Source organism: Nerophis lumbriciformis, linkage group LG34 (assembly GCF_033978685.3).
Source record: "Nerophis lumbriciformis linkage group LG34, RoL_Nlum_v2.1, whole genome shotgun sequence".
NCBI lineage: Eukaryota > Metazoa > Chordata > Actinopteri > Syngnathiformes > Syngnathidae > Nerophis > Nerophis lumbriciformis.
In genome coordinates this window covers 18,292,751-18,364,839 of record NC_084581.2, presented here as the reverse complement: position 1 = coordinate 18,364,839, position 72,089 = coordinate 18,292,751, and the positions used below count along the sequence as shown (strand labels likewise).

At 39.9% G+C, this 72,089-nt stretch overlaps 2 protein-coding genes and 1 non-coding gene across 4 annotated transcripts in view; all 3 read right to left on the bottom strand.

The window, feature by feature from the left end:
- Positions 1-16,071: 16,071 nt before the first annotated feature.
- On the bottom strand, positions 16,072-33,059 carry rp1l1b (rp1 like 1b). Its single transcript, XM_061929460.2, has 5 exons — positions 32,951-33,059; positions 31,289-31,355; positions 30,599-31,105; positions 27,691-27,856; positions 16,072-27,627 (listed from the first exon to the last, which is right to left on the bottom strand). The coding sequence occupies exons 3-5, from the start codon at positions 31,022-31,024 to the stop codon at positions 17,471-17,473; spliced, it is 10,749 nt and encodes a 3,582-aa protein (XP_061785444.2). The 5' UTR covers positions 31,025-31,105; positions 31,289-31,355; positions 32,951-33,059; the 3' UTR covers positions 16,072-17,470.
- Positions 33,060-43,089: 10,030 nt separating this feature from the next.
- Positions 43,090-43,172, bottom strand: trnal-cag (transfer RNA leucine (anticodon CAG)). Its single transcript has one exon. It is a non-coding gene; the product is annotated as a tRNA-Leu (tRNA).
- Positions 43,173-69,890: 26,718 nt separating this feature from the next.
- sox7 (SRY-box transcription factor 7) overlaps positions 69,891-72,089 on the bottom strand; it is a 3,110-nt gene continuing 911 nt past the window's right edge. For both annotated transcript variants that reach the window (XM_061929348.2, XM_061929349.2), the window contains exon 2: positions 69,891-71,427. In XM_061929348.2, coding sequence (XP_061785332.1) covers positions 70,502-71,427 — 926 coding nt within the window. In that variant the 3' untranslated portion in view covers positions 69,891-70,501. The remainder of the gene's footprint in view (positions 71,428-72,089) is intronic.

Here is a 72,089-nt window from a genome sequence, read left to right as displayed (position 1 = left end):
TTTTTTCTCATTACATAATCACATAAAATCTGGATTTTATCCCCATAATACTTAAAAAAAAAAAAAAAAAACAGACTTTATCAATGTGTAAATGAAATTACCACCTGTAATATTACAACTTCACTTTTCTTACAATTATTCTCATATTCTCATAAATGTTCGACTTTATTGTCATCGTTTGATTTGTGTACCTTTTCATGGTGCAGGTCCCTCCTACATGAATACATAAATAAATCTGATCTTGACCCCCACACCCCCTTTTCTCTGTGACAGAAGGCCCCTGACGGACTTCCTGTCAGTGTGGGAACCACCAGTGTCCACTGTCACACACGGAAGTGAGGAGAGGGTCCCCTCTTTCTCCCGCTGCCGTATTCCTAACAAGACAAGGTGATGGAGGAACAATGATGATGATGATGATGATGCATTGAACAGACACACACTCCTCTGGGACGGACTGCTGCTACCGACCTTGATACATACCTAAAGTACAGTAACACAGTACAGTAGTACAGTAGTGGTAGTGACGGCTGCATGGGAGGGAAAACCCCCCTTCCTCCATGATGGCGGTCCGGATGACGCTCCTCACTCTTCCAGCGTTTGTTGTGGAAACAACTCGGCTCTGCCAGCCAGCAGGTGCTTCCTCTGCTACTTTTTGCTTCTCCAAGTCAAGAAACGTATGCACACACAGTGTATGGACCTTAAAAAGAAGCGAGTTTAGGTCTTTGACTGCTGTCCCTAAAAACAGCACACGATTGGGTCGTCTTTTTAGTTAAAACTGGGTAACACACGGCACACTGACCAAGCTTAACCTATTGTGACTATAACAATCTACAAGGTTAATACAGTTCGCTTCTCTTTCTTCCCCTCCATTTATCTGCTTTCTTTTGTATTTCAAGTTATCATTATATATATGTATTGTTGCATTTGAACAATTGTATTGTTGATAATAGAGGTAAATTATTGTTATTATTCGCCCGGAAGAGGGTGGAATTCCATCTCCGGGTTGAGGAGTTCAAGTACCTCGGAGTCTTGTTCACGAGTGAGGGAAGAGTGGATCGGTGCGGCGTCTTCAGTAATGCGGAAGCTGTATCGATCCGTTGTGGTGAAGAAGGAGCTGAGCCGGAAGGCAAAGCTCTCAATTTACCGGTGGATCTACGTTCCCATCCTCACCTATGGTCATGAACTTTAGGTTATGACGGAAAGGACAAGATCACGGGTACAAGCGGCCGAAATTAGCTTCCTCCGCCGGGTGGCGGGGCTCTCCCTTAGAGATAGGGTGAGAAGCTCTGTCATCCGGGAGGAGCTCAAAGTAAAACCGCTGCTCCTCCACATCGAGAGGAGCCAGATGAGGTGGTTTCTGGCATCTGGTCAGGATGCCACCCGAACGCCTCCCTAGAGAGGTGTTTCGGGCACGTCCGACCGGTGGGAGGCCACGGGGAAGACCCAGGACACGTTGGGAAGACTATGTCTCCCGGCTGGCCTGGGAACGCCTCGGGATCCCCCGGGAGGAGCTGGACGAAGTGGCTGAGGAGAGAGAAGTCTGGACTTCCCTGCTTAGGCTGCTGCCCCCGCGACCCAACCTTGGGTAAGCGGAAGAAGATGGATGGATGGATGGTATTGTTATTATTCATTATCAATTGCTCCATTTGTAGTGTAATAATGCTCATTGTCATTTCTGTATTATTATTTATTTCACTAACTGCTTCTTTGCTCTCACTTTTACCATCATATTTGTACATATCCTATTTGTTGATGTTGTTCTGTTGTTGTTGTTGTTGTTGTTGGTATTGTTATTGTTGTGTTTGCTGTTGTTGTTGTTGTCTCTCTGTCTTATCTCCCTCTTGTCCCCACAATTTCCCCCTCTGTCTTCCTTTTTTTCTCCTCCTATCCCCTCCTGCTCTGGCCCGGCTGCACCAAACAATAATGTAAATCCATTTAATAAAGTCAAATCCAAATAAGGCAACAAGGGAAGTATCCCACACTTCTCTTTTGTAAAGTAAATCTGTACAGCCGATATGGGCATCTACTGTACATCAACTATATGATTGGCCTGAGAAGCTGGACAGGACAAAAAAAACAAAAAAAACAAACAAAACAAAAAAAACAGCGAGTTAAGGTCTTTGACTGCCGTCCCTAAAAACAACAAACATGGAAGCTCTTCGACTGGGTCGTTTTTTTTTCTCTCCGAGGCCACGTGATGTCCTCCTTCCTTAAAGTCCTGGTGCAGTCAATCAGGGTGACACCAATTATGGGTGTCACGTGCCCGCAGGAGACCTCCAGTGGCAAGCCGTGACAAAGGTGCCATCCATCAGCGCCGTCTTAATAAGGGTTGGGTGGGTGGTAGTGGGGGGCTTTCACTACACAGACGCCAAGAAAGTCTCATTTTGGGGACTCTGCAGTCGCAGCACACAAGCTGATTTAATATTAGTAAGCAGTTAACTTCCTGGTTATCATGGAGAGAAACCTATAGGCTGCACCTTTGGGACGTCATTCATATATGTAATATATTGTTTATATAGCCACAAATGTGCGCTGTTGTTGTTAAAATTGTCATGAACAGTAACTACCGTATTTTCCGGACCATAGGGCGCACCGGATTATTAGGCGCACTGCTGATGAGCTGGTCTAGTCAGGTCTATTTTCATACAAAAGGCGCACCGGATTATAAGGCGCAATAAAGGGGTCATATTAGGGTTTATTTTCTAAATGTAAAACACTTCCTTGTGGTTTACATAACATGTGACGGTGGTTCTTTGGTCAAAATGTTGCATAGATTATGTTTTACAGATCATCTTCAAGCCGCTTTCTGACAGTCGCTTCCGGATGCACCGTTTTGTGGGCGGTCTTATTTACGTGGCTCACCTTCGGCAGCGTCTTCTCCCCGTCATCTTTGTTGTAGCGGTGTAGCGTGCAAGGACGGGAGGGGAAGAAGTGTCAAAGGATGGAGCTAACTGTTTCAATGACATTCAGACTTTATTTAAATCAATAACGGAGCAGCATCTTCTCATCCGTGGCTCACTAGTGCAATAACAACGCGGGAAATGTGTCCCCTTGAAAAAACGTCCGACAGGAACTCTCTAATAACTAAAGATCCATGGGTGAATATCGTAAACTCACTACACCGGTATGTTTTAGCACTTTCATGGCGAGTCTACTGACAGATATAAGTAAGAACTGTACCCTACTTTATATTAGAAATGCCCCATCACAAGAAGATAGAGAAAAAGAAGAAGCTACCTCATTGGCACGGACTACAATATCGAACGTGCGCAAATTTTCAGGACTTATGCAGATCCTGAAAACAGATCAGCAGGTACCAGAAGGTATGAAAAGTTAGTTTTGCATAATATTACGAAACAAAACGCCAGGTAATATGTCTGCTCATGGGTGCCATTTTGCTGTCCTTATACACACACCAGAGGTGGGTAGAGTAGCCAAAAAATGTACTCAAGTAAGAATACTTTTACTTTAGAGATTTATTACTCAAGTAAAAGTAAGGAGTAGTCACCCAAATATTTACTTGAGTAAAAGTAAAAAGTATGTTGTGAAAAAACTACTCAAGTACTGAGTAACTGATGAGTAACCTGTTCACTTAATAATGCAACAAATAATGCACAAAAACATAAAAATAGCAATGAGCAAATTCAGAGCCACGAATATCTTTTAAGCAACTAAAACAATAATATATATTAAATAATTATACATTAACATTAAAAAAATTAAGGCAAATTGAGCCACAATAACTTAACAGCACCATAGGCTCAGTAGGGAGAGATTACAAAGGAAAATAAAAAGTTAGCCTTTACACAAACCATAAACTGATAGGTGTGGGCTGCATCTGGGAACACACTGTGCACTTCTGATTGGTGTTTCTATGCATGTGTGTGTGGGTGCGTGCGTGTGTATCTCTGTCTGTCTAGGAAGCTGCAGTGCGTTAATAAATGTCCCCACACGATGTACATTTGACAGTGATTCATAGCAGGGAAGCTAACATCAGCCTACGGTGACAGCCAAAATATCTACTAACGTTACTTACCGCCATGTGCTTCCTCAAATTTGACGTTGAGTTCATGTAAGCCAGGGGTGCCCACACTTTTTCAGCAGGCGAGCTACTTTTTAAATGACCAAGTCGAGGTGATCTACCTCACATATGTTGTGTTTGTTGGCAAAGCGCATGTTCCTCAGGAACTTGGGGTCCATCCCCTTCAATGACTCGTAACGGTGAGATCTGGGCTTCTTGATGCCATTTCTGTGGGCTTTACGAGATTGGTTGTGAGTTGTGTGATTCTTCGACTTTGCCATTTTGACTGGTTGAACTGACACACCAACGGACGCCAACCGGAAGACATACACATATCATACACACATATATATATATATATATATATATATATATATATATATATATATATATATATATATATATATATATATATATATATATATATATATATATATATATATATATATACATTTATATATACAGTATATAATTTATATTTATTTATTTTGCCTTTTTTGTTCACATGTTAAAGGTGTTTTAATGAATATACATGCATGTTTAACATATAGATTCCTTTCTTTCATGAAGAAAAGAATATAAGTTGGTGTATTACCTGATTCTGATGACTTGCATTGATTGGAATCAGACAGTAGTGCTGATAACGTCCACGTTTTCAAATGGAGGAGAAAAAAAGTTCCTCCTTTCTGTCTAATACCACATGAAAGTGGTTGATTTTCGGCATCTTGTTTGTCCAGCTTCCATATTCGTTTTTATACACTTTTATTTTGTTAGCGCAGGCGCGATGGAGCGGTACTTTTATTGTGAAGACAGGAACTGTGCGGTCAGTAAAAACCGTACTTTTGACGGGAGGTACGGTTGAAATAAAAAAAAGTGTCTTTTTTCCTTCACACTTTTGATTGATTGATTGAAACTTTTATTAGTAGATTGCACAGTACAGTACATATTCCGTAAAATTGACCACTAAATGGTAACACCCGAATAAGTTTTTCAACTTGTTTAAGTCAGGGTCCACGTGTGACGGTCATGTGACCGCCTGGCTCTGTTTGATTGGTGAAACAGAGTCAAACGTCACCAGTGACTGCATGTGATTGGTGAAACGCAGGCATGCGATAGATCCTTAGGTCTGTCTGACAAACCAAAACAAACAAAGCGTGCATAAACAGATCGATAAAAATCAGTAGCGAGTAGCGAGCTGAATGTAGATAAATGGAGCGGACTAAAAGTAGCGTTTCTTCTCTATAAATATACTCAAGTACAAGTAAAAGTATGTTGCATTAAAACTACTTTTAGAAGTACAATTTATCCCAAAAGTTACTCAAGTAGATGTAACGGAGTAAATGTAGCGCGTTACTACCCACGTCTGACACACACCATTATAATACTCGTACTTCTGACTACGGTAGCCGTAATGTGTCAACAATTCATCAAGCGGTGCGGCTTCAAAGTTGTACTAAAACATTTAGAAAAAATTTTGAGCGCCGTGCGTAATTTTTTATATTCTCAATGGAACATTAACATTTTTGGTGTTGTTTACTAGCGTCATCTACATGTATCTCTTAAGTATGACTGCCATCTACTGGTCACACTTATCATTACACCATGCACCAAATAAAATTGCTTCAAGGTCGGTAAGCACAACCAGAATTATTTCGTACATTAGGCGCACCGGATTATAAGGCGCACCGTCGATTTTTGAGAAAATGAAAGGATTTTTAAGTGCGCCTTATAGTCCGAAATATACAGTAAAGTAGTGTATTTTCATTTTAAATAGGGATATTAATTATGTAATTATTCAGGTGGATAGAATTATTCTGGAATTATGTATTTATATATATATATATATATATATATATATATATATATATATATATTGGATATACATGTATTGTAATTAATGTTTCTAAATTTGGAGTCAGAAGATGATTCACTATTTTAAAATATAAAAAAACACGGTGTATACTGCGTTGATTTGTATTTTATGTTATACGATTAATAATACATAATAAAGTGTAATATGAAATAAGTATGGATGTACCGATCAACTGGGCACCGCTCAGTATCAGACGTTTTTTAAGGAAAAGTATGTGATCGCCATTGCCGATTCATGTCTTTTGAAGCCGATCCCTTCTGGCTGATATCGTGTTTCTTTTTAGTCCCCAAGCTGACAAGCAGCGAGCCGCTAGTTATGTGTCTCCATACACTAGGCTGACCATATTCTGAAATCCCAAAAAGAGGACACATATGTGCGTGCCAAGGCGGGCAGCACGCCAAGGCCGGGACTAGGTGAAAATTTGCCAATGATACTTGAACTTGCTTTATAAATAATATATTTATTTAAATAAAGCATTTTTTCCTCCTCTGTTGACAGCAGTGTTGGCGCTAGGAATTTTCAAAATGGGGTCCCATGGACCCCGACAAGTCATAAAAATGGGGTCCCACAGTACATTTTTGGGATCCCACATTTTTGTAAGCGTTTTGAAAACAAATGATAAACGTATGCATTGTCCTGTTATATCTCACATTCTATATTGTGTTTTAGAAACAGGTTGCCATAAACGTTACTTAATTCATTAAAAGAAATAATAAAAAAAGAAGACAAATTTGTATGCATATGTAAATGTATTCAGTTATAAACATTCATTCACTTTCTTCTTTCCTTCATGGATCTAAACTTTACCGCTGCAGGTAGTTTTTTCTATGTTTTTATTTAATAAGTTGTAGGTGTATTTATTTCAGTTTAAAGTGTAAAAAGTGTTTTGCTTGGGTCATGAAATGATGATAATGGTGTGCCAGGGCAAACATACATTTTATATTTAACGCTTAAATCTCTGGAGTCTACATCAACTTCAGATCTATTCCTCATTTCAAAATGTTTGAATTTTTTTTTAATGTTGTTTTTTTGTTTGTTTTCCGCCCTTTTTTGTCAAACAAAACTATGTTTTTTATGGCAAACACACAAAATATGCAAAATCTTCCACCAAAAATATTTTTCAAAGTGGAATATTTGATGTGAAGTAATCGGAACCTTGGATAGGTCAATAATTCATAATAACATTGATTTTGATTCAATATTATGTTTTGAGCAATGACAGTTTGAAAGAAAAAAAGACAGCTTTGTTTTATTAGTCAACATTGCAATTTTTTCTAAATTACATTTCACCTTTAAGCTTTTTTATTTCACTTTTGTTATGTTTTTGTTTATTTTAAAAGTATTTTTAGATTTTGCCGTGGGCCTTTAAAACATTAGTTGTGGGCCGCAAATGGTAAAAAAACAAAAATCTGCGTCCTTTCTGATTTCAATGCGTTAAAAAGACACAAAAAGTGTGTTAACGCCAACACTGGTTGACATGACAGTAAAACAAAATAAGTCACACTTATATTCTGTAACATTCACAGTTTTGGAAAAAAGTGCAGAGGTAAAATTATTCAAAATAACCTCTTGTATATAATGTAAACATAAATAATGCCTCAAAATAAGTTAATTAAATTAAAACAAAAAACAGCAGACGAGCTCTCGCCCTGCACAGGTGTTTTGTGCTTTGTAGTGTCGATATGGGCTTGTAGATCGTTGGCCCTTTTATTTGCCACAGATATATACCTTCCTGCTTTGCACACAGTGCATTCTGCTTTCCATGTGTCACGGCCGGGACGAAAACACGGATACTTTTCCCGCAAATCATGCGTGAAGTTGCGTTTCGGCTTCTCTCTTGTGTTCTGTCTGTCTCTCCACACTCTCTCTTGTGTCTGCCCCCAACCCCAACCTCCTCCACATCCCACCCGCCGCATTGTAAATAATGTAAATAATTCAAGGTATATACTCTGATGATTTTTTTTTTTTTTTTTTTTTTTTTTTTTTTTTTTGTGTGTCCTGTCCAGCTTCTCAGGCAAATCATATAGTAGATGTAGATGCCCATGTCGGCTGTTCAGATTTACTTTACAAAAGAGAAGTGTAGGATACTTCTCTTGTTGCCTTATTTGTATTTGACTTTATTAAATGTATTTATATTATCATTTAGTGCAGCCGGGCCGGAGCAGGAGGGGATAGAAAGAGAAAAAAAAAGAAGACAGAGGGGGAAATTGTGGGGACAAGAGGGGGATTAGACAGAGAGACAAAAACAACAACAGCAAACAACAACAACAACAACAATAGAGCAACATCAGCAAATATGACATGTACAAATATGATGGTAAAAGTAATAGCAAATAAGCAGTTAGCGAAAAAATATAAATAATACAGAAATGACAATGAGCATTATTACACTACAAATGGATCAATACAAATACCAATAGAAATAGCGCTATTGATAATGAACAATACCAATAATTTACCTTTATTATCAACAATACAGTTGTTTAAATGCAACAATACATATACGTAATGATAACTTGAGATACGAAAGAATGCAGAAAAATGGAGGGGGAGAAAGAGAAGCAACCTACATTAACCTTGTAGATTGTTATAGTCACAATAGGTTAAGCTTTGTCAGTGTGCCATGTGTTACACCCAGTTTACCCTAGGGCAACAACGTTAATATATGTTTGATGAAACGTGATTATGTGCATGAGTGTAAGTATGCATATGTACTTGTATATGTACAGAATGTGTATATGTGTTTGTACAATGAATGTATATGTACAGAATGTGTATATGTGTTTGTACAGTGAATGTATATGTACAGTATGTGTATGTGTATGTTTGTATATTGAATGTGCGTGTGGATGTACGAACATTAGGTAGGTAAATATGTACTGTATTTGTGTATGTATGTGGGAGCGTAGGTACCTATGTACGTATGTGAGCATATGTGAATTTGCATGTACAATACATTCGACTCCCAGAGTGCGTGGGAGCCAGAGCACGGCCCCATCACCCCCAAGAGCCCAACCCACAAACAGGAGGCGTGGTGCCCAGGGAACCAGGGACCACCGCCCCCACGCAGCCAAGCCGGCCAGCGACAGGAACCCCAGAGCCCGACCCACCGTACCGCCCACAAGGGCCAGCAGCAGGCCGCAGACAGACGCACCCGGCAGAGGACAGGGCACGAGAAAAGCAGGGGACAGCCAGACCCCAAGCCAGCGAGAGACCACACCCCACACGGGCAGAAAGGCGAGACGCCCCGCCCGAGGGACCCAGAGACTCCCCGCAACCGGACGGGAAGACCGCCCCCGCCCCACCGGCAACCGGGCCCCCACGAGCCCACCCCCCACCCCCAGAGAGCGCGGCGAGGCCATCCCCCGGCCACTCCACCCAAACCGGCCGCCGCAGGACCACCCAGGCACAGGGCCATGGGAACCACCCACCCCACCTGCAGGGACCCCAACGATGGAGATGGAACAACCAGCAACCGCCCCGCGGTTGCTGGTTGTTGCTGGTTGGTTGCTGGTTGTTGCTGGTTTTTCCCCTCCTGAGGGAGGGGAAAAATTAAAAAATAATATTAATAAAATATATTAAAAAATAAATAAATAAATAAATAAATTAATTAATTAATTAAAAAAAAAAGAATTAAAAGAAGATCACAGACATGCTGACAAACAAGGTCACTACCCCAGCAACTGGCCGACTCGCAGCACCTCGGAATACCTTGCAGCACCAAGCTACCACAATAGACGCAGGGACTAGGCCCAACAGGCCCCAACCAAGACGGGCACCCGGAAGGGATGGACAGCGGGACCCAGGAGCTCCAGACACGCAGTTCGGATGCAGTAGCCTGAGGCGTCGACCCCCGTCTGACAGGCAGGCCCAGAGCGTACCCCCAGAAATATACATACATACATACATATATACATACACATACACACATACATGTATACATACCCACACATACACATATATACATATACATACACATATGTACACATACACATATATAAACATACATACATACACACACATATACATACATATACACAGTTCGTCAGCCCCGACAGCCATCACGCGCGCGCGCTGCCACCAGTCACAACATCAGCCACACCCCTGCACCAGACCCAGCAGCCACGGGCGCCCACATCACAAACAAACGGCAGCAGAAACAGCAGCCGCAATAACCCCAGACAGCCAGCACCAGCCAATCAAATCAAAGCGATCAAAAAAAAACTGCGACCAGCAACCACACGCCACCAGGACCACGGAGACCAGCCGGCGCCAGCCCGCCAGTCAGCCCGAACGCCAACACGCAAACAAGAGACACCAACAACCCCCCCAACCAAAAGGCCCCCCACCCCAACCCAAACCCGCACAAACACACCACCGCCCAAACAACCGAGACACAGCATCCAGACCAGACACGGGGCTGCGCCGCCACCACACCAAGTCACCAACAGAGACCCCACAGCGCAAGGTCGGGCCACACGGGCACGGACCCCACCCAACAGGAAGTGAGACCCGCGCGACGCCACACACAAATAAATAATAAGATTAAAAAAAAAAAAAAATAAAAAAAATAAAATAAAATAAAAAAAAAAATTTAAAAAATAAAATAAAATAAAAATAAGTAAATAATAAAAACAAAAATAATAAATACATAAAAAAAAAAAATATATATATAACAATAATAAATGAATAAAAGCCTGGCAGGCCACCAGACCGCAGTCCCCGCCGGCCGACGAGGCAATGAGGGGTGTGCCGAACCCCAAACCCCCCATGCATGTGTACCAGGCCCCCAGAGTGTCTACTGTGTAGTTAAAATTAGGAGGTCAGCCGTTACAGCAGACCTCCAGTCCCTATTGATGTGTGTACTGTAGCGTGAGTGAGATATGTATGCTTGTGGGAACTAATAATGCGATTAAAATTGGGGGACATCAAGGTCATGGTGGGTCCCAACCAAACCAAGCCCCCCAAATCCTAAGTGTCTAATATGCAGCTAAGATTGAAGGATGGACGAGCAGGGGACAAGACAGGAGGACTGGAGCCCCATTGGAGGCATCCTCAACCCCCCGCCATGCCTCCCCGCAGGACAATCCCCAAAGTCCTATATATGTGTGACTGTGTGCGCTATAAGTAGGAGGAGTAGAGGGCCCGGACATCCCCCCCAGTCCACGCGGCCGACAACCAGGAACTACGGCCAGGAGGCCGCCACCCCCCGCCACAGCCCGTGACCCACACCAGACCACTTTAACGTGACGCCACGCGAGCCCTCCCCCGCCAAACAAAGCCAGCCCCCGCCCGCCCCAACCCAACCCTGCAGAGCCCATACCGGCAACCAAACGCAGAAAAACCGCACAGCCCCCACGCCCAATGCAAACACCGCATCCCGGCCATCCACACAGCAACGTGCCCATACGAGTCCCGGCCAGGGGAAGGAGCCCCCCAACGGGGGAAGAAGCCAATGCATCCCGTCCGCCCGCCAGCCCCCAAACCAGCCGGCAAGCCAACGCCAGCCAGACCCACAACCCCACAAGCGCACAGACACCAGCCACAGTCCCCCAACCACTCCAACCCAACACAGCGATGCCAACCGCTGGTATCACCGCAGCAACCAACACCACCACCGCCCGTCCGCAGCGTAAACACCCGCGGCCGCCGAAACCAAAACAAAAAAGCGACCGACCCCGTAAACCACAACAACGCACACCCCCGGCTACCACCGAGGCCACCAACCCACCTACCCCAACTCATCCACAGCCAGGCCAATTGAGCCACCGGACATCCACACCCATGCACACACCTACACATTCATATACACATACATACACACATACATATATGCATATACATATACATACACATACACACATATACACACGCATGCATATACATATAAACATACACATCCACACATATATACACATTAATACACCCACACACATATACATAAGCCCACATATACACAAACACATACATACACAACACACACACAAAAAAATAAAATAAAATAAAATAAAAAAATAAAAAAATAAAAAAATAAATAAAAAATAAAAAATAGAAAGAAAATAAAAAATAAAAAAAATAAAAAAAATAAACCCTTTAAATAAAATAAAATAAATAAAAATAAACAAGAGGCCTGGTCGCCAACAGTGCCCAACGCCACCAAACCCCGCAGCCCCTCCCGCACGTCCAGGCCCCCCCCGCCCACCACCCACCAGGCATCCCATTCGGCAAAAAGCCATAAGGGCCCAGCCCTGCGCCCACAGCCGGCATGCCACGGCACCTCAGCAGACCCGGCGCCGCGATATACTCTGATGATTAACTTGTGTGATGACTGTATGGGGCGGTATAGCTCGGTTGGTAGAGTGGCCGTGCCAGCAACTTGAGGGTTGCAGGTTCGATCCCCGCTTCCGCCATCCTAGTCACTGCCGTTGTGTCCTTGGGCAAGACACTTTACCCACCTGCTCCCAGTGCCACCCACACTGGTTTAAATGTAACTTAGATATTGGGTTTCACAATGTAAAGCGCTTTGAGTCACTTGAGAAAAAGCGCTATATAAATGTAATTCACTATTATGATGATATTATATATTTGTACCATGAATTGATTAACGTGGACCCCGACTTAAACAAATTAAAAAACTTATTCGGGTGTTACCATTTAGTGGTCAATTGTACGGAATATGTACTAAATCTACTAATACAAGTTTCAATCAATCAATCAATCAATCAATCTACTCCCTCGCTCCCTCGCGCTCTCGCTCTCTCTGTCTCTGCCCCTCCCTCACAAATGCTGCTGCGTGTGCACACCTTCACAATTTGTTTTGTTTTTAACCCCTTCTTAACCCTGGACTTACATTGAAAATACATGCAACCCTAACTCAAAATGCCGGACATTTGAGGCATTTAAGAAACCCCGCCCGGACAGCCCGGACAGCCCCACAAAGAGGACATGTCCGGGGAAAAGAGGACGTATGGTCAGTCTACCATACACTGTGAGGAGCCGCTCTTCTAAGCTAATAATAATCACTTTCATTATGGTAAATAAACTGCATTTTTTAGTATCTTAGGAATCATTATCGAGTAGCACTATCACCATACTTGCCAACCCTCCCGGATTTTCTGGGAGACTCCCGAAATTCAGCGCCTCTCCCTAAAACCTCCCGGGACAAATTTTCTCCCGAAAATCTCCCGAATCTGGAGCAATGTTGTTGTAATATATTGAGTTGGAGGCAATAAACAGGCGAGGTGATGAAGTATGTCTCTTACTGTAGACTTCAGAACAGACTCACACACTTGACGTCAGGTGCGCAACACCACGTAAATCGTTGGCCAACCAAAAAGTAACCCCAGTACGCTATAGCCAACATTCACCAGGAGATGGCAACAGACAAACATATTAGATCACCCAAACAACCCAACCAAAAAATGCAGCAGCTCAATTAAAAAACTGTACTTAAACCACATTCTTTTTTTTTTTTAGTACTGAACTCTTAACCCTCATTTGTAAACAATAACATGCTTATTATACAAACAGTATTTGTACACCTTTAACACAGATTTTTATACTGTCTTCAGAGATTCAGTTTTTTTGATGGTACTCGAAACCTTTCTGGGTAACTGCAGATCACTGGTGGGGTTTTTGTTGTGGGTGATCTGGGTTCTGATGATGGCAACTCAGCAGCCCTTGAATCTGGTTCAATGATGAGACTAGTTTGTGTCTGACTCACTGATGGTCCTGATGATGGAACTGAAACAGCACTGTCCAGTTGTACTGATGGCACATTTTCTGCAACTGGTGGAGACTAGATAACTGGCAGTCTCTCCATGTTTTCTCGCCATGGTAACATGTGATCCACATGCACTGTGCGCTGTCTCTGTCCCTTTTGATAGATATATATATATATATATATATATATATATATATATATATATATATATATATATATATATATATATATATATATATATATATATATATATATATATATGCGCGACCCGAGGGTCCCTGGTTCAATCCCCACCTAGTACCAACCTCGTCATGTCCGTTGTGTCCTGAGCAAGACACTTCACCCTTGCTCCTGATGGGTGCTGGTTAGCGCCTTGCATGGCAGCTCCCTCCATCAGTGTGTGAATGTGTGTGTGAATGGGTAAAATGTGGAAGTAGTATCAAAGCGCTTTGAGTACCTTGAAGGTAGAAAAGCACTATACAAGTACAACCCATTTATCATTTATTTATCATTTATTATATATATACATAAATATATATATATATATATACAGGTAAAAGCCAGTAAATTAGAATATTTTGAAAAACTTGATTTATTTCAGTAATTGCATTCAAAAGGTGTAACTTGTACATTATATTTATTCATTGCACACAGACTGATGCATTCAAATGTTTATTTCATTTAATTTTGATGATTTGAAGTGGCAACAAATGAAAATCCAAAATTCCGTGTGTCACAAAATTAGAATATTACTTAAGGCTAATACAAAAAAGGGATTTTTAGAAATGTTGGCCAACTGAAAAGTATGAAAATGAAAAATATGAGCATGTACAATACTCAATACTTGGTTGGAGCTCCTTTTGCCTCAATTACTGCGTTAATGCGGCGTGGCATGGAGTCGATGAGTTTCTGGCACTGCTCAGGTGTTATGAGAGCCCAGGTTGCTCTGATAGTGGCCTTCAACTCTTCTGCGTTTTTGGGTCTGGCATTCTGCATCTTCCTTTTCACAATACCCCACAGATTTTCTATGGGGCTAAGGTCAGGGGAGTTGGAGGGCCAATTTAGAACAGAAATACCATGGTCCGTAAACCAGGCACGGGTAGATTTTGCGCTGTGTGCAGGCGCCAAGTCCTGTTGGAACTTGAAATCTCCATCTCCATAGAGTAGGTCAGCAGCAGGAAGCATGAAGTGCTCTAAAACTTGCTGGTAGACGGCTGCGTTGACCCTGGATCTCAGGAAACAGAGTGGACCGACACCAGCAGATGACATGGCACCCCAAACCATCACTGATGGTGGAAACTTTACACTAGACTTCAGGCAACGTGGATCCTGTGCCTCTCCTGTCTTCCTCCAGACTTTGGGACCTCGATTTCCAAAGGAAATGCAAAATTTGCATGGTTGAGTGATGGTTTGGGGTGCCATGTCATCTGCTGGTGTCGGTCCACTCTGTTTCCTGAGATCCAGGGTCAACGCAGCCGTCTACCAGCAAGTTTTAGAGCACTTCATGCTTCCTGCTGCTGACCTGCTCTATGGAGATGGAGATTTCAAGTTCCAACAGGACTTGGCGCCTGCACACAGCGCAAATCTACCCGTGCCTGGTTTACGGACCATGGTATTTCTGTTCTAAATTGGCCCGCCAACTCCCCTGACCTTAGCCCCATAGAAAATCTGTGGGGTATTGTGAAAAGGAAGATGCAGAATGCCAGACCCAAAAACGCAGAAGAGTTGAAGGCCACTATCAGAGCAACCTGGGCTCTCATAACACCTGAGCAGTGCCAGAAACTCATCGACTCCATGCCACGCCGCATTAACGCAGTAATTGAGGCAAAAGGAGCTCCAACCAAGTATTGAGTATTGTACATGCTCATATTTTTCATTTTCATACTTTTCAGTTGGCCAACATTTCTAAAAATCCCTTTTTTGTATTAGCCTTAAGTAATATTCTAATTTTGTGACACACGGAATTTTGGATTTTCATTTGTTGCCACTTCAAATCATCAAAATTAAATGAAATAAACATTTGAATGCATCAGTCTGTGTGCAATGAATAAATATAATGTACAAGTTACACCTTTTGAATGCAATTACTGAAATAAATCAAGTTTTTCAAAATATTAAAATTTACTGGCTTTTACCTGTATGTATATATATATATATATATATATATATATATATATATATATATATATATATATGAAATACTTGACTTGGTGAATTCTACCTGTAAATATACTCCTCCCCTCTTAGCCCCCCCCCCCCCCCCCCCGACCACGCCCCCCCACCCCCCACCTCCCGAAATCGGAGGTCTCAAGGTTGGCAAGTATGACTGGAAGACGACACTGAACATGTCAAACATCGAGAGCAAGCCAGGATGCTAATAGCTGAGCTGACTGCTAAGCTGGCTTTAAACAACACCAATAAATAAATGCTCAGGAAAGTTAAAGAGGTCTGTCATCAGGTTGATACTTTATTTTCTATTTTATCGTATTAGTGATTTTGTTTTGCTCTAACAATTGTATATTAAAAAAGAGAATAAGGAACTAGTTTAAATATTGTGTTGGTATTGTTACACTGTCGATAACGCTCAGCATACATTTTTCAAATGTACAGTTAATACGTCTGATCGGTATCGATATCGGTATTGATCGAAATCAAGGATGATCGAAATTGGCAGCTTAAAACTCTAATCGAAGCATCCCTGGAAATGTTTCATTGTGTTATTTAAAAATGTAATTAAAAAATATAGAAAACAAGTGTTAATTATGTTTGATTAATACAAAAGTAAATCAAATGAATATTTAAAGTGCATTTGTATTTTAATCCACAGACAAAAAAAAGTGCAGTACATTTAGTTGAGGTAATATTTGCCTCCACAAGGTATGAAGCTTTTAGTTATGAAAGCATACATTTGTCTACTCTACTGATATGTGCATCACGTTTGAATACTCACACTGTGGTACTTTGAAGCGTTCAAAATTATAATTATTCATGGCTTTTTACAGAAAAAACACTAGAAAAATCCCAACAAAGAAAACAAAATGTATAATTTTAAAAAGGAAATACTACAGTACAGTATATGTGCAAATATACACTTGTAATGGCCACAATATTAGGTACACCTAATGATATCCAATACAAGAGTTGTCTCACATGGAATGCATGATTGTGTTCATCTTCAGTGTACCTAACATAGTAGCCATTGTGTGTAGGTGTGTCTAAAGGGAGGTCCAGGTTGTGAGTATTAGTACACATGTAGTACACAAGTGGATTCAAGTTTTCTTTCCAGTTTTCAAGGTGGTTATGTCCCAGAGCTGCCGAGTCATGGAGGTCGTGGTAGTGATACTCGTACATTCTTTCAATGTCTTTCAGCATCTGTAGAAGTGCCCTGAGAATGATACATCCACACCTAGAATACTTAATTCAGTCCCTGAATATTGCAGACAGTCCCAAAACACTGCATCCAGTCCTAGAATACATCATCCAGTCCCAGAATATTTCATTCAGTCCCAGAATATTGCAGCCAGTCCCAAAATACTGCATCCAGTCCTAGAATACATCATCCAGTCCTTGAATACATCATCCAGTCCCAGAATACTACATCCAGTCCCAGAATACTGCATCCACTCCAAGAATAGCATACAGTCCCAAAATGCTGCACTAGTCCTTTAATACAGCATCCAGTCATAGAAAATTGCATCTAGTCTTAGAATACTGCATCCAGTCCTAGAATTTTGCATCCAGTCCTAGCATATTGCATCTAATCCTCAAATACTGCATCCAGTCCTAGAATATTGCATCTAATCCTAGAATACTGCATCCAGTCCTAGAATACTGCATCCAGTCCTTGTCCACATCACTTGTTGTCTGACTTTAAGGTTTCCGTGTCCGAGTCTTCTCCATCTGCGTAGACGCCGTCCTCAGACTCGGCGCTTACTTTAAGCAAACTGTTGTTTACCACTAAGGTAGTAGGTTCCCTGGCCTGATCCGGCTCCTGATTGTCTGCCTTGTTGGGGATCAAGTCCTTACTTCTTTTCACCTCTTCGTCGGCATCATCAGATTCTGCCTCGTCTTCGCCGTCGGCCGACTCCCCCTGGTTAGCGGACACGTCATCTTTTTCAGATACTTCAAAAGTGTCCCTGTTTGTTACGTTGTCGTCATTTTCTACATTATCTTGGCCATCATCATTGGTCACCTCATCCTCCTCATCGCCCTGTGGGATGCCACCTGGATCTTCAGCCACTTTTGTTCCTACATCCTCTTCTTCATCACAGGTCGCCACTGATTCCTTGTTTTCAGCAGGTTCCTCTTCACGATATTCCTCCTGAGAGTCTTTCGTAATTGTTGCAGCATCCTCTTCATCCTTGAGCTCTGTCTCATCTGCTGCCCCCTCATTAGTGCATTCAGCCTCATTCTCAGCCATATGTTCATCTCCAGCTGCGGGAGCATGAGAATCAAAATCAGTACCACATACGCCAGCAGGCTCCTTTTCGTCCTCATCTGTTTGTTCCGCTGTTGTTCCCTCATTGCCTGACTTCTCTTCATTCCCGCTGTCATCAAATTCTTCATCTTCCTCGGGTAAAGTTTGCCCTTCTACTACATTCTCATCCTTATTGTCTTCTTCCATCTCATCTACAGCTTCTTTGTTCTCATCTCCACTGTTTACAGGAGTCTTCTCAATACCAGGGACTTCCTCCTTGTTGGATTCATCCTCACTTGGGACTGTCATGGCTTCATCTTCAGCTGTTTCAGCAATCTCTTCAGCTGTCTTCTCATCTTCTGCTGCAACCTCATCATCATTCTCATCTCCACTAGTGACAGGAGTCTTCTTTTTTTCTTCCTCTTCTTTCTCAGATTCATCCTCATTTGTGGCCATCATGAAGGTCTCTTCTGCTTCTTCTTCTTCTGCTGTTTCGACTATCTCTTTACTCATATTCTCATCTTCTGCGGCAACCTCATCATCAGTGGCGGCATCCTCATTCTCATCTCCACTGGTGACAGGAGTCTTCTCATTACCAGGGACTTCTTCCTCCTTGTTGGATTCATCCTCACTTGGGACTGTCGTTGCTTCATCTTCAGCTGTTTCAGCAATCTCTTCACTCGTCTTCTCATCTTCTGCGACAACCTCATCATCAGTGGTGGCATCCTCATTCTCATCTCCACTCGTGACAGGAGTCTTATTTTCTTCTTCCGCTTCTTTCTCAGATTCATCCTCATTTGTGGCCGTCATGAGGGTCTCTTCTGCTTTTTCTTCTGCTGTTTCGACTAGCTCTTTACTCCTATTCTCATCATCATCATCATTGGCGGCATCCACATTGTCATCTCCCATAGTGACAGGAGTCTCTCCTTCATCACTTGCTCTGTCTTCTTCATCATCCTCTGTCATGGTGACCTCCTGTGCTCCAGCTTTGTCTTCAGCTGTTTCAGAAACCTCTTCACTCGTATTCTTATCTTCTTCAGCAATATCATCCTCATTCTCATTGCCACTAGTGATAGGAGTCTCCCTTTCTTCGTCTTCCTCTTTCTCAGATCCACCCTCATTTGTGGTGATCATGGTGGTGTCTTCTGCTTCTTCTTCTGCTGTTTCGGGTACCTCTTTACTCAGACTCTCATCTTCTTCAGCAACATCATCATCATCCTCATTCTCATCTCCACTAGTGATAGGAGTCTCCCTTTCTTCTTCTTCCTCTTTCTCAGGTCCACCCTCAGTTGTGGCCATCATGGTGGTGTTTTCTGCTTCTTCTTCTGCTGTTTCGGTTACTTCTTCACTTGTCTTCTCATCTTCCGCAGAAACATCATCATCATTGGTGGTATCTGTATTCTCATCTCCTCTTGTGACAGGAGTCTCCTCATCACTAGGGACATCTTCTTTCTCAGATTCATCCTCATTTGTGGCCATCATGATGGTCTCTTTTGCTTCTTCTTCTGCTGTTTCGACTATCTCATTACTCATATTCTCATCTTCTGCAGCAACATCATCATCATTGGCTGCATCCTCATTCTCATCTCCACTAGTGAAAGGAGTCTCTTCTTCTCCGCTTTCTCTATCTTCTTTATCATCTTCTACTATGGTGACCTCCCGTGCTGCATCTTCATCTTCTGCTGTTTCAGCATCCTCTTCACTTGTCTTCTCATCTTTTACAGCAACCTCATCATCAGTGGAGGCATCCTCATTCTCATCTCCATTAGTGACAAGAGTCTCCTCATCTGTAGCCATTACGGTGGTCTCTTCTGCTTCTTCTTCTAAGGTTTCAATTACCTCTTTTCTCATCTTCTCATCTTCTGCAGCAACCTCATCATCAGTGGCGGCATCCTCATTCTCATCTCCACTAGTGACAGGAGTCTCCTCATTTGTAACTATTATGGTGGTCGATTCTTCTTCTTCTGCTGCTGTTTCTCTTACCTCTTCTCTCAACTTCTCATCAGTTGCAGCAACATCATCATTATCATTGGCGGCATCATCATTGTCATCTCCACCAGTGACATGAGTCTCCTCATCACGAGGAACTTCCTCTTTTTCAGATTCATCCTCATTTGAAGCTATCATGGTGGTCTCTTCTGCTGCTTCTTCTACTGTTTCAGCAACTTCTTCGTTCATCTTCTCATTTTCTGCATCATTATTATCACTATCAGTGGCTGCATTCTCATCCCCACTGGTGGCAGGAATGTCTTCTTCAGCACTCACTTTCTCTTCTTCATCTTTCTCAGGTCCATCATCATCTTGTGCTGCTTCATTGACTTCAGCTGCTTTGACAACCTCCTCACCTATAATCTCATCTTCTGCAGCAACCTCATCATTTTTGTTGTCATTCTCAGAATCAACATCATTGTTTCCATCCCCATTGATGGCATGAGGCTCTTCTTCACCACTGATTCTTGCTTCTTCATCTTTATCATCACTTACAGCACCGTCTTCACTCATCTTCTCATCTTCTGCAGCAACATCATCATCAGCATTTGTGATCTCATTCTCAGTGACTGAGTCCTCATTCTCTCCTCCACTGGTAGCAGAAGATTTTTCTTCCTCATTTTCTTCAGGTTCCTGTTCACTGGCAGCTATTATGGCATCTCCAAGTGCTGCATTTTCAGTTTCAGTAACCTCTTGACATATCATCTGATCTTCCACAACAACTTCACTGACAGCATTTATATTGTCATATGCAGTGGCTGCCTCATCGTTCTCATTCCCACTAGCAGCTGGATTCTCTTCTTGACCACAGACTCTCATTTCTTTATCTGTCATGGCCACTACTTGCCCATGAACTTTATCTTCAGCTTCAGCTGTTTCCTCAACCTCTTCCCTCATCATCTCATCATTTGCAACGACCTTGTCATCAGTCACTGCATCGTTATTCTCATCTCCACTGGTAGCGGGACAGTCCTCTACACCACTGATGGTTTCTTGTGCTACTTGTTCATCTTCTTCCATGATGGCTCCCTCTATCGTCTCATTTTCTGCAGCATTGGGAACCTCATAAACTGCATCATCATTCTCAGCAACATCATAGTTCTCTTCTCCATTGGCAGAAGGCATTTGCTCTTTACCAACATCCCCCCATTCTGCATCTTCTTCACATTCATGTTCACTTGTGGCTGTCACCTCAGCAGCAGCATTTGCATCCTCATTCTCAGTGGCGGCCTCATCCTCCACATCTTCACAGGTAGCAGGTATTTCTTTATCACCATCGGCTTTAACTTCTTCATCTTCATCTTCAGATATTATGTTTACAGCAGCTTCCCCAGTTATCATCTCTTCTGCAGAAACCTCATCATCAATTTCTACACACTCATTGGAGTCCTTCATGGAGGCTGCATCATTATTCTCATTTCCACTGGTGGCAAGTGTCTCCTCTTCACCATCTCCTAGCCCTTCTTCATCCCTCTCAGTTCTAACTTCCTCAGCCAACATCTCTTCTTCTGTAGAAATCTTATTGTCAGTGTTTGCATTTGAGTCCTTCACGGTGGCGGCATCATCTTTCTCCGGTCCACTGATAGCAGACGTATCTTCAGCTAAAATGACAGTCTTAACTTTACATGCTTCCCCCACTTCTTCTAGCGGCATATCAGCATTAGTGGTGAAATTATCTTCAACTGGAGCTTCAATTTGGTCCTCACTTAGGGTGGCTTCTTCTTCATCTTCAGCTTCAGAAACCTTTCCACCTGTGATCTCACCCTCAGTTCCGACCAATGCCTTGTCTACGTCTTTTTTATCTTCCTCCATCTCCTTTACGGCGTTCTCCAGAATCTGTCCGATAAGCGTTGCTGCTTCTTTGGTTTCATTATTAGGTGAAGAGTTGTCTGTAGTATCATCATTCTTCACCTGAAGAATTCTCTTCAGATCAAAGTCCATTAAAACAGGGACAGTACTCATAATTTCCCCAAGCAATGGAGTCGTTTGTGCCATTTTTTTCTTATCGCACGATTCGCATGGACAGCTTTCATCCTCGGTTTCTTCACGCTGATCGCTGTAAACTGTGCTCATAGCCGAATCATTGCTTTTTCCTGACTGTGGTTCAAATGACTGTTTGGCTTTCATCTTAAGCTTTCGTCTCCTTTCGTCCGTCTGGGTCGTTGAAGGCCTGGACTTTGTTTCTTTCGGAGGTCTTGGTAGGCCTGTTCGACCTTTGATCTTGCCCAGCTCTCTGTGTATGCTAGTTTGAATGCGTGTTTCAATCACATTTTTAATTTCTCCTATCATTCTGTCCAGCTGATCATTATCGTTCATTTTCCACTGGTCTTTGAACTCACTCATTGCATTAATGTAATGAGTCATAAACTGCTTCTCTATTTTGTTTAGTAAACTCAGGACCCAAACAGGATCAGGGTCTTGACAAATACGTTTACTGGATTGGACCGGACTCTCAGACATGGAGCCTGTATCACACCTCTGACCATTGCCTGAGGAGAGTGGGCTTTCAGACATCTCTCTTGAGCTATCATTACTTCTAATGGTCTCATCTGTTAATCGGTCTCCCTTTTGGTTTCCCTGAGGTAATTCCTCCTCTCCTCTGCCTGTTTCTTCATCCCTGTTGACTTCCTGTGCTTTGCCAAATGCATCTGCAACAGTTTGTGCTTGATTACCATTCGCTCCGTCGCTGCTCTTTCCAGAACCTGTGGAGCCACTATTGACATCTACGCCAGAAGAGGACGTGTGATTAAACTCTTCATCAGAATGGCGGTCCTTTGCTAACAAAGGTTCATGGTCTAAGGAGTCGCACAGCCAAAGGGATTGAAGAATCTCCATCAGTGCTTTGTATCGTTCACATTTTTCATCTGTGTTCTTGGGATCGTGGTCTATTAACTGCAACTTCACAAGGCAATCCAAGAAACCTCTGGCTGAAGTGCTTAATTTGCGTCCATATGCAGGAGAAACCTCAGGTAAACTATTGCATCTGTCCAGTTTTGGATTGAGAAGGACTTTCATCACTTGCACAGAAGAGTAAAATATCTTGGGGTCATTATCTCCACAATCTGCATTTGATATATCCGTGTCTTTATGATGTTCATCTCCAGAAACATCGTTCAAATCATTTGGTTTGTTTACATTCTCAACTGCTTTGTCATCATTGGGTTCATCGACCACTGTGCCGCTTTTGAGTGTGTCACAGTTTTCGTCAAACTCCTCCAAGTCGCACAGTTCGCCGTCAGCTGGTATGGTTTTAAGCCATTCACTAACAACCTCAGTTAGAGAAGCATTTGGCAAATTTGATGGAACTATCGCTACATCATCAGTATCCATATTCTCTTTGACACTTTTGTCTGCAGGCCCATTCGGTAGTCTCTCAGAGCTTGCATCTTTGCTGGTTTGCTGGTTGTCATCAGCTTCAGTTTTCTTGGATCTTACAGATTTAACAGATAGAGACTGTTGTCCCTTCCCCCGGCTTTTTCTTCCCAGAGATGTAGCTGACCTTTTGGACTTGGATGACATACCTGTGGGTGCTCGGTCTTCCGAGTCCTCAACCGCCACAGCAGGAACTTCTGAATTCTTGGATTTCACAGATACACTGGACATCACACTGTCGGTTCTTCTATCAGCCTGTTCGCTCAGGGCTACTTCAGACATTCTGGTTCTTGAAGACACATTTGATTTGACGGACAAAACACTTGGAGTGCCGCTGATTCCATTAACATCCTGATCAGGCATTTCAGATATATTTGATGTCCTTGATTTTAAAGATATATCTGATTTGATAGTCATCACACTTGGGGTTTTACATATTTCACAACCTTTTTTCAATTCAATTTTTTCAGACACAACAGACTTTGCTGATTCATCTGATTTGATTTTAGTGGCATCAATATTAGCATCATCTGCAGCAGCTTCTGACTTCTTTGATGCTGCTGAGGAATTTGATATCCTGGATTTAGTTGATTTTACAGAAAAACTACTTGGTGCTTTCTCTGTATTCTCGTCATTGTTTTCATGCAGTATATTCGAAGATGTTGCTGAAGTGTTTGATTGTGCTGATTTGGCAGATCTGGCTGATTTAGCGCTCACCGGCCTCTGCTCAGTTTCCACCCCGTTTGTAGCGTTTGCTTCTGAAGGAACCTCAGATGTTGCTCTTGATGAGACAGATGTGTTTGTCTTGGTTGATTTGACGGATGCTGATCTTATTTGTGATACTTCATCATGATTCTCATTGTTTTTATTTAACATAGAGAGGCCTGAAGACTTTGTCTTTGTAGAGCTGGCTGAAAAAGAGCTAGCAGCTCTTTGCATAGAAACACCTCCAGTCACACCAGAATCTTGTGATTGGAATGATTCTTTAGCTTCCAGTTGCTCCTTGTCCCCATTATCAACTGCACATTCAGTACTTTCTTCAGTCTTGCAACCTATGACTCTTGCTAATGTACCTGACTCGACTGACTGCCTTGAACTCCCTTGTGCTTCACTCTCCATTTCAGAGATTTCAACGCTGTGTTCGCGAGTCAGTTTAGAAACATCTCTAGACACTCCAGAGACACTTGTCCTTGCAGATATCGCTGATTTGATGGACAAGTTACTCAAAGCTCTTTCAACTGGCTCATGACAAGAAGTATTTTTGTCAGCTGAGACTTTTGATTTGTTCGACTTTGTGGATTTGGCAGACACTTTACTCTCTGCTCTACTTGAGGTTTCTCTAGCGAGAACTTCCGACACGTTGGATTTTGATGATGCATCAGAAGCATGTGACTTAGGCCTGCATTGTTCAACTAGAACTTCCGTTGAACATTTGGACTTACTTGACCGCGCTGAAACACTTGATAAAACTGATAGTGAGCTTATTGATCTGCTATCACATAGTTTTTCTCCGGGAGAATCCATCCTGTGATCAGATGGACTGTCCTTAATGGACTTAGATTTTGCTGAAACATTTGTTTCTGCATATCTTTCTGATCTGACTGACCTGCTGCTTGACACCCTCTCTTGATGATAATGGCCATTAGCTGAAATATTAGATACTTTGGACTTTGTCGAAAGAGAAGACATTGCAGATTTAGCTGACATCTCACTGTGTGATCTCTCAACATCTTCCTCTCCAACATCTTTGGCACACATTCCAGAAACATCAGATTTTGTAGATTTCCCAGAAACTTGCGATTTTGTTGATTTTGCAGACAAAGCACTGAGTGGTCTCTCCGCAGAAGCCTGTGACTGGATTGAACACTCAGATGTTTCGTCCGCTGCAACATCAGCAGAGTATTTGGACTTAACTGATCTTGCCGATTTGTTAGATCGAGCTAACATGGTGTTTGTTACTCTACTTTTTGTCTCTTCATCAAGTATATCAACACCATCTTCCAGAAGAGCTTCTGAAACATTTGATTGTGAAGTAACATCATCAGGTTGGGAGATAACCGACATCACACTTGGTTCTCTCTCATCCTCATTTGATCTCGAACAAATGCTTGACTTGGCCGATTTGGTTGACATGGCGCTGGGTGACCTCTGGCTAGCATCTTGCTCACTATCGTCTTCGTCATTTTGTTCAAGGACAGGCTGAGAGGCTTTGGATTGAGAAGATCCCTTAGATGCCTTTGATTTGGTAGACATTGCACTTTGTGCTCTCTCTCCATCATCAACATTTCCTTCAGTCCTATTTTCAGAGGTTCTGGACTTCATGGATTCTGCAGACAATTCTGAGTCAGAAGTTTTTTCTGACATGGCACTATGATATCCTGAAGCAGGCCTCTCTGTTTCCTCAACTTTGTGATTTGAGACACTATCTTTGACTTCCAACCTGCTCTCTATGGCTGAAGTGTTGCACGCTGTTTCTTCTGGAGTTGGCACTCCATTACTTCTACATTCATCATCTGGTTCTTCTGATGACTTAGATTGGCATGATCTAGCAGAAATACTGGTCTTTACCGACCTTACTGAGTCGATTGACTTTGCGCTTTGTGGTCTACCTTCAGTTGCCTCTGTAGTATATCCATCAGCATCAACTTCTGGGGATTTTGATTTCCTTGACCTTACATCTGATATAACAGATTCCACTGACATGGTAGTTGGAGGTCTCTCCTCAGTTTCTTCCTCAGGGCAATCATCAACATTTAACATTGCAGCTGCCTCTTGTACTTCTTTGCCAACCTCTAAGGTTTTAGACTTTGTCGATGTCGCTGAAAGGACACTCGATGATCTTACTTGATCTTCTGTGTCCTTTGTAGATTCTAGTCCCTTGGTATTCACCTCTGAGGTTTCTTCCAGACTTTGTTCAGGTGCTTTGGACTTTTTAGAAGATTTCATAGACATTTGGCTTTGAGTTCTCTTTGCACTCTCACTTTCCTCTGCTTGGTCTTGGACTTGTTCTTTGGCATATTCTTCTTCAGCCTCATCCACATGAGCGTATCCTTTTGATGTAACTGAAGTTGTGGATCTGGACGAGCAGGAAGTTGTTGGTCTTTCTGCCTCAGCTTCTTTTTCTGATTGACATAGTTCACTTGTCACCTCAGACTTGGCTGATGTTTGACTTGATGGTCTTTCATTGCACTCTAAGACTTTTGGTTTAGACTTTGTTGAGGCATTTGAATGAACGGACATGGCACTTTTTGATCGATCCTCTTCAACAACCGCAGGTTCTGCAGTATGTGTTTCTTTGCATTCATTCGACTCAAGAGAATTTGATCGGACAGACGTGACAGCAAGAGTCTCCTCTGAATTTGTTTGCACTTGTGTATCCTGGCTACCATCAGATGCTCCACAGTGACATGCATTTGATCTTCTAGACTTCTTAGTGGATTTCTTTGAGTGTGTAGATCCCGACGATGATTTCCTCAAAGTGTCTGGCATAGCATCTCCTGTCAGCTCCTGCTTTTCTGGTTTTTCACTTAGCGAGGGTTGTCTTGATGCACTTGTAGATCCAAGTTCTCGTTCTTGCTCAGCCTCACAGTTGTTTACCGTATTCATGCAAGACTCACTACGGATGGCGCAGTACTCCACAGTTTCAGATGATTTAACATGCTCAACCACTTCTTCTAAATGCTCCTCGCTTGATTTGGCCACAGTTTTCCGACTTTCAACCATGCTCTTCCTTGAAACCACCCTGTGTGAGGAAGCGCCTGAACTTGATGTGTGAGTGCTGCCACTTTCTCCCTGAGAACCTGTTGCGGTGTTAGTCCAAATGTTGTACTCTCTTGTTTGACTACAGCAGTGAGGACAACCAAAGCCCTGTCTTTGGTGGCGCCTCCTGACCTGTGCCTCACCCGTCTCTGAAACATTTTCAGAACCCAAACAGCTTCTGTCGAGAACTTGGTGCTTGCAGGTTCTGTTGGAGCTTTTTCTCACTTCTGTCGACCACAGTAAGGTTTCTTCGTTTTCTAGTCGAAAGCGCACTTTCATCTTCATAGACAAGCTGCCATCTTCGTTGATACGGACTAGTTTCTCCACATCATCATCATTTATTCTGTTAGCAGTGGCCGGACAAGAGGCGACATCATCTAAGGATTCTGTTCCATCTGGAAGTGACTTGTCAGAAGACACTGAATGCCTCGTGGAACCGTTGGTAGATTCTAGTTTCGGTTGAACGGTGTGTCCTTCAATGATGAAAAAAATGTAATCAATTTGTATCCAAACACTTTGTCAAATAATTTTCCTACCGTCATCACTGTCCGCACCGCAAGCGGATCGTGCCTTCGTACTCAGCGTTGGCAATTTGTCCTCAGCTGCTTTCCGAAATCTCTCCAAAATGGAGGGGTGAGACGGATCCCGACCCACACAAATCAGAACACCAGGACAGTGCATAACATTTTGCACATTTTCAACCTGAAACCAAAAAAATCCTTTTGAGGAAAATAATTTAAAGACCGATGTTTTCTAAGGATTTAGCTATGGACTGGATTACGATTGGGACTGGTTGGCACTGGAGAAAGGCGTGTTTACCTTTGGGCAAGACTTGCAAGACTGTTGTGGTGTCATCACTACAAGAGAGTTCTAGGTAGTGACACCCTTTCCTGTCCTAAAAATACAGCTTTCTCTCTTTGTGCCACTGCGAGCAAGCTAAAACGCCTTAATCAAGGATGATCTCTAAAGGACTCCAAGGGATGACTGTGCAGACATGCAATGGAAGACTGCCAGCAGTGCGCTTACACAGGGACAGTGTGACTAGGGTATATTAAACACGTCATGCTGACTACATATTGTCATCACAAATTAAAATATAATCCCCTTGTTTGACAGATGATTAACCCAAATGGCTGGGTCCAGTGGGGCAGTAGGGCCAGCATGAGCTGACCTCTTTCTTCTATCTGGACTAATTGAAGTAAGGAATAGCCTCTGATAGTGCTGCTTGCTCGCAGTGTGATCTAGTGCATGTCCACAGTCAAAATACAGTCTATGCCTGATATTGCAACCAAAAGCTCTAAAACGGATGCAATGTGTCTTCACTGACACTTTTTAAAAGTGTGTTTTTGATGGCAAAGCAGTTTTGAGCTAAAAATCAACGACCAGACTGCATAGATGAATAGCTTCAGGCAGACTCACACCAAACCAGAGTGAAGGTAATGAATTACCCTCCTGATATATAATCTATTTAGAGCGTAAACCTGTGAGAGTTTGAAAACTAGTGATTTCATAAAGATGAAAAATGAGAATGTGTTTCGTGATGTCTGGGAATACTTTTAATGTCCCTGTAATTGCATATGTGCATAATTTGTATAGGATGTAGATACATGACAGATCTTTCAGTAACTAAAGGAAGAGAACCCTCATGAACTACAACAGCAATTTCAACAAAACTACTTTTGCTGTGCCCAATTAACAGATGTATTTAAAATTAAGAGAGTTATTCATCATTTTGAGCAGACAGATTTTACACCAAAACAATTTCATTTCTAAGTACCGGTAGTAGTGTTACATCATCTTATCTACTGTTAGTTAAAAGCTAATCCAATTATATTTTTGCCTTTTGAAATGTAACTTTAATTCTAATTACAATTACATTTGCAACTAACTAGAATATTACTGGCAATTGATCCACATGATTTTGCAACTAATAGAAGATGGTGGGAACTAACTTTGTTAAATGTTTTGCTAATTAAGTTAATTTTATAACGATTATATTACATTTGAAGTTGAAAAAGTTACTTTTATAAGTAATAAAACTAAATTTAAAGCTGATGATAGTTACTTTTAGAACTAATAAAACTACATTCAAGGCTAGTAAAGTCAATTATATAACTAGTACAATAATGTTTTCAAGCAAATAAGCAATTTTTTTCAAATTAGTAAGTATACTTTTATTCCCAGTGCCATACAGTAAGTCTTGGCACTAATGAAACCACTTAAAATAGTAGTAAAGTCACTTTTGTAACTAATACATTTCATTTGTAGCATGCAATGTGACTTTAAAGTTAATAAATTACATTTTAGCAGGTAAAGTACAGCTCTATAAATTTTTTGGGGCAAATAATGACAATGAGTGACTTTCGTATATAACATAATATATTTTGACAACTAATGACATTTTTATTATCAAGAAGTGACTTTTATAACTAATAAAATAACTGTTGTAACTTTCCAATGTATTTTAAGCGTTATATCCCGCCCTCCTCCGTCTTCTAGGAGGTAATGTCTAATTAGGTACGGGCGTAACATGTGTATGCGCATGAGCTTTGGGTGTTGTTAGTTAATGATACCGATTTGAATAGTTAGTTTTAGCCGTTATTGAATGTATATTCTATCATAACAACAACATGACTTCAAATTGATCGTTTATTGCTTCTCTTGGGTTGCTTTTGTATGTGTGCACGCGATTTTGTCGGGCAGGTAAACATTTGTATTACACAAACTTAGTAATAGTGAAAAATATCGACAGTTTTAAAACAAATGTGTTCTGTTAAACCACTAATGGTAACATCTATTTTTTGCTTTGACAACTGTGAAGGAGTTGAAAACAGCCCCTTTGAGTAACTTGTGTTGCAAATAAAATGATCTTGTATGGCATAAATTGACATTTATAACCAATACATGACATTGATAGCAGATTATGTGGCTTTCAGTGCTATTAAATTTAATTTCTAGCAGATAAACGAATTACTGCGATGAGGTGGCGACTTGTCCAGGGTGTACCCCGCCTTCCGCCCGATTGTAGCTGAGATAGGCTCCAGCTCACTAATTATATTATAACAAACTTTTTGGGGGGCAAATAATGCCACTTTAATAATTGACTTTTAACACTAATACATCACATTTATAGCACATCATGTGACTTTTCAAGCTAATGAATTATTACATTTAATTTATAGCAGGTACATAATTTTTTAGGCAAATAGTACCACTTTTATAATTAATTTGTTGACTTTTTAAACTAATTGTAGTAGATAAACGCTCGGCCTTCTCTTGCTGTGCACCAATTAGGCCACCAGAGGCCACTGTTTCACTCTGCTCTATCTCAGCACTGCTAGTAAAGGTGAAGCAGCATAAAGGCTAATATTGATGAGTCAATGCTTATGTGAAAATGACCTTTGGATGCTTGGTGCACAGGTGTGCCTAATGTTGTGACCTCACCTTGTGTCCGTCCAGAGTGCGCACCTTCCTCACGTGGTACTGCATGAGCGCGGAGAGTTCCTCCAAGAAAAGTCCGAAGCTGCGCAGCCCCTTGCGTTGTAAGACGATGGTCTTCCTGACCGAGGGGTTGCTGTTTTTCACCAGGATTATCCTCTTCGCGTGCCGCTGAGGCGCCAGAGGGTTGTTGTCGGGCCTGCCGGGCCTCCATCGAACATGCTGGTGAGGCAGGCGGTGATTATGATGGTGGTCGTAGTGACAGAGAGAGGACAAAGAATGTAACGCCTCCATGGTGCGGGCGTGTCTGTACTCTGAGCACAGATAACATTCGGCCGCCACGGGGTCATGATGGGCGATGCGGGGCAGCCTGCAAGTTGGAGAAGGGTCCCCAGAGACGGCACTGAAGCACTGGAAGTCGTGGGAGGACATGGCGACTGCTTGTCCTTCCTCTCAGATCAGTAGGAGATGGGCAGGGAGCCTCGTAAGGCGTCGCCTTCCAATCATCATAACCTGGTAGAAAGACAGGATGAAAAAAACAATGTAATAGACGATTGTGTGCGTTAGCTACTCAGCATTCTAAACGTTACATATTCCCATGCCAAAGACTTAAGTGTAAACGAAGACACGGATAACGAGGAGGCAATGCCAATCCTACAGAGCGACTTTAAATAACGAGCTTAAAGGTGACGTTACCTCATCACTGTCACTGCCGCCGCAGAGGTGAATTCACCAGGAGAACCTCCGCCAGGGATTAGCGCCGCTAAAAAGCGTAAATATATGCAAATAAAGTCATTCTCAATGAGACAAAGCTGGGTGGTAAAAGAGGACTCATTGTTGTCGGGTAGAAAAAGCAGAAAAGGAATGTTTCAAGTGTTGGTAAAATAGGCCAAGCTTGACTGACAATTATAAAGAAAAGCTTTGGCTGTTATCTCTCTTTTTGTATTAGCGTCCTTCCTGTGGCTTGTTTGGCAAAGGTGTGCACTCCATTGCTTAAAATATTTCTTATTGTGCGGTCGTGCAAACATATCATTTATGTTACAGCAACCCCCACTCCCCCCCCAAAAAAATCCTGGCTTTAAACTATTCTTGATGGTTTTGACAATAGTGTTTTCCTGCAGCACATTTAGTAAAGACATTTAGAGCAACCCAAAGAAACTGTTGTTTTTCTTGACGGTGTGAATCCAACTGCGGTTAACATGCTAAGGCAGGGGTGTCACACGTACAGGTTTTATCCGGCCGGCGGGATGAGTTTGCTAAGTATAAAAATTAACCTGTATTTTGTTAATGAAAGAAACTGCTGTTCTAAAAGTGTCCACTTTGTATCTTTGTAGATGATGCGACATATGTACAAAATAAACCACATGATGTTAGTACATCAGTCGAGGAAAATTATCAAACTACATAAATAACATACTGTAATTTGATTTTGATATACATTTTTTATCTTGATAAACTTAAAATGAACACCAATGAGTGGACTGATAAACATTACCACCTAATTTATTCCGAAAATATAAATAACGACAAATAAAGATAGAATACTATTAACCGCAACATGTAAGTGTAAAAAAAAAAACAACAACATTATGATTTGTAGAATATCAGAATCTGTTTGTTCTATTTTTAAACAAAGAAAACAATCTGAAGTTGTCTTTATTTTTAAGTTATCGTGCCGTGATTTTACCAGTCCGGCCCACTTGGGAGTAGATTTTTCTCCATGTGGCCCCCCATCTAAAATTTTGACACCCCTGTGTTAAGGTAATCAATGCTAAGTGATCTGTGTTAGATTAATTTTTTTTCACGAATGCATAGTGGGATGGTGAGCGGTGTCCTGCCTGGTCCACCAGTAACATCCTAGATGTGTTTAGCGTTGCTACGGTAACAACAATGCATTTATTCTCCTACTGCTGTGCTATCAAGCTAATTTAAAACTGTTATTTCTGAGGTATTTCTTACGTATATCGCTTTGATGCCGTTTATTCATAACTAATATGGTGACACTACAGAGGAGCTATAGAAATTATTATTTTTGTTTGAATTTGGATTTTTATTAGTGATTCATATACAATATTTATCAATTTTAAAAATACAGATAAGACAGGATTTTTGTTCTTTCTTTTTTTTTGGCCAAAACTAAAAAAAAAATCTTGTGTTTAAATAAATTCACTGAACAATGACCACATGTAGCTTTTTGGTGTACTAGAACCATAGGATGTCATGTTTTTTTTATTGTAGGAAACACACCCAGCATTAAGTCTATTGACATTGTCATCATTTGGAAGGGTTGTTTTTTTTTTAGCAAGTACTGCAAATTTGACAGATGCATGAATAGTAGAATAAAGTGCACATACTTACTAGATCCACAGTCATAATCCACAAGCAATCCAAGGAATAAAGTCCGCAAAGGACCTCCGGACCTTCAGTGAGCACAGAAACTAGTTAGCACTCCTGCAGCGCAGTCCAGTAGCCTAGCAGCTAATCACATGCATGAGGACGCTAAGGATAGACTGAAAAGCCTGGCTAATCGCTGGCAGATTGGACAGAAATCTGCTGGACACATGACTTGGACGCCACCGTTGCATAAGGGCAGTTGGAGACGCTTTTGGCTTAAGGATTAAATGCTAAAAAAATGTCGGGTCTATTTTCAGCAGGCCAACGACAAAAACCTTGAGTCATCATGACACAGCTGGTACTTTTTCGCTATTAAAACCTCCAGTCTTGACATTAAATGTGCTCCAATATTAATCTACAACGGACAATAAAACGTGACAATTGCTTATTTGGTAAAGCTGTTGCTTGGTTAGTTAAAGTTAGGCGGATTGCGGTTAGGTTGATATTTATGTCGGATAACTTGTTACGTTACATTTACTTAAGTAACTTTTTGGATCAATTATACTTGTCAGAGTAGTTCTATTGCAACATACTTATTACTTTTACTTGAATATTGTTGTGAAGAAGAACTGCTACTTTTGCTGCTTTATAAATATAAATGTACTGCATTTACTTACATCATCTTTATATGTATGGGCCAGCTGCAAAGCAAAGCAGCCCATATTAATATTATTGTGTGAATGCCACACTATTGTGACTGCTGTTGTTGTGTGTTGTTACCGAGCTGGGAGGACGTTAATGAAACTGCCTAACAATAAACCCACATAAGAAACCAAGAACTCGCCCTCGATCATTCTACAGTTATAACGTGATTGGGCAGGCACGCTGTTTATATTGTGGGAAAGCGGACGTGAAAACAGGCTGTCGACACGTCACTCAGGTCCGCATGGAGCTGGAGGGGGCGTGGCCTCCAGCTCCGCCTGAATTTAGGGAGATTTTCGGGAGAAAATTTGTACCGAGAGGTTTTCGGGAGAGGCGCTGGATTTCGGGAGTCTCCCGGAAAATCCGGGAGGGTTGGCAAGTATGTTCATACAGCTGTATGAACAATATACGACAAATTATCTCAAACCACAACAAAACAATTGCAAATGAGCCGTCGGCCCCCGGACAGAGCGACTCCAAAACCAACAAAGGCTGCAACTGTCGAAAGAAACCTGATTGCCCTCTCAACGGGGGGTGCTTACAAACATCAGTTGTCTACCAATCTAAGGTAACACGCAAGGACATTAACACATCCGACACATATGTAGGATTAACCGAGGGAGAATTCAAAACCAGATGGAACAATCACAAGGCTTCTTTCAGGAACCAAAACCTGCGGAATACCACAGAACTCAGCAAACACATTTGGGACCTCAAAGACAATAATGTTGAATATTCAATAACATGGCAAATTCTTGCATCCAGCACACCTTACAATAGTGGTAATAAAAGATGCAACCTATGCTTGAAAGAGAAACGGTTTATTATTTACCGTCCAGACCTGTCATCCCTCAACAAGCGCAGCGAAATTGTAACAGCATGCCGCCACAGACGGAAACACCTCCTAGGTAACACATGAGCCAATCACCACGCCCCTACGCCAGCCTGTACCCACCCACTCTGTGCCCTATATAAACCATGGTATGTGAATGCTCCCATTAAAATCTCCTGATGATTGAGGGAACCCCCCCTCATGAAACAGGCCTGTAGAGATGAAATAGTCTTGTGATTTTTTTCCCCACACATACATATATTGCGCTCTACTACGGTATCGAGCACTATTTTTTGGATAACCTTATTAAGACATATATATATATATATATATATATATATATATATATATATATATATATATATATATATATATATAGCTAGAATTCACTGAAAGTCAAGTATTTCTTATATGTATATATATGAAACACTTAACTTGGTGAATTCTAGCTGTAAATATACTCCTCCCCTCTTAACCATGGCAGCCCCCCCCCCCCCCCCCCGAAATCAGAGGTCTCAAGGTTGGCAAGTATGATTCATACATATGTTGTTATTAATCCTGTTCCTCTGTTGGCATGCTAACATTTTATGCTGCTGTTTAAGCAAGCGTTGTACTTTTAAACCTGCATATCATGAATTACATTTCTTAGCGCTGTCTTACAAGTGTAATAGCTGTTCCTATGCTAGCATGCTAACAATTAGCCTGGTAACATTTTATTGTACCTTTTTAACTAATGTATATGTTTAAACCTAAAAATCATGGATTTACTTACTTGGTGACATCATGTGAGTATGTTAACTTCTTCTTTGTTAGCATGCTAGCATTAGAATAGTAATACACTAGCATTAGCATGCAAACGTTTTTTAAACTAAATTTGCATTTTTTTTTTTATATATATATATAAGAACTGCTCAAAAAAGGAGAAAGTCGGTCTTGAAGCAACCCTGGGTTAGAGGTTCACAACACAGATAGCAGGCCTATCCTTTTTTATCGTCTATTGATTACTGTTCGCTAAAACGTGTATTGTTTTGGGTTGTTGGAGAGATTTCTTCCAGTGAGGACTGTCACATGACTCTGTTTCACCAATCAAACACAGCCTGGCAGTCACATGACCACACGTTGTAAAAAGTGACATGACATCAGACAAAGCCGCACAACTCTTCCATGTTTACTTACAAACTCTGACAAAGAACATTTATATCATGAGCCGCGATCTGTGTCAGTGGAAATGTTCACATTTCAGCCGACAAGTATTCCACGTCCGACTAGAGAAAGCATGTTTTGATAAGTTGGAGATGTTTTTTTTATGCTTTAGCTGCGCATGTGCTAACATTAGCACTGTTATAACGCAATTAGTAAACTGTAAAATGTGCATGCATGCACACACCAACTATATTTGTACTGTACTAAATACAGAAACTACAAACAACTACAAAATAAATCAGAAGTTACTCATTCTTCAGTAGCTTTTTCTCTGACTTACTTACTCCAGTTATTACTGTATTTTTCCGGCCTTTGAGCCGCTAATTTTTTCCAACGCTTTGTACCCTGTGGCCTTTAAAACGCTGTGGCTAATCTATGGATTTTTCTTCCCTAACAGCCATCATTTTTGTACTCAACTTACTTCACTATTTGTCTATTTATTTATTAATTGTATTATTTATTGAGTATATTGTGAACGAATTGAGACCAGGAAGTGAACAAATGTGTCAGCAATTGCTATATCATGGAAAAGGGCTAGGACTAAATAAGCTGCGCTTTTTCCAACTCCTTTTCGAACATGTTGAAAACAGACGCCGTAAATCGCAATGTTGTAATTGTATGCATGTTGGATATAAACCATACACCAACAGTTTTCATGAAACACCGACAGAGACACTGAAAAGGTGTGTTATTGTTTGTGCTACGGCGCCATCTTTTGGACAAGTTCGCTCACTGCAGGTTCGGTGTGGTTCTGTTGGTCGAGCGGCCGTGCCAGCAACTTGAGGGTTCCAGGTTTGATCCCCACTTCCGCCATCCTGGTCATTGTTGTTGTGCCCTTGGGCAAGACACTTGACTCACCTGCTCCCAGTGCCACCCACACTGGTTTAAATGTAACTTAGATAATGGGTTTCACTATGTAAAGCACTTTGAGTCACTAGAGAAAAGCATTTTATAAATATAATTCACTTCACTGCGGGTTGAAAATGTACTTCCTGTTTCGTCCCTTGAACCGCAATATATCCCGTTTCGTCTACTATTCGTTTATAGCGTTTCTGCTCGAAAGGATTTTTGAATCACTCCACGCAACGTTTGTAAGTTTTACAATATAACTAAAACAATTCATACTTACCAAAACTTCCTATGTGTGATGTCTATAGGAGTGTTTCTTATTCATATTTGTATGTGCTATCGTAATGTAATTATGCTGGCGTCGTTAGCCTTCACGAATATGCTAACAGATTTACTGTCTTAGTATTATTAACTCACAATGGCATTTTTTTTTGTATTGTTTCAGTTTCGTTATTGAGTCTGTGTAGCTGATTGGAGAGCTAGCCTCCGAAGCTAGTGAGTCCATAACGATGACTTCTGTTTTGTTTGATCAGCCATTTTACTGCCGTGTGACAGTCACCGTTTGGAAACAATTGTAAACATTTACAAAATATTTTGTACCGGTGCATATCTGCGGCTTATAGTCCGATGCAGCTACTATAGTTAAACATATTTATTTCTTTTCAAATTTGGCGGGTGTGGCTTGAATTCCACTGCGCTCTATAATCCGGGAAATATTGTATTTTTTTTACTTGAGTGACTTTACTCTAAAGTAACAACAGTACTCTTATTTGAACACCATTTTTGCAACCTCTGGTTAGGGTACGCTTTGGATAGGGCTCAGTTGAGGTTGGGTGATAGTGTCGAGGTTAAGTGTACGGCAAGGCTTAGCTTATGGTTGAATATAGTTGTGGTCTTGTGATTTTATTGAAACATTAGTGTTAAGCTTCTACGGTTTTAGGTTAAGTTTAGGGCTGTGGTTGGGGTTGCAATCCAGGGCTTGGACCTAGCTTTTTCAAGAAGAATTCGGCAACAAAGCATTTGGAGAATACGGTCATTGATCCCACTACCTCTCACGTGCGAAGCAAGCGTTCTACCATTCGAGCTAAATCCCCATGTTGCAATAGTGTGTCAGCAACTATCCAGACGTCGCTTATAAGAAGCGCTTTTATGAGCCCACTAGGCCAGATTGAGACTCAAATAACAAGATGATGTTGTTGAGAAGTTAAGGCGATGCACTGCTAATCCTTTGTTTTCTGCACGCGTGAGTTTGGGTCCAATCCTTGTCTTACCTGTTGGCAGTGTTGGGTTAGTTACTGAAAACCAGTAACTAGTTTAAGTTATTAGTTACTTTATTCCAAAAGTAACCCAGTTACTAACTCAGTTACTTACACCAAAAAGTAATGCGTTACTGTGAAAAGTTACTATTTAGTTACTTCTTTTTTTTCTCCTTTTTTTTAAGGCTCCCATTAATGCCCTTTTAGCCTTCATTTCAGTACTGTTATTGCACTGGAGAATAATACAATCTGTTGATCAACTTGACATGCATTTGCATCACTGAACTCAGAAAGCAATGTGGTTTACATACAACACACAAAGACAAAGATATGTTTCAAAGGGCCAATTTATTTCAGGCCAGAACAAATTGAGAAAACTATTTTAAATAGCTGCAACATAATGGCACTTTAACTTTAACTTTAAGTAGATAGGATCTTTGATCCAAGACACAACTTACATTTAACTAAAATGTTATTTTCTTTGTGCTCGACAAAAGAAAAGTATTGAGAATGTCTCCATGTTAAGAAACTCGACTTCTGGCTTTAAAGTTAAAGTTAAAGTACCAATGATTGTCACACACACACACTAGGTGTGGCAAAATTATTCTCTGCATTTGACCCATCACCCTTGATCACCTCCTGGGAGGTGAGGGGAGCAGTGGGCAGCAGCAGTGGCCGCGCCCGGGAATCATTTTGGTGATTTAACCCCCAATTCCAACCCTTGATACTGAGTGCCAAGCAGGGAGGCAATGGGTCCCATTTTTATAGTCTTTGGTATGACTCGGCCGGGGTTTGAACTCACAACCTACCGATCTCAGGGCGGACACTCTAACCACTAGGCCACTGAGTAGGTTTACCATGATGTCTTGTTAGTTGTTATGAGAGTAGCGTAAGTGTGTGTGTGTGTGTGGCCCTTTAAGATATGACAGCATGTGAGGTGAGTGACCTCAGTGAATGAGTGGGCGAGAGAGGTGAGGGAACAGCGACAGTGAGTGCGTGCAGATGCTCTAGCTTGGTGGATGGCTGCGTCCAATAAAGTTGCAACAAACCGCCGGCCTCGTCATTCACCCTCAGCTGTAAAGACCCACTTCCGGGTAAAGTGAAGGTTGTTAGCCCCGAAGTACATAGGCCCTGGAGGAACGTCTCCCCTGCGCCCCTCAACTACGGTCAGGGAGCCCCCCCCGCCCCCGCCCCCCCCCCCCACACAAAGCACACCTTTTCTTTTCCACCGCAGCGCTCCAATAAAACACACTCAGATCTTCTGTTTCTAGCCGATACTACATAAAAAATAACGCATTAACGCATCATGTAGTAACGGTAACTGAGTTACTGAATATAAAAAATAACGCATTAGATTACTAGTTACCGCCGAAACTAACTTTGTAAAGCGTTAGTCCCAACACTGCCTGTTGGTACCTGTTTTTTGTGTATTTGGGACCCCCATAAGTCACAAAAAACTAACGGAACGAACTGAAGCACATTTAAGCCACATGTGTTTTAATGACACGCAAACGCAGCGCAATGGCGTGATGTCAGACAGCAACCAGAGACTGTCAGTCACAGCGGATGCTATCTTGCTTCAAAGCAACTTTATGGATTATTATATTACCAACATTTTTCACTTTTTTCAGTGGATTAATGGATCGGTTGATAAAACGCGGTCCTGACTCGTGAGTAAAGTGCGTTCACTCCAAACTGACACAGCGTGCGTGACTTTGAGGAACTTTTGAGGAGGAAATATTGTTGTGTTACAAACTTTTGTGCGGTGTTGCTTCCTTATTTGTCATTATTCCCAGCCTATTTTTTTGTGTAGCAGTGGAAGCTGAACTGAATGTAACAGCGTGTCATAATTACTGGAACAACAGATACCAATAGCAGTATCGTTAGTCCAGAATCTTCAGGGTCCTCAAGAACCAACATAATTAGGAACCGGTACCAAAAACATACCGGTACTCGGTATGAATCCCTACTTGTAAGGGAATTAGGTATAAATTAATTATGGATACAAACAAGCAAGTAAACAACAATTAATGGCCAATGCATTCACATCTTATTTAAATCAATGTCATCAATCAATGTTTATTTATATAGCCCTAAATCACAAGTGTCTCAAAGGGCTGCACAAGCCACAACGACATCCTCGGTTCAGATCCCAGATTTGAATGAAGTGCAACCAATACTTAAGGTTGAATGAACAAAAATAAACATTGTCTGCTCACATTTTCAATATTCAAGCAATTTTCAATAAAAGTACAGTAACCAACATTTTAACTGTAGATTTACCTGCTAAATAAAGTTCCCCTACCCGGCAATACAGTATTTGTTCACCACCCTGGCGTCGCAGATGAAGGATTAAGACTTAGACTTAGACTTAGACAAACTTTATTGGTCCACAAGGGAAATTGTTCCACACAGCAGCTCAGTTACAAATGATGGAAAGGCTAAGGATAGAAAGGATAACGCAGGTATAAAGTAGTGAAGTGAAGTGAATTATATTTGTATAGCGCTTTTCTCTAGTGACTCAAAGCGCTTTACATAGTGAAAACCCAATATCTAAGTTACATTTAAACCAGTGTGGGTGGCTCTGGGAGCAGGTGGGTAAAGTGTTTTGCCCAAGGACACAATGGCAGTGACTAGGATGACCATAGTAGCAATATAAGATATAACACAAATGTAATATTTACATATTATATATACAGTATATAATATATACAGCGTCCCAGGTGTGTGGAAGCTTGTATGCCCCCCTCACCACTGTTGATGGTGTTGGCCCATCGCTTCCTAATTTCCATAGCCTTCTTCATCCATCTCTTCTATTTCTTTATTTCTCCTCAAATTACTTTTCCTTGTGTGCCAGTTGTTGTGTTCCCTAAGTCTTTGTGTCGTCGTAACTTGCTCCGCTGTCCCTTCCGTTTTGTCAGTCACGTCTTTTGTGGCTTAAAGTTGTGTTGCAGCTTTACATTATTGTGTTGTGGCGTTTGTTTCGGTTGTGGCTTTTGCAATCATGCTGTAGCTGAAAGTTTTTGTGTTGTAAGTTATGATATTGTCTTGCGGCGTTTTTGTTTGTTATGACCTTCTTTGACCACCATTTTTGTTGACTTCACAGACAGGTAAATAGACTTAACGGTAAATGTCCTTATTATTAAAAGTGCTGAACTTTATATAAAGTCCGCTGTTCTTAAATCCAATCTTTTTTTCTTTTTCTCGTATCAATAAAATCGATTGATTCCCTTTGTAAAACGATCTCGGATCGATACCTATTTTTCGGAAGTCAAACTTGCCGAGCACAGATCGATATATTCAACTGGTTTTAAATGCAGAGAAAACAAAGTGTATGTTCTTTACCACAAAAACTGTAAGATCAGCACTGTGTGAGAACATTTTAACAAGAAATGGGCAACACATTGTGTTAGTATCTTCTTTTAAATATTTAGAATTTTTAATTGATGACCACTTGAGTTTTAAGGAGCACATTCAGTATGTTGTAAAAAAAACTGACACTTTTACTGGGATTTTATCATAGAAACAAGGCTTTTCTTTTACTGTGAAACAGAAATTGGTGGAAACAACCTTTTTACCTGTTATTGACTATGGAGATGTGTTGTACATGAATGCTACTGCTGGTTGTCTCGATATACTTAAAAGTATTCTATTATTCTATTGATTTATCGTTACACCCCTAATAAATACATATATATATATATATATATATATATATATATATATATATATATATATATATATATATATATACAGTATATATATGTATATATATATATATATATATATATATATATATATACAGTACAGGCCAAAAGTTTGGACACACCTTCTCATTCAATGCGTTTTCTTTATTTTCATGACTATTTACATTGTAGATTGTCACTGAAGGCATCAAAACTATGAATGAACACATGTGGAGTTATGTACTTAACAAAAAAAGGTGAAATAACTGAAAACATGTTATATATTCTAGTTTCTTCAAAATAGCCACCCTTTGCTCTGATTACTGTTTTGCACACTCTTGGCATTCTCTCGATGAGCTTCAAGAGGTAGTCACCTGAAATGGTTTTCACTTCACAGGTGTGCTTGAAGCTCATCGAGAGAATGCCAAGAATGTGCAAAGCAGTAATCAGAGCAAACTGTGGCTATTTTGAAGAAACTGGAATATTCAGTTATTTCACCTTTTTTTGTTAAGTACATAACTCCACATTCATAGTTTTGATGCCTTCAGTGACAATCTACAATAGTCGTGAAAAAAAAAAAAAAAACACATTGAATGAGAAGGTGTGTCCAGACTTTTGGCCTGTACTGTACATACAGTAAATACACACTTACATACATATACTGTATACATACATACACGTGAAACGTGTGCTCTTTTTGCAGCTTAGCTCTCCTGGCTCCTGGCTGCAGTTCAACCATCACAAGTCGTTAGCGTCCAACCAGCTGAGTGAAAAGGTTGCCAGGAGCTTTGCATCTTGACAAGTGGAACCAACTGTTGGAACACTCGCCGCTTTAAAACCAAGATTATTTTAACATATTTAAGTCTGGCGTAAACAGCAAAAGTTGAATTTTAAGAATAGGTGAGTGTTTTGAGTGTAATTTTAAATTATATAAACGTGTCTTATAATGTCCACAAAGTTCAATGACCAGAAGGTGTGTTATGTGCGACTGTGTGTTGATTCTTTTTTGTTGGTTATTGTTAATTTACACCATGAGTGGGAACAGTTGTGTTATATAATTGGATGTTGTGCCCAACTCCCTTGCAAATGAAACTCATGATCATTGACCAATGAATCTGTCTTTGCCCTCAAGAGGGAGGCTCCATCACTCGATCACCAATCTTCTTGTTAAACCTCTGATGTTTCACGGGCCGCACCGAAGACTTCGGCGGGCCGTACTTGGCCCCTTGGCCACAGTATGGGCACCCCTGGTGCATACAGTATTACAATCCCAATACATGCATGCAATTTGACTAGGGGAGTTTCGTATTCCATATTTCAGGTAGAACCTGCAGCGCTTAATCCCTCAGTAATGAGATTGGCACGGCATCAGATAATGAAATCAGTCCAAATCTGGTGAATGGGGGTTAGCCAAGCAGATCGCTCTTTTACGTTTCACGTTCATGCCAGTATTGGAGTTTATTCTGCTGGCAGGAGTACAACACCATGTTAGCTGCCATGTTTAAATGTGTAGTACATGTTCTGCTTTGTACTTTATTAGTGATAAGAGTGTTTGCAATATGTGTATTCAAACACATCCATCCATTAGTTTGAGTAAAACGTATGTTTACAAAAGTTATGGGATAGAAAAAGTGATGTCAGAAGTGGGATTCGAACCCACGCCTACAGAGTAGACTACGACCTGAACGTAGCGCCTTAGACCGCTCGGCCATCCTGACATGTTACATTGCGCTTTAAATGTCTATATATAACTGAGCGTACACAAATGACGGCTCGAGATTAAGAAACAACACATCCAAGTAACAAACACCGGTTGGAGTTTTACACAGACACATCATTATGTCATTTTAGCGACCTTTAAGAAGGCGACGTTTAAGAAGGCGGAAGTGTTTCTATTCGTAGTCACATTATCGCCGAATGTGATTGGCTAACTTGTTTTGGTGAACCAATAGGATTGATCTTGACAGCAACGCGGTCCGCTGACTGTTTTTTGAATGTGGCTTTCTCTTATAAAACATGATTGAATCGCTGGTTATGTTAGTGAATATGAGAATGTCGTATAATACTCGTAATGTTAAAACAGTATTTTTGTAAAATATTTCGACATGGTCGAAGACGAAGGCTCGGACCCTGGGTTTGGTAGATGATCGCTTGGGTAACTCAATTGGTTTCATTGTATAGCTTACACTATAAAGGTAATAAAGTAGAGTAAACAATAAAGTGACCAGTATCCAGACGAATTCAGAAAGCTTTGAATTTATGTCTTTTTTACACCGTTGTAATGTTAATGTGCCATTTATGATCAGGCAGCACCGTGACCCCCGCCAAATGTTCAGGCGGGGTCCGAGGCAACTGGGCCAGGGCATATATATAGACAGCTTGTAAGTAGACGCAGCATCGAGCGCTACTGCCTACTGGCGCTGACGAGAGGCGGGGCCGCCATCTTGGAGTGGTGATCCGCTCCACTCAGTGCAATTTATCTGCCAGGAGCAATGAACTGTCAGCGCATTTAATTCATTTTACCTCACTGAATGCCACTGATTTTCACGCGTTTTTTTTCCATACGTGTAGCTATGATAAAGGACACATGTTTTGGCGTGTTTTATTATTCATAGTTTGCTTAACAGTAATAGAATATTCTTATATGCTATAAGTGACCAGACGTCCGAGATCAAAACTGGGAATATAATCCCAGAGAAGGGGGAAAAAACGGTCAGCTACTTTTAAATTCAAGAAACAATATGATTAGGTTATATATACAAGCGTATATCCTACATAAACAATGTATGAATACATTAGATATCTATATATCTTAGGGACCTATAGACTGTATCTCTGTTGCTGCAGCAGCAGAGAGTTTATTCTGTCTTGACACTTTTATTGATATTTTGGATTACATTCTTCCCTTAAATGATAATGTTTACAGTGATTGTTTTATATGTATTTTTTATGTATGTCGCTTTGGATAAAAGTGTCTGCCAAATACTTAAACAAATATAAACACCTGAAAGTCTTTATATCAGCTAAAACCACCAATCTGTTTCACTGGATTCCGAATAAAACCAAATTCTGTTTTACCCAACAATGTTAGTATTTGAATATTGTTACTTGAAGACTTATTCCTGGTTACAATTATACTGTTAAGAAAGTATTGTCTTATACTTTGCCTAAAATGACAATGCATCATAATCAGTGGCGGCTGGAGAATTTTGTTTTAGGTGGGGCTGAAAGTTTGTAAACCAAACTCCTGTAGGGGTGTCATCCTCCCCCAGAAGATTTCTTTGTGATTTTCACATACAAATGAAGCATTCTGGTGCATTCTGATAAAATAAGGAAGACAAAATAGAACATTTCATAGGTTTGCAGAGAACTATTTACAATATGCACACTGAAGGCATGATGCCACCAACTTTATGTCATTCAAGTATGACATTTTTAAATGTAATTAATTTCATTGACAAGCAATTCTATTATGGTTATACTCTTGTTTGCTAGTGGCTATGATTCCAGTACTATTGAAGATCTTTGCTCCTTCTCAACTCCGTGGTAATATTCTTTTCACAAAATACAACCAATAGTACGTTAATGTTAAATCTTACTTATGAAAAGTAATCCCCCGATTCCTATTTTCAACAGTCCGCTCATTTGAGCAGGAAGACGCTGAACACCAGCCCGGCATCTTTGTTTTCTACTTGTCAACTGTCAGTTTAGGCTGCTTGCCGGCTCCTCATCACCACTTCAAGATGGTGGCCGAATTTCTCGCGTCACAGCAGCAAATGCTGCGTCTACTTATAAGATGTCTATGGGCCAGAGCATCTGTGCTGGGCTTCAATAAAGTTGGAGTTGAGCATAATATAAAGAGTAAGTCACTTTACTACACACACTTTATATTAAACATGTAGTAAATACATGTATTGGTGCATTTACAGTTGTTGCTTATCAGAGCCGTCAGCCATGTCTGCTCTTAAGTGCTCTGCCATCTGCAATAAACACACAGCTACACGGCTCATATCCTGTTTTCAACCTGTCAACGCGCCACTTTAGCCGCAACGTCTCAACTCTAGGGACGAGCCCGTGAGTCACTTCCGCCTGTTTCATTTTTTTTTTTTTTTTTTTTTTGATGTGCTAGTCTTTAAGGAAATGGGCCCCGAGCGTTCCAGCAGGAAGGGATTCCTTCAAGCTTAACAACACGGCAAATATTAGCCCCATAACGACATGGAAATGATGCCGCTTGACCCGCTGCCAAGGTCAGCCTGGAGCAGGCCCATAACCAGAAGCTTTTTAAGTAGAAAGAGAAGAGAACATCAAGGCAGCGGACATGTTGTGTGTCATCGCTGACGTACTTGTATCGACACACATAGCACAGGACGCCTCTTGTCGTGGTTCCTGCAGGGAACAACATGATCCCACCAAGTAAACATGCACCCACACACTGCACTAATAGACAAATAGGTATGTAGGTATAGACAGACAGATACATAATGTCTATCTATCTATCTATCTACATGTATCTAGTACGAGGGTCAGCAACCCGCGGCTCTTTAGTGGCGCCCAAGTGGCTCCCTGGAGCATTTTTAAAAAAGGATTGAACATGGAAAAAGATGGGGGAAACATTTTTTTTGTTTGTTTTAGTATGTTTTTTGTTTGAGGACAAACATGACACAAACCTTCCCAATTGTTAGAAAGCCCACTGTTTAATATGTGTGTGTGTATATGCTTCACTGATGAGACTATTTGGTGAACATCGTTTGTCCTACTAATTTTGGTTATTCTTGAACTCACCATAGTGTGGAATGTGACGCAACAGTTTGTTTCCATGTAAAATCTTCCACTCCTTTCTTGTTTCATTTTGTCCACCAAAGGTTTTATGCTGTGCGTGAATGCACAAAGGTGAGTGTTGTTGTTGTTATTGACATGTTGGCGTGCTAATCAGGCATATTTGGTCAGTGCATGACTGCAAGCTAATTAGGCTAGCTGTATGTACATATTGCATCATTATGCCTCATTTGTAGGTATATTTGATCTCATTTAATTTCCTTTACTTTTATCCTCTTTGTATATAATTTAGTTTTGCATGTCTCATGACACATTATCTGTATGTAATATTGGCTGCATTTCAGATAGTTGCTTGTGTGCCATGTTGTTCCAGACCACAGCAAACATTACCCAGCTTGCCAAAGATTGCAATAAATGCATTAGAAAAAGACAGCCTGCCGTTTCCTTTAACTTGGACACACACATCTATACCTTTGGCCATTCTAAGACAGTAATTCCCAGGAGTAACACATAGTCATATTGATAGTAGGCTATTATAGCTAATATAGACATTTACCTCGTGTTGCCTTCATTATAAGACTTATATACGGCTTTTAATTTTGTGCGGCTCCAGACGTTTTTTTTTTTGTATTTTTGGTCCAGTATGGCTTTTTCAACGTTTTTGGTTGCCGACCCCTGATCTAGTATGTGTATTTTTGTGCAATATCATGTGGTAAATGTGTTGCTTCATTTAAAGCGCTCATATTAACACGGGCTTATTAACATCCCTCCACTTCGACTGCGTCTTCTTGTCAGCCATATTGTAGTTTTTAGCACTTCCATATGGAGTCTATTGACAGATATAAGTCAGAACCATATATACTTTTTCACTATATCTACTTTGTGTTAGAAATGGCAACAGCGAAGCATGCATGTGCCTGTACGAGCCAGTCTGCCCCACAACAAGAGGATAGAGAAAAATAATTGACTACATAACTCGCGCAAAGCTAGTGGAGATACCCGCTGACGTCACACTTGGGGAAAAATGTCACAAAGAGGGCAATTTCCAAATGGATCGTTTGGAGAAAGCATGAAGGAAGGCAAGATTGTTTTATAAATATCTCCGCAATGTCTCCATTGTTTGATTTTTTATTTACTGGACTCATGCAGATCCCAAATACACAAAAACAGATGCCAATAGCTAAGAAAAGTTGGTTTTGTATACTCTTCTTTAATGTTACATTAATATCCATCCATTTTCTACCGCTTGTCCCTTTCGGGCGGAAGTTGGGGTACACCCTGGACAAGTCGCCACCTCATCACAGGGCCAACACAGATAGACAGACAACTTTCACACTCACATTCACACACTAGGGCCAATTTAGTGTCGCCAATCAACCTATCCCCAGGTGTAATATATTGTCTGTATTTACTTTCTGAATTTTCTTTGTCTATTAATATTTGTAATGTATTAATTTATTGTAATTACTATTTTTTAGTATTATTTACAATGTGTATTTCATCATGTACTTCTTATTTGTGTTTTTAATTATTATTACATTCTGTATTTTTATTTTTCATCATTAATGTTTTTTTTTGTGTGAACTGTTATTTATTTTTCATATTTTGTCATGTATTTTTACGTTGCATTTTGGTTTATTTTCTTTTAGATTTTTCATAGATGTATTCTTCTTTTTTGCTATTTTTATAATGTATCTTTTATGTTTTATTGACGTTTTTTAAAAATGCAACATTTTTCATTTTTTTAATGTTTTTTTCTTTTACGGTGGAAACTAAAACATTCACAGTATATACATTATTGAATTTAATTAGATGAACCAAAAAACATGAGGAATGCATAAAATATGATCAATTGTATACATTCTGTGTATTTAAAAAAATAAAAACATTTTTCTATGACAGCGAATTACATATTTGGTCACTTAAAAAAAATATTGTTTTTAATATTGTTGTGCAGCACTTTGTAAACATTTTTGTTGTTTAAATGTGCTATATAAATAAAGTGGATTGGATTGGGGCCCTGTGATGAGGTGGCGACTTGTCCAGGGTGTACCCCGCCTTCCGCCCGATTGTAGCTGAGATAGGCTCCAGCGCCCCCCACCACCCCAAAAAAGGGACAAGCGGTAGAAAATGGATGGATGGATGGATTGGATTGGATTGGGTCAAATTTAGCAGAATTAAGACCAGATGCTTCATTAAGACAGCAAAAGTCATGTGGCAGCCAAACAGTAAAGAAAGATGTTTTTATACTCAGAAAAGAATATTTGCAACACTTTAGATGAGTTCATACATGATGTTGACACAGGGCTGCTTTGCTTTTGTGTCAGCTGCACAGTCGCTGCTCTGCACTTCTACACAACTTCTACTAGCATCACACATTTTGGTATTCAAGTGTAAAAATAAGTCAATCACTGAGCATTTTGCTCTAATGGTCACGTGTAGTTCACTAAAAGTCTACTTTTGGTACATTTTTCAGTGTGTAAATGAAAATCTATCCTTCTACTTCCGCAGGTTGGCAGCCATCGCTTGGCCTCCCGTGCTCGCCCGTATCTGCTCAGAACAGGTGGAGGCTCGCCGCAGCATCCGCAGCCCAGACAGGTACGGCTGGGAGGCCCTTGGCTGCTCGTCCGTTCCCGCTTCCCCCAAGTTTTACAAAGGGGTCCGCATCTGTGTCCCCCAGCAGCCCCCTGCACCCCCACACATCTCGTGCCACATGGCAGCCGTCCCTCAGCGAGTCTGGTCCATTCTTTAGCGAACACGCCTGCCCGCCATCGCTGCATGCTGCCCGTTGTTGAGCCACAATGAGGAGAAGAATAGCAGCACCCATAATCCCTTGGTAAGAGATGTGTGTACGTGTATGTTTATGTGTGTGAGTGTGTACCTTCTTTTCCTCCTTTCGGCCCCATTTGGATCCAAGTGCAAATTGTAAACAGGTTATTATGCTGCTGTAACACACTCCAGTTGGAGATGCACTCCAGCAACATTTACTCAGTCATGTAAATGTTTCATAATCCACAACTTGTCCACAGTTGGGGCGCTTTTCTGTCCTAAACACTTAAGAGGAAGGCAACTTTTTGGTCTTCACTGTGAACAACTTTTTATTTCATGCAGGCATAAAACACCAATTAGACTTAGACAAACTTTATTGATCCACAACGGAAATTGTTCCACACAGTAGCTCAGTGACAAAGGATGGAATGGATAATGCAGGTATAAAGTAGATTAAAAAAGTACCATAGTAGCAATATAAAATATAACATATATGTAACATTTATATATTATACATACGGTGTATAATATATATGTATATATTATATTGTATTTCTATATAACATATACATTATATAACAAATCCCAATTACCATGTAAAATATATGTAACAGCTGCAGCAAAAAAAAAGGGCAGCATAAAATAGAGAGTAAATCCAGCAGAAAATATACATTATAAACAAAGAGATGTAGCTAACATAAAAGTAAATATAATTAATGCTTAATAGATATGCCTTGTAGTGAGCAGCTGTTTGTTCCAGCCAATCAAAAAAGAGACAATATAATTAATAAAACCTATATGTACCTATATACGTATTTGATGTATTTATAATTAAAAAAATGTTTGCAGAAACTGACCAAACTAAAACTATACAAAAAATGTAATGCACAAATTACACAAAATATCCAAAACTTATTAAATGACAATAATAAATAGTAATGCGCTTACTAGGATAGCATAGGATAGCCATTATTTATTCCACAATGGGAAAATTATGTGTTTGTAGTGCAGTTTTATTTAAAATACAAAAACTAAAAAACAAACAAACAATGAAAAACTAAAAATCAGTAATAATAATAATAATAATAATACCAGTCTTTTGGCATATCAATATATAGCACACTAAATTATTGCTCTATGTACAAATAATAATAAAACAAAAATGTGACACCAATTGCACGCTAAGCGAACATTTTGCACGCCAGGCCAGACAAAAAAAGCAGACTACAGTATTTACATTAATGAAATTCTATTATTGTTTTATTTAGACTAAAATTGGAAAAACATACACAAGTGAACAATACTACAAATACATAAAACAATTGGAAAATAATGAATAACATTTTTAATTGCATTAATATTCTTTCAATAATATGTAAAAAAATAATACACAAACAAGGAATATAATATTGCATTGACATTCATAAAAAAATAACAGAATACAGATATATAGTTTACAGTTACAGTTTTATAAAAACTAACCAAACTCAAAATATACAGAAAATGGAATTCAAAGATTACACAAAACATATAAAACTTATAATGACAATAATAAATGAATACAACATGCTTATTATATATTTTTTATATTCATATTTGTAAATTAAAAAAATGGAAAAACACCATAAAGTAAACAATACTACAGATGCACAAAATAATCAAAAAATGTATCACTGAATAACATTTTACATTGCATTAATATTCCATCCATCCATACATTTTCTACTGCCTGTCCCTCTCGGGGGATGCTGGAGCCTATCCCAGCTGCATTCGAGTAGAAGGCGGGGTATACCCTGGACAAGTCGCCACCCCATCGCAGGGCCAAATTCAATAATATGTAAAAAAAAATAAAAATTATATATATATATATATATATATATATATATATATATATATATATATATATATATATATATATATATATATATATATAAAATTTACTGCTTGTCCCCAAAAAGGGACAAGCAGTAGAAAATGGATGGATGGAGGGATCGATATTCATACAATCTGGATTTGTACCAGCAAACCTCAAGTTTCTGGATATTCTATGTTTAACACTATTTTTTGCAGTTGTGTGTAGAAATGCAGTGTGTGATACTGAAAGCTTTTCCGAATATTTTGACTAACCTACATATTAGGGATGGGTACCGAATCTGGTACTTTTACCTACTGAGTATCGATTATTTCCATACCTTTGTTGCTCGTGACACTCAAGCAGCCCTCAGAGCAGACTCAGTCGGACTGCTTCTAGGTAATGTTGTAATTTTTCATGCCAACAAAGCAAGTAGGACTGATAGAAAATGGCCAAATGTAAAATAAGGCTCAACTTTTCCAAAAAACACTAGCTTAATGCAAATAAACAGTGGCTTTGATATATATATATATATATATATATATATATATATATATATATATATATATATATATATATATATATATATATATATATATATATATATACACATATATATAGTCAAGATTACTGTGGTTTATCTGTTATACAGTGCTCAATACCGGGATAGAGTGGAATATACGTTAGGTCAGGAAAAAACACAGGCTATTTCATCCCTACAAGCCTGCTCTTCAGGGGATTCAGGTGAAAATCTCCAGACGAGCAGGGTAACCTGCAAAACAAACTTGTAGGGATGAAATAGCCTGTGTTTTTTCCTGACCTAACGTGTGTGTGTGTGTGTGTGTGTGTGTGTGTGTGTGTGTGTGTGTGTGTGTGTGTGTGTGTGTGTGTGTGTATATATATATATATATATATATATATATATATATATATATATATATATATATATATATATATATATATATATATATACATATATATATATATATATATATATATATATATATATATATATATATATATATATATATATATATATATATCATTAGCAAATGTTGCATGGCGATTTCAACAATTCCAAATTTGGAAATGATAACTACAACTGAGACGCACATTACAATCAAACAGTTGCTGTGTAATAAGCACAATACTTACACTATAAACACTTTGTAGGGTGCAACAAATTCAAACAGATTGATCTTAATGGCAAAGACTACTTTCTGACTGGGCAATTCATAGTAGCCCAGAGCCGTGTATAGAGAGAGGGTGGACAACTCGGTTTCAGAGTTGGTCCTAAACAAATTTGCCACAAAAACCAATCAGAGAGAGTATGGCCAGCCAATCTCATAAAACATTGGTCAAAAGCCCCTCATGTGACTATAGGGCACCATGTTTAGGACCAAGCTAATCCAAATAATAACAGAAGAAATTAACAAATTAAAACGATGGTTTGACAAAAACAGAGTATCCTTAAACCTCAGTAAAACTAATGCTATTCGGTAACAGTAGAAGGGAAAGTCAAAAACAAATACAAATAGACGGAATAGACATTGAAAGAGTAAACTAAACCACATTTCTAGGTATAGTGATTGATGATAAAATGAAATCACATAAAAAATATACAACATAAAGTGGTAAGAAACACATAAATAATGAATAAAGCAAAGCATGTATTGGACCAAAAATCACTTCATATTCCCTACTGCTCGCTAGTGTTACCATATCTGAGTTATTGTGTAGAAGTATGGGAAAATAACTACAAAAGTACACTTCATTCATTAATGGTGTCACAACAAAAATGATCAATAGAATAATACATAATGTTGGATATAGAGAACATTCAAACCCTTTATTTATTGAATCGAAAATACTGAAATTCCACGACATAGTGAATTTGCAAACAGCTAAAATTATGTTCAGAGCAAACTATAACCTGCTACCCAAGAATATACAACAATTCTTCTCAAAAAAGAAGACAAATATAACCTTAGAGAAAAATGTACTTTAACACATTTGTACGCACGTACAACACTTAAAACCTTCAGTATGTCAGTATGTGGAATTCAATTATGGAATGGATTAAGCAAAGAAATCAACCAATATACTAATATGATCCGAGTCAAAAAACTCTTCAAACTTAAAGTGTTTACAAAGTACAAAGAAGAAGAACCATTATAATCATTCTGAATTTATTTCATCCATCCATTCATGTTCTAGATAATCCTATTTGTCTCACCATATGAAATATAACTTACTTCACTAATTATTATTTATTTTTTTATGTTATTATTTATGAAGTATATTGTGAATAAATTGAGAACAGGAAGTGAACACAAGTTTTAGCAACTGCTATGTAAAGGAAAAGGGGTAGGATTAAATAAGCTCTGCTTCTTCCTACTCCTTTTCGAACATGTTGAATAGAGGAACTGGAAGTTGTGATGTATCATGTTGTAATTGCATGCATGTTCGAAATAAACTGAAACTCAAATTCTGAAACGTGTTGGCCATACTCCCTCTGCAGTAGCCTATATACACTACTGCCATCTACCGTATTTTCCGGACTATAAGGCGCACTTAAAATCATTTTTTTCCTCAAAACTCGACAGTGCGCCTTATAACCCGGTGTGCCTAATGTAAGGAATAAGTTTGGTTGAGCTTACCCACCTCGAAGCTATTTTATTTGGTACATGGTGAAATGATAAGTGTGACAAGTAGATGGCAGTCAAACATAAGAGATAAGTGTAGGCTGCACTATGATGGCAATATGACTGAAGTACACAACACCAACATTTTATATGTTCCATTGAAAATATAGAACATTACACACAGCGCTCAAAAATCCATCAAAATGTTTTAGTACGACTTTGTAAGCTATGAAGCCACATTGCTTGATGTGCTTCAACAGACGAGTATTATTATGGTGTGTGTGTATAAGGTAAGACATATTATCTGGCGTTTTGTTTCGCAATATTATGCAAAAGCAACTTTTCTTACCTTCTGGTACCTGCTGATCTGTATTTGGGATCTGCATAAATCCTGACAAATTGTGCGCGTCCGTAGTCGATAAGCTTCTTCTTGTTATGGGACATTCATCCTCCGCTGTTGCCATTTCTAATAAAAAGTAGTGTGAAGTTCTTACTTATATCTGTCAGTAAACTCACCATGAAAGCACTAAAACATACCGGTGTAGTGAGTTTACATTATTCACCCAAGAAGCTTTGTTATTAGAGAGTTCCGGTCGAACGTTTTTTCACGGGACACATTTCCGGTATTGTTGTTTCCGGATGAGGAGATGCTGCTCCGTTATTGATTGAAGTAAAGTCTGAATGTCATTAAAACAGTTAGCTCCATCTTTTGACACTTCTTCCACTCCCGTCCTTGCACGCTACACTGCTACAACAAAGATGACGGGGAGAAGACGCTGCCGAAGGTGAGCCACGTACATAAGACCGCCCACAAAACGGGGCATCCAGAAGCAACTGTCAGAAAGCGACTTGAAGATGATCTGTAAAACATAATCTATGCAACATTTTGACCAAAGAACCACTATTACATGTTATGTAGACCACAAGGAAGTGTTTTACATTTAGAAAAAAATAATAATATGACCCCTTTAAAGCCCTACAATCCAGTGCGCTTTATATATGAAAAACTATAAAAAAAATTTACCTGCTCATCGGCAGTGCACCTTATAATCCGGTGCGCCCTATGGTCCGGAAAATATAGTACAAATGCATACAAAGTCTACTATATAATACTTGCAAATGAGACTCAGAAAGATATAACAGTTGGACAGCACAGTTATCGTAATCTGCTTATTTGTCAATGCATTTAAAAAATGACAATTAACATTTATTAACACACACAAAAGCACCATTGAGTATCAGGAATAGGTAATACATCAGTTAGAATGTGAAAGGTACCCAACCCGAGTACTTACCTTACTAAACTTTGCTGCATGAAGACTTCTTTTAGAAGGCAAAAATATTATTATATTATGTCTTATCTTGTGCTGGTGTATACTATTCAAGTTTCCAGTTTAGGTGGTGGTAAACGGCGCCCCCATAGTAATCCTAATTAGCATGCACAGAATGTGACCTCCAAGGTGTGACGCGTAGGACAGGGGGGTGTGTTTTTAGGACACACACAATCGCCAGACAGTCGGCCTCCTGCGAGCCTCTGGAGGACGCCGGCTTTAAAGCGACTTGAGAAAGCCGGCGGATGGATAATACTTTACACAGCTGTGAGAGAGCCGCGTTACCTTGACAGTGTTTGCTGAGTTGGAGCGCCGAGGTTGTTTGTTTGCCAGAGGAAGTGACATGACGGCACAGGAGGAAATAGGAAACATAACAGACTACCTGACAGCCCCATTCCACTGGCTTGACCTGAGCCTGGAACCCTGCCAGGCGGCAATCAGGGAGAGAAAAAAACAAGAGGAGGCTCTTGTTTGTTCAGCCAACGTACTTTACTATCAACTTCAATTGCCGCAAAGTTCCCAACTTTGGACTTCCTTGTGGACCCCTCTTTTACTACTTTGCAACTTTTTCAAGTGTCAAAGGTCCCACAATTGTGTATTAGAAGTTTGTTGTAGGGCTGGACCAGGGGTCAAAACATTGAAAGAGCCATATTGGACCAAAAATACCCAAAACAAATCTGTCTGGAGCAGCAAAAAAATTAAAAGCTGTATATAAGTCTTATAATGAAGGCAACACATGAAGTGTCTATATTATCTATAATAGCCTACTATCATAATGACTATGCGTCGCAGATCTTCGTTGACAGAAATGTTGAAATGTAATATTTATTCTACACATTTTTACAACATTAGAAAACATTAGTAAATCAGAGGCTACTAAATGACTGGCTTAGAAATGCCAAAGGTATAAATGTGTGTGTCCAAGTTAAAGGAAACTGCAGGCTGTCTTTTTCTAATATTTATTACAATCTTTGGCAAGCTAGGTAATGTTTGCTGTGGTCTGGAACAACATGGCACACAAACAACTATCTGAAATGTAGCCAATATTACATACAGATAATGTGTCATGAGACATGCAAAAGTAAATTATATACAAAGAGGATACAATCAAAGGAAATTAAATGAGCTCAAATATGCCTACAAATGAGGCACAATTATGCAATATGTACATACAGCTAGCCTAATTAGCTTGCAGTCATGCAGTGACCAAATATGCCTGATTAGCCCTCCACACAAGTCAATAACATCAACAACGCTCACCTTTGTGAATCCACGCACAGCATAAAACCTTTGGTGGACAAAATGAGACAAAGAACGAGTGGAAGATTTTACATGGAAACAAACTGTTGCGTCACAGTCCACACTATGGTGAGTTCAAGAACCACCAAATTTAGTAGGACACAACGGTGTTCACCAAATAGTCTCATCAGTGAAGCATACACACACACATATTAAACAGTGGGCTTTTTAACAATTGGGAAGGTTTGTGTCATGTTTGTCCTCAAACAAAAAACATACTAAAACAAAAACAAAAAATCTTTTTTCCATTTTCAATCCTTTTTTAAAAAGGCTCCAGGGAGCCACTAGGGCGGCACTAAAGAAGCGGGTTGCTGACCCCCGGGCTGGACCATTATGGCAAAAATAACTGTTTTGATTAATAAACATGAACATTCATTCATTTGAAAACATGAGTATTTTTTGAACAACCAAAACTCAACCTAAAAAGAACAACCCAAAATAAATTATTATGGAGTAAATATATCATTGATTGACAATATCCTGCCTTTCTTATCCACTGTAGGCTGCCTTATTTTCCTCTGTGGCTCCTAGTTTGCGGCCCCTGCAGGTAAGAGTGCTGCATCCCCTGTGCTTTGACAGCTTGAAACACACTAACTGCCCATTTAATGGCATACCATTTTTCACGGTTTACCAGACACATGAAACGTGACTAATTGGGGGGAGGTGCACTATCCACTTTATCCGTCAGGTGGCAGTAGTGTTGAATATCTTCAAATGTGTTTTGTGGCAATTGCAACTTTGACCACAGCGTCAGTTGCTATGTGGAGTGGCACTTTCCATCATTTTCAGCAGACTGCATTGCAAAATGGTTACAACCCCCCTCTAACGAAAGATCCACACAGGAATAGGGCCACATGAATCCTTTTCCTGTTACTGTGCTGAACAGCTGAGAAGCTCACACTTTTCTTTTTCCTTCGTTTTGATGTTGAATGGAGATGAGTGATTTGGGATAGTGATCCAGTCTCAACAAATGGGAGCATCAACCATGTAGAGCCCTTTGAATTTTTTGGGGATTTCTTTCCAAATTCCAATTTTTCGTTTTCATTTTTACCATCAAAACGTTTCCTACCGAGGGCTGCAACTGAAAAACGGGAACATACAGGGGAGGCACTTTGATACATTTTGCACCTAAATAATGTTACGATCAACTCAGTATGTACTAGGGCTGTACGGTATAGTATCGCGGTACTAAGGAATCAAGAACTGTACTATACTCTGTTTGAAAAGTATGACATTGCTGGTTTTACAAGCAGAGGAGCATGTTCGGCAGCGCACAATCACAGAGTACTTACAAGCAGACACAGTGTGTAGACAGAAAAGGGAGAATGGACGCATTTTGGCCTAAAAACTAAAAATAAAGGTGAAGTTATAACACTGAAACGCCCTCAGGAAGAGGTGCTTTAAGACATGGCTCGCTAGCTAGCTAGCGTCTAACGTCCATCCGCAGTCGGCAGTGTTGTAGCTACTTCTAAATCACTAATCATCGCCTCCATGGCGACGAATAAAGTATGTTTCTTACAAGTATCATCCCTGCAGGACGAGGAATAGCTAAACATGCTTCACTACTAGGGGTGTGGGAAAAAATCGATTCGAATTCGAATCGCGATTCTCACGTTGTGCGATTCTTAATCGATTCTCATTTTTTTATTTTTTTATTAATTAAAAAAAAAAACTTTATTTATTTATTTATTTTTTTAAATTAATCAATCCAACAAAACAATACACAGCAATACCATAACAATGCAATCCAATTCCAAAACCAAACCGACCCAGCAACACTCAGAACAGCAATAAACAGAGCAATTGAGAGGAGACACAAACACGACACAGAACCATACTTGCCAACCTTGAGACCTCCAATTTTGGGAGGTGGGGGGTGGGGGTGGGTGCGGGGGGCGTGGTTGGGGCGGGGGCGTTATTGGAGGCGTGGTTAAGAGGGGAGGAGTATATTTACAGCTAGAATTCACCAAGTCAAATATTTCATATATATATATGTATATCCCCGCGACCCCGAAGGGAATAAGCGGTAGTAAATGGATATATATATATATATATATATATATATATATATATATATATATATATAAAAGAAATAATTGACTTTCAGTGAATTCTAGCTATATATATATATATATATATATATATATATATATATATATATATATATATATATATATATATATGAACCCACGCCAGGAAACCAGCCAAAAAAGAACAGAAAACGGAACGACATCATCTGGTACAACCCCCCATACAGCAAAAACGTCTCAACGAACATTGGACACAAATTCCTCAATCTGATTGACAAACACTTTCCCAAAGACAGCATCCTAAGAAAAGTATTCAACAAGAACAACATTAAATTGAGCTACAGCTGCATGAACAATATACGACAAATCATCTCAAACCACAACAAAACAATTGCAAATGAGCCGTCGGCCCTCAGACAGAACGACTCCAAAACCAACAAAGGATGTAATTGTCGAAAGAAACCTGATTGCCCTCTCAACGGGGGGTGCTTACAAACATCAGTTGTCTACCAATCTAAGGTAATACGCAAGGACATTAACACATCCGACACATATGTAGGATTAACCGAGGGAGAATTCAAAACCAGATGGAACAATCACAAGGCTTCTTTCAGGAACAAAAACCTGCGAAATACCACAGAACTCAGCAAACACATTTGGGACCTCAAAGACAATAATGTTGAATATTCAATAACATGGCAAATTCTTGCATCCAGCACACCTTACAATAGTGGTAATAAAAGATGCAACCTATGCTTGAAAGAGAAACTGTTTATTATTTACCGTCCAGACCTGTCATCCCTCAACAAGCGCAGCGAAATTGTAACAGCATGCCGCCATAGACGGAAACACCTCCTAGGTAACACATGAGCCAATCACCACGCCCCTAGGCCAGCCTGTACCCACCCACTCTGTGCCCTATATAAACCATGGTATGCGAATACTCCCATTAAAATCTCCTGACGATTGAGGGTACCCCCCTCATGAAACAGGCCTGTAGAGATGAAATAGTCTTGTGATTTTTTTCCCACACATACATATATATATATATATATATATATATATATATATATAAAAGAAATACTTGAATTTCAGTGTTCATTTAGTTACACATATACACACACATAACACTCATCTACTTATTGTTGAGTTAAGGGTTGAATTGTCCATCCTTGTTCTATTCTCTGTCACTAACTTTCTAAGCATGCTGAACACCCTCTCTGATTATGCATTGCTGTGTGGCACGCACAATAGTGCTTTCATCAAATGCACTAGATGGCAGTATTGTCCTGTTTAAGAGTGTCACAACATTGCTGTTTACGGCAGACGGACTGCTTTACTGTAGACGTTCTTTATATTGTGGGAAAGCGGACTCAGGTCCGCATGGAGCTGGAGGGGGCGTGGCCTCCAGCTCCGCCTGAATTTCGGGAGATTTTCGGGAGAAAATTTGTCCCGGGAGGTTTTCGGGAGAGGCGCTGAATTTCGGGAGTCTCCCGGAAAATCCGGGAGGGTTGGCAAGTATGCACAGAACAAACCAAAAGTAGTGAAATAAAAATAAATATTATCAACAACAGTATCAATATTAGTTACAATTTCAACATAGCAGTGATTAAAAATCCCTCATTGACATTATCATTAGACATTTATAAAAAGTCACAGTGGCTTACACTTGCATCACATCTCATAAGCTTAACAACACACTGTGTCCAATATTTTCACAAAGATAAAATAGGTCATATTTTTGGTTCATTTAATAGTTAAAACAAATGTACATTATTGCAATCAGTTGATAAAACATTGTCCTTTACAATTATAAAAGCTTTTTACAAAAATCTACTACTATGCTTGCATGTCAGCAGACTGGGGTAGATCCTGCTGAAATCCTATGTATTGAATGAATAGAGAATCCTTTTGAATCAGTAAAAAAATCGTTTTTGAATCGAGAATCGTGTTGAATTGAAAAAAAAAATCGATTTTGAATCGAATCGTGACCCAAACAATCGATATTGAATCAAATCGTGGGACACCCAAATATTCACAGCCCTATTCACTACACACCGTAGGAGGATACGATAGCTCACTGCTAACAGCAAGCTAGCACCTCTGAATGTAAACAAAAGCCATGGGTGGATCTACACCTAATATCCACTGTAATGATACCAAGTACAGGAGCGTATTTAGTCGATACTACTATGATTACATCAATATTTTTTATCGTCACAAAATCTTTTTTCCTTTTTAAAAAATTCATATTATGTTTATAAACTCAGGAAATATGTCCCTGGACACATGAGGACTTTGAATATGACCAATGTATGATCCTGTGACTACTTGGTATCGGATTGATACCTAAATTTGTGGTATCATCCAAAACTAATGTAAAGTATCAAACAACAGACAAATAAGTGATTATTGCATTTTAACAGAAGTGTAGATAGAACATGTTTTAAACTGAAAATAAGCAGCTATTAACAGTAAGTGAACAAGTGGATTAATAATCAATTTTTACAGCTTGTCCCTCATAATTTTGACAAAATAGAATGAGAAATGACACAATATGTTACTGCATATGTCAGCAGACAAATTAGGAGCCTTTGTTTGCTTACTTACTACTAAAAGACAAGTTGTCTTGTATGTTCACTATTTTATTTAAGGACAAATTTGTTCTTCGATTGCAATAAGAAACAGATGTTTAATGTACCCTAAGATTTTTTGTTAAATTAAAGCCAATAATGCCATTTTTTGTGGTCCCTTTTATTTAGAAAAGTACCGAAAAGTATCGAAATACATTTTGGTACCGGTACCAAAATATTGGTATCAGGTAGGGATGTCCGATAATGTCTTTTTGCCGATATCCGATATTCGATATTGTCCAACTCTTTAATTACCGATACCGATATCAACCGATACCGATATCAACCGATATATACAGTCGTGGAATTAACACATTGTTATGCCTAATTTGGACAACCAGGTATGGTGAAGATAAGGTACTTTTAAAAAATTTTATAAAATAAAATAAGATAAATACATTAAAAAAAAATTATTGAATAAAAAAGAAAGTAAAACAATATAAAAACAGTTACATAGAAACTAGTAATTAATGAAAATGAGTAAAATTAACTGTTAAAGGTTAGTACTATTAGTGGACCAGCAGCACGCACAATCATGTGTGCTTACGGACTGTATCCCTTGCAGACTGTATTGATATATATTGATATATAATGTAGGAACCAGACTATTAATAACAGAAAGAAACAACCCTTTTGTGTGAATGAGTGTGAATGGGGGAGGGAGGTTTTTTGGGTTGGTGCACTAATTGTAAGTGTATCTTGTGTTTTTTATGTTGATTTAATAAAAAAAAATAAAAATAAAAAATAACATCAAAAAAAAAAACCGATACCGATAATAAAAATAAAAAAACGATACCGATAATTTCCGATATTACATTTTAACGCATTTATCGGCCAATAATATCGGCAGGCCGGACATCTCTAGTATCGGGACAACCCTAGTATGTACAGTATCGGTATATGCAAAATTTTATGGAGAAAAAACATTGTTTAGTTTAGGTTTTTTTTGTTATGGGTTACAGAGCAAATAGTTGTGTTATATATAATTTACCTCAATAATAATTAATACATTTCATTTTCAGAGCATGACAAGGGCCGGTAAAAATTGGCTGTGGGCCAAAATTTTGAAACCCCTGATTTACACTTATTTTACCACCATAGGGCCTGATCTTCTAAAGGTTTGTGTGTACTAAAACACGTGCAAAGTTGATGGCACACGCCAAGCTGATCTACAAAACTTGTACACAGAGGTGAGCAGAATAAAAAGTGCAATCCACTCAGCGTGTCGTGCAGAATATATGCTGATTGTCAGAACACCCACAACACTGGGAGGACAAGATGCAAATATAATCATTCAGCACACGCATCGTGATTTATCAAGACTGATCACTTTCACACAGACGCTATTTGGAGTCTTTATTTATTGCGTCTGAAAAGTATACATCAGGGGTTTCAAAATCATTTTAGATGGGGGGCCACATGGAGAGAAATCTACTCCCAAGTGGGCCGGACTGGTAAAATCACGACACGATAACTTCAAAATAAAGACAACTTCAGATTGTTTTCTTTGTTAAAAAATAGAACAAGCACATTCTGAAAATGTACAAATCATAATGTTGTTGTTTTTTACACTTACATGTTGCGGTTGATAGTATTCTATCTTTATTTGTCGTTATTTAGACTTTTAGATAATGTTCATCAGTCAACTCATTGGCGTTAATTTTCAATCCATCAAAAGATTAAAAAAATAATATCAAGATCAAATTACAGGACGTTGTTTATGTAGTTTGCTCATTTTCCTTGACTGGTGCACTAACATAATGTGGTTAATTTTTTTTAACATATGTAGCATCATTTACAAAGATACAAATAATTGCTATTGCGACATCTAGTGGACACATTTAGAACAGCGGTTTCTTTCATTCAAAAATTTCAGCTCATTTTTATACTTAGCAAACTCATCCCACAGGCCGGATAAAACGTTTGCCACCCCTGGTATACGTGTTAACTGGCACATGTGCGCATACGGCTGTAAGAAAGGAGGTGATCGCTCTACAAGACAGTTGATGGACAGTGAATCCTCGGTTCTATGTGTGTGTGTCGACATATTTGGAATGTCAAAAATAAAAAATAATAGACATATTGTCTATTCAGTAATATTATATCATCATTTTAAAGATGACTTAAGGAGCTGAATAAAACAAATGAAAGTGTCTGCTGGCATTTTTTTAAATGTATTATTATAATCTATCTCCATTATGAAAACACAACTTTTAATATGTCTTTTCTGGCGTGAATGCGATGCGGTGCTGTGACGCTTCATCGCCTCCCCACAGAGGAGCGTGCTAAAAATAGTTTCTGTTGTCGATAGATTGCGATTTTATATTGCATAAAAGGTGTTGCAAATTATAGATTTGTGCTGTTGGTTTAACAACATCGCACACAGGTTGGAGGGCACAAAACATAATTTAAAGGGGTTATATAAGGATTTGTTTTCTACAATAATAACACTACCTTGTGGTCTACATCAGTGTTTTTCAACCTTTTTTGAGGCAAGGCACATTTTTTGCGTTGAAAAAATCCGGAGGCACACCACCAGCAGAAATCATTAAAAAACGAAACTCAGTTGACAGTAAAAAGTCGTTGTCGCAATTGTTGGATATGACTTTAAACCATAATCAATAGAGATGTCCGATAATATCGGCCTGCCGATATTATCGGCCGATAAATGCGTTAAAATGTAATATCAGAAATTATCGGTATTGGTTTTTTTTTTTTTTGGTTTTTTTTATTAAATCAACGTAAAAAACACAAGATACACTTACAATTAGTGCACCAACCCAAAAAACCTCCCTCCCCCATTACGAGCAGAGGAGCATGTTCGGCAGTGCACAATCACAGAGTACTTACAAGCAGACACGGTGTGTAGACAGAAAAGGGAGAATGGACGCATTTTGGCCTAAAAACTAAACATAAAGGTGAAGTTATAACACTGAAACACCCTCAGGAAGAGGTGCTTTAAGACATGGCACAGGTGCATTCATTCACACTCATTCACACAAAAGGGTTGTTTCTTTCTGTTATTAATATTTCTGGTTCCTACATTATATATCAATATATATCAATACAGTCTGCAAGGGATACAGTCCGTAAGCACACATGATTGTGCGTGCTGCTGGTCCACTAATAGTACTAACCTTTAACAGTTAATTTTACTAATTTTCATTAGTTACTAGTTTCTATGTAACTGTTTTTATATTGTTTTACTTTCTTTTTTATTCAATAATTATTTTTTTTAATTTATTTATCTTATTTTATTATTATTTTTAAAAAAAGTACCTTATCTTCACCATACCTGGTTGTCCAAATTAGGCATAATAATGTGTTAATTCCACGACTGTATATATCGGTTGATATCGGTATCGGTTGATATCGGTATCGGTAATTAAAGAGTTGGACAATATCGGATATCGGCAAAAAGCCATTATCGGACATCCCTAATAATCAACCATGCATCAATATAGTTCTTGTCTCAAAGTAGATGTACTGTCACCACCTGTCACATCACGCCGTGACTTTTTTTGAGTTTTTTTGCTGTTTTCTTGTGTGTAGTGTTTAAGTTCTTGTCTTGCGCTCCTATTTTGGTGGCTTTTTCTATTTTTGAGGGGTATTTTCCTGTAGCAGTTTCATGTCTTCCTTTGAGCGATATCTATCTACTTTGTTTTAGCAATCAAGAATATTTAAGTTGTTTTTATCCTTCATTGTGGGGACATTGTTGATTGTAATGTCATGTTCGGATGTACTTTGTGGACGCCGTCTTTGCTCCACAGTAAGTCTTTGCTGTCGTCCAGCATTCTGTTTTTGTTTACTTTGTAGCCAGTTCAGTTTTAGCTTTGTTCTGCATAGCCTTCCCTAAGCTTCAATGCCTTTTGTTAGGGGCATTTACCTTTTGTTTATTTTTGGTTTAAGCATTAGACACCTTTTAACCTGCATGCTGCCTCCAGCTGTTTCCGACATCTACAAAGTAATTAGCTACCTGCTGCCACCTACTGATATGGAAAAGTATTACACAGTTACTCTGCCGAGCTTTAGACAGCACCGACACTCAACAACAACACATAATTTGCAGACTACAACTACTGGTTTGCAAAAAATATTTTTAAACCAAATAGGTGAAATTAGATAATCTCCCACGGCACACCAGATTGTATCTGTGGTTGAAAAACACTGGTCTACATAACATGTAATGGTGGTTCTTGGGTAAAAATGTTGCATAGCTTATGTTTCACAGACCATCTTCAAGTTGTTTTCTGACCGTTTTGTGGGCGGGTCTTAGTCTACTGACAGATATAAGTTCTAACTATACGCTACTTTGTATTAAAAATGGCAACAGCGGTGGATGCATGTGCATATACGAGCCAGTCTGCCCCACAACAAGAGGATAGAGAAAAAGAAGGAACTTACTGACGACAGTGCAAACTACAATGGCGGACGCACGCAAGGCACTCTGGGCACATTTCTACCATATATTGATAATGTGCTGACGTCACACACGGCAAAAATGTCACAAAAGTAGCAAATTCCAAACAGCTCGTTAAGCGGAAGTATGAAAGAACGCAAGATTATTTGATAAATATCCTGCCATGCCTTCACAGTTTGATTTAAATTTTTTGGGATTTATGCAGATCCTAAATACACAACAGCACTAGGTAAGAGAAGTTGGATTTGTATAAGAGGGCCCCATTAAGCAAGACGGTCTGCACCACTTTTCAATTGTACACACAGTCTTAGTAGGTCGCACGCAACACGCCCGTTTATAGGGCGTGTTGCGTATAAGTCGCTCCGGAGTATAAGTCGCACCAGCCGAAAATGCATAATAATGAAGGAAAAAAACATGTACGTATAAGTCGCACTGAAGTATAAGTCGCATTTTTTGGGGAAATGCAGAGGGGTTAGTGCATCTGCCTCACAATACGAAGGTCCTGAGTAGTCTTGGGTTCAATCCCGGGCTCGGGATCTTTCTGTGTGGAGTTTTCATGTTCTCCCCGTGACTGCGTGGGTTCCCTCCGGGTACTCCGGCTTCCTCCCACCTCCAAAGACATGCACCTGGGGATAAGTTGATTGGCAACACTAAATTGGCCCTAGTGTGTGAATGTGAGTGTGAAAGTTGTCTGTCTATCTGTGTTGGCCATGCGATGAGGTGGCGACTTGTCCAGGGTGTACCCCGCCTTCCGCCCGATTGTAGCTGAGATAGGCTCCAGCGCCCCCCGCGACCCCAAAAAAAGGGAATAAGCGGTAGAAAATGGATGGATGGATGGATTTGATAAAATCCAACACCAAGAATAGAAATTTGAAAGGCAATTTAAAATAAATAAAGAATAGTGAACAACAGGCTGGATAAGTGTACATTATATGAGGCATAAATAACCAACTGAGAGCGTGCCTGGTATGTTAACATAACATATTATGGTAAGAGTCATTCAAATAACTATAACATATAGAACATGCTATACGTTTACCAAACAATCTGTCACTCCTAATCGCTAAATCCCATGAAATCTTATACGTCTAGTCTCTTACGTGAATGAGCTAAATAATATTATTTGATATTTTACGGTAATTTGTTAATAATTTCACACATAAGTCGCTCCTGAGTATAAGTCGCACCCCCGGCCAAAGTATGAAAAAAATTGCGACTTATAGTCCGAAAAATACGGTACACGCAATTTTATAGTTTGCACACGCTGTTTAGCCCGTGGTATTTGGATCTTAGTAGATCAGGCCCTATGTGTTTTGGTGGCAACTTCATCTTCACACTCGCAGCAGGGGACACAAGCTCCGTTGCGGACACCGGAGCTCAAAAAGGAAAGAAAAGTATTCTATTTCGCGTCCTCTTCTACTGATATTTTATTGCTAGAATTGAACCTTGAGTTGAATAGAATTGTTCTTGAGAAAATGCTGAAAGAATATAGATATTTTATTTTCAAAATAAATTCACATTTCTAACAGCTTTATAAGGGTCGGAAACACACAAGAGCCTGCAAGGTTTAATAAAACGAGTAAAAAGTATTAAAAATGTCATAATAAACTTAGGAAAATACCTGAATATAAGTAAACTCAGGCTATGGTGTCTATATATCATCCTATTCATATTCATTTTTTGCAGTTTTGAAATAATCCTGGACCAGGGCGGCAAAAACATGCAATTAAATGATCAAAATATTAGTTTTAGATTTCTTAATCCACACTGTCTATGCCGTTCTGTACCAAGAGGGGGCGGCATATCTAGTCTGGCGATGGAAAGGCGTTCCAAGTACAATTAGTCATCTACCCATTACTCTAAAACTAATTGATATTATAGGAAATGATTGCCAAAAAGTACATAAAGAGAACTTGTTAGTGACATTTCAGTCAGCGTGACGCTATGGGTCCTTTTGGTAAATCTAACTACTTGGTGCCATGTTCTTTTGAGAACCAACGTCCTCTGCAGTGGACATTGGTGTCTTGCATAACAGGATTATTTAAAAAAAAAATTTTTTAATTTTGACAAAAGAAATAGACTGAAACTAAGTTGGTTCTCAGGAGGTCTTGCTAGTCAGTGGGTTGGGAGCTAGAGCTTAGCCTACTAGCCAAGGTGCTCCAATCTCAGTCAGAAGGGTTGTTTAGTCTCGGGCAGAGCCCAGGTGTGCACCGCGCTGGATACGTTGGTATACCTCAAGGCAAGAGCCACGTCTATAGGTGCACTGTAGGTCCTGTGCCTCTGCAGATGTGTATTGCTTGATGTGCAGCCAGAAGTGGTGGAAAAGTTATCGATTTTTAGATGCATTGTTATTTTTGCTAGAACTAATATATAGATAGTAATATAGATTATATCTATGTATCTGTCTATCCATCTATCTATCTATATATATATATATATATATATATATATATATATATATATATATATATATATATATATGTATATATATATATATATATATATATATATATATATATATATATAATGCAAGCATGGTCCCCGTGGTAGTGGGGGCTCTCGGAGCAGTAACCCCCAAACTGGAAGAGTGGCTCCAACATATCCCAGGTACAACATCTGAAACCTCAGTCCAGAAGAGCGCAGTCCTAGGAACAGCCAAGATACTGTGCAGAACCCTCAAGCTACCAGGGACCCGAGTTTGAGGATGACACAGATACCACCCCACTGGGGTGAGAAGGAGATTTGTATTTATATGCAGTTCACAGGGCCTTACTTTTTCCACATTTTGTTATGTTCCAGTCTTATTCCAAAGTTTAATTAATTCATGTTTGTCGTGGATGGATGTATTTTAAAAAAAAGTATCCACAGCCTTTGCTCAATACTTTGTTGATGCAACTTTGGCAGCAATTACAGCCTCAAGTCTTTTTGAATACAGTGTCACATAGTTGGCACACCTATCTTTGGGCAGTTTCACCCATTCCTCTTTGCAGCACCTCTCAACCTCCATCAAGTTGGATGGGGAGCATTGGTTTTCATCCAGGATGTGTCTGTACATTGCTGCATTCATCTTAGTCTAGTCAGGGAGGTAACCAAGAACCCGATGGTCACTCTGTCAGAGCTACAGCATTCCTCTGTGGAGAAAGGAGAACCTTCCAGAAGGACAACCATCTCTGCAGCAATCCATCAATTAGGCCTGCAAGGTATAGACGGCCATACATATATATATATATATATATATATATATATATATATATATAGATAGATAGATAGATAGATAGATAGATAGATAGATAGATAGATAGATAGATAGATAGATAGATAGATAGATGGATAGATAGATAAATATATAGATAGATAAATGGATAGATGGATAGATTTTTAACTCATTGTGGCTCCCGAGTCAAAACATTTGGGCACCGCTTCTGTACAAAATGCGTCAATAATCGATTTATAATCGAATTGTAGTCCATATGAATTGGAGTCAAATCGTGAGGTGCCATGTTTTTCAACCAATCTTTCTCAAATGTCCTTGTCGGTCCCCTTGAAGGTGTGGTGCTAAACACCCTGAAGGTACATTGGGTGTTTTTTAAAGGTGTGTGAGAAATTGGCGTTTTGGTTCCTAGAGTCAACACAAGTCTCAGTTAAAAAAAAAAAAGCCTTCAGATTTGCATTAAATGAATTAGAAAAGTCTCTGAGGCTACCTGAACTGATCCCTTTGGGGGAATTTCAGGCCATTTTAAAGGATGGAAAAGCTGTTTCTTTTGGGCACTGTACTTGTTTTTATTGAAACATGTTTTTTTTTACCTATACGTGTTTTTACGTTTATGTTAGTAATTTGTATTTTTAACTATAGTGTGTGACTGCTTCTGGTTGTTGTTGTTTTTGTTTTATTTATTTGTAAAACCTGTTTTTGCTGCCCTCTTGGAAAGGTCACTCTTGCAGAAGAGATCCTGATCTCAATTCGTTTTTTTACCTGGTTAAATAAAGGAAAATGAAAATGAACTATCGAGTCAATACACAAAATAATAGCACCGACAACAAGGCACAGGTGCATGCTGTGACACATTTGCACCATTTTGTCTGTAGAGGTTCCTGACGTAAGACTTTCAGTAAAAGGACGCTTGTTTGTTCTTGACTGGATGGATGGGACTGGCTAACATGCACCAAGGGAGTCTGCTGGTGGGACCTCCGGAGCTGACCACCAATATTGCCACCATGCCCGGGGGCAGTACTCTGACCCCGCCTCTAAATGGAGCGTCCACCCAGGGGTAGGAAAGGTAATGATGTCACCCTGAAGGATGGCGCTGCACACATGATGAATGTTGTCACATCACTCATGTTTAAAATAAATATTAGCGTGCTTTCAAAGCTCGACACAGCGGTACACTTTCCTCGGAATAGCAGCATGACCACATCGCTCTGGTTCTTTAATGGCGGGTCCAGCCAGGCCCAAACATCCTGACATGGAGAGCTTCCCCCCTACACACACACACACAAGCCCTTACACACCTTATCAGGCAGGAAACACTGCTCCTCCGCCACATCCTCTTTACAAGAAGCACGACTCAAGCCTTCCCAAAAAACGCAGGAAGACCAGCCAGGATTTGTCAAAAAGCCCCCCGAATTCCTTCTGTAAGAAAAAAAAAAGGAGGAAAAAATGTGTATAAAAGGAGGCCCTGCCTGTTTTTCCCGTATTTTATTTATTTATGTACACTGAGATTATGAAAGGTCTGCATCAGCAAGATAGACGCGTACATGAAGAACGGCACAAAAGCAGGGTGGTGGGATGGAGGCGGTCTAATCCTCTTCAAAGAGCAGGATGATGATATTAAGGTGTGGGCGTGCAGCACGACAACACGTCTACCTTTTACTTATTTGCCTTTATTCAGGACTCTTTCGCTTTGTACAGGACACCGAAAATGTGAAATTTCAAAGAAAGAAAAAAAAATGCTACTTTCCATTATCCACAATTTTCAAAACCAACATACATTAATACTGCAGTTAAATTATTGTGTCTTTATAGAGGTTGTGATTATAATATAGTTTATATTATTTCATAGGAAGCATTGACAAAAACAATTACGATGACTCCCACAGTGGAGCGCCGGGATTGAATTAAATTAGCGTCTGTACACATCTTTAGTGGTTCTACATTTACAAGTACTGTTTTGAAATGTACAGGTGGTCCCCCTGAGGTGTCTTGTTTGAGTGCTCCTCTCAGGTTCTGCTCCTAGTCTTGTGGCACCCTCTCAATCAGGCTTCTTGAAAGCGTCTCTGATCGCCGGGACCGCCTCATGAGATGCCGTAGTTGTTGTAGTAGGCGGCGGTTGCGTCGGCCAGCACCGAGATGAGACTGGTCTCCGTGGTGCTGCTAGGACACGTCAAGGTGGAGACGGGGGGGGAGGCGGAGGACACCTGGACGTGGCCCGTGACCGTGACCTGCTCGGCATGGAAGCCGCCCCCGGTGGAGTTCAGGTACTGGTCAAACTCGTCACGGTCCACCTCGCCCAGGAGTTCGGCCTGACTCAGCTGGTCCAGCGTCTCCAGGTGAGCCTGCGTCTCCGGGGGCGGGGACAGCTGCCCTAGGTGGCCTTGATGGTGGAGGTGAATTTGAGGGAAGTGGGAGGGACTGTAGTAAGAGAAAGGAGTTATCAGTCCTTGGCCGCCGCCGCCACCTGTAGGGACCATGTGGGGCATGTGTGCGCCACCACAATGGATTTGGGTCTGGGTGTAGTCCATGTGGTATGGCGGCGGGCTGCTCATGTGACTTTGGTGCGGCTCCTCAGGATGTTGATAATAGGAAGGGGGTACGTGCTCGTGGTCCACAGCATCCAAGGGGGACATCTCCGGCGGGGTGGGTAGGCCGTAGGGGTAGGTGTCGAAACTGTTTGACGCGGCGGAGTCTCGGAAGCTTCGGACGCCAGGCAGAGCGGGGCTCAAGCTGGAGAAGCCGCTGCGGACGCCCACAGGGCTGCCCGCGCCCTTCTCCAGGGGGCGGCAGAGGGCGCGCTGCTCGGGAAGGGAGTTCTGGTCGGGTCCCGCCAGGCCGCCCAGGAGGAACCCGGGGTCCACGCGCTTGCAGATGCGCTTGAGCTGCTTCTTGCGGCGAGGGCGGTACTTGTAGTTGGGATAGTCCTGCATGTGCTGCACGCGCAGACGCTCCGCTTCCTCCACGTAGGGACGCTTTTGGGGAGGGGTTAGGGCCTTCCACGACTTGCCTGTACATGACCACAATAAAGGAAAAAAAACACATTCTTTATTTTATAAAGTGACATATTGTTTCAAAGTTGAACTCACATTCGCATTCAGAACTGCATTATGTTAAGCTTTGTAAGTGCAAGACAAGACATGTTATCCATAAAAGTATTAACGCGCTGCAATATCGCAATGGAATTGGGTTCATGTTTAGAGCCTAAAATTAAAGAATGAATTCATGTGAACAACAAATTCCAAATATTTGTGCAAGTTGTAAGTTGACAACTTTAAGCTTTGATTTGCAATTTTGCTGTAAAATGAAACCCGAGGGCACAAGTTTGAAACATTCTTTATTTTAAAAAGTGACATACTGTTTCAAAGTTGAACATGTTTTTCTAACATTCGCATTCAAAACTGCATTATGTTAAGCTTTTTAAGTGCAACCAAGACATGTTATCCATAAAAGTATTAAAGCGCTGCAATATAGCAATATAATTGGGTTCATGTTTAGAGCTTAAAATTAAAGAATTAATTCATGTGAACAACAAATTCCAAATATTTTTATTTAATTGAAAGTTGACAACTATAAGCTTTGATTTGCAAGTTTGTTGTAAAATTAACCCGAGAGCGCAAGTTTGATTTTTAATTACATTTTAATAAATTATTTTATTGCAGACTGCACAAT

Excerpts from the sequence above, each read along its gene's own strand:
- rp1l1b (XM_061929460.2), bottom strand. The coding sequence starts at position 31,024 with ATGTCCTCCCACGACTTCCAGTGCTTCAGTGCCGTCTCTGGGGACCCT. Across the intron at positions 27,857-30,598 it reads GCACTCTGGACGGACACAAG|GTTGAAAATGTGCAAAATGT; the intron begins GTGAGGTCACAA and ends TTTTGGTTTCAG. Across the intron at positions 27,628-27,690 it reads CGGTGCGGACAGTGATGACG|GACACACCGTTCAACCGAAA; the intron begins GTAGGAAAATTA and ends TCATCATTGAAG.